A 72,089-nucleotide genomic window follows, 5' to 3' on the forward strand; every position below is an offset into this window, starting at 1 on the left:
ATTCATCCCCCTTGGAGTTTTTCCAATTTTGGTGCATTACAACCTGTAATTTAAATTGATTTTTATCTGGATTTCAAAATAGTGCAAATTGGCGAAGTGAAATGAAAAAAAATTCAAATACAAAATGGAATGGTGGTGCGTGCATATGTAGTCACCCCCTTTGCTATGAAGCCCCTAAATAAATCTGGTGCAACCAATTACCTTCAGAAGTCACATAATTAGTTAAATAAAGTACACCTGTGTGCAATCTAAGTGTCACATGATCTGTCACATGATCTCAGTATATATACACCTGTTCTGAAAGGCCCCAGAATCTGCAACACCAATAAGCAAGGGGCGCCACCAAGCAAGCAGCACCATGAAGACCATGGAGCTCTCCAAACAGGTCAGGGACAAAGGTGTGGAGAAGTACAGATCAGGGTTGGGTTATAAAACAATATCTGACACTTTGAACATCTCACGAACACCATTAAATCCTTTATTAACAAATGGAAAGAAAATGGCACCACAACACACCTGCCAAGAGAGTGCCTCCCACCAAAACTCACAGGACCACATTAAGTTGAACATTACACAGAGCTGGGCTTTACAGAAGAGTGGTCAGAAAAAAAGCATTGCTTAAAAAAAAAGCAAACACATTTGGTATACGCTCTCAATGTTGCAGCTGTAGAACCTTTTGAGGATCTGAGGACCCATGCCAAATCTTTTTAGTTTCCCGGGAGGAATAGGCTTTGTCGTGCCCTCTGTATGGCTGTCTTGGTGTGTTCGGACCATTCTAGTTTGTTGGTGATGTGGATACCAAGGAACTTGAAGCTCTCAACGTGCACCACTATAGCCTGGCTGATGAGAATGGGGGTGTGCTCAGTCCTCCTTTTCCTGTAGTCCACAATCATCTCCTTAGTCTCGGTTACTGCCATCGATCCCTTTTCCCTTTTCTGTTGGTTTTGTCTTATTGGTTACACCTGTTTCTTGTTCAGGTTTTTAGTTGGGCTATTTAAACCAGGAAAGGCCCGCCTGCTCTTTGTGCTGGCTTATTTTTCCCTCTGTGTTTGTGTGTGGTAGTGCATTTCAGTTGTGTTTTTCTCCGGGATGGTTAGGTCCTGGTTTTGGGCCAGTCGTTTATGTGCGCCCGTTATGTATCATGTACTATTTTCTCTATGCCGGTATTAAAGCATTGTTCTGGACCTTTTGCCTCCTGCGCCTGACTCTGCATCCACTACGCCTAAGCGCATCACAGTTACGTTAACTTCTTGGTGACTGGGGGGCAGTATTGAGTAGCATGGATGAATAAGGTGCCCAAAGTAAAAGTGCCTGCTACTCAGTCATAAAAGCTAGAATATGCATAATTCATATATTTGGATAGAAAACAATCTGAAGTTTCTAAAACGGTTTGAATGATGTCTATGAGTATAACAGAACTCATATGGCAGGCGAAAACCTGAGAAAAAATCCACCAGGAAGAGCGAAATCTGAGGTTGGTCGTTTTTCAACTCATTCCCTATTGAAGATACAGTGGGATATTGGTCATGTTGCACTTCCCAAGGCTTCCACTAGATGTCATCAGTCTTTAGAACCTTGTTTGATGCTTCTAATGTGAATTGGGGCCGAATGAGAGGGGTCAGAGGTCTGGCAGAGAGCTACGAGCTCGTGACGCGCGGTCATGTGAAAGTTAGCTTGCGTTCCATTGCTTTTCTACAGACAAAGAAATTCTCCGGTTGGAACATTATTGAGGATTTATGTTAAAAACATGCTAAAGATTGATTCTATACTTAGTTTGACATGTTTCTACGACCTGTAATATAACTTTTTGGACTTTTCGTCCGACCGTTTGGCTGGACTTGCACGCGCGTTTGGATTTGTTTACCAAACGCTCTAACAAAGGGAGGTATTTGGACATAAATTACGAAATTTATCAAACAAATCAAGCATTTATTTTGGAACTGGGATTCCTGGGAGTACATTCTGATGAAGATCATCAAAGGTAAGTTAATATTTATAATGCTATTTCCGACTAACTTTGACTACACAACATGGATATCTCTTTGCCTGTTTTGGTCTCTGAGCGCCGTACTCAGATTATTGCATGGTGTGCTTTTTCCATGAAGTTCTTTTGAAATCTGACACAGCGGTTGCATTAAGGGATACGTTGTTATTCCTGCACCACCCGGCCAGGTCTCTGACCTCCTCCCTATTGGCTGTCTTGTCGTTGTCTGTAATCAGGCCTATCACTGTTGTGTCGTCTGCAAACTTAATGATGTTGTTGGAGTCGTGCCTGGCCATGCCGTCATGGGAGAACAGGAGGGGACTTAGCACGCACCCCTGAGGGGCCAGTGTTGAGGATCAGCATGGCAATTGTGTTGCTACCTACCCTCACCACCTGGGGGCTGGTCATCAGGAAGTCCAGAATCCAGTTGCAGAGGGAGGTGTTTAGTCCCAGGATACTTAGCTTAGTGATGAGCTTTGAGGGTACTATGGTGTTAAATGCTGAGCAGTAGTCAGTGAACAGCATCACGCTTTGGCGATGATTTTCATCGGTAGGGACTGGGAGACTGGTCAGAATTGAAGGAATGATGGATGGTGCTAAATACGGGGATTTTTTGGAGGGAAACCTGTTTCAGTCTTCCAGAGATTTTAGACTGGGATAGGAGGATCCCCTTCCAGCAGGACAATGACCCTAAGCATACTAAAGCAACAATCAAGTGGTTTAAGGGGAAACATTTACAGTTGAAGTCGGAAGTTTACATACACTTAGGTTGGGGGTCATTAAAACTTGTTTTTCAACCACTCAACAAATTTCTTGTTAATATTAACAAACTATAGTTTTAGCAAGTCGGTTAGGACATCTACTTTGTGCATGACACACACAATTTTTCCAACGATTGTTTAAAGACAGATTTTTCACTTTTAATTCACTGTATCACATTTCCAGTGGGTCAGAAGTTACGTACATACACTAAGTTGACTGTGCCTTTAAACAGCTTGGAAAATTCCATACAATTATGTCATAGTTTTAGAGGCTTCTGATAGGTTAATTGACATAATTTGAGTCAAATGGTGGTGTACCTGTGGATTTATTTCAAGGCCTACCTTTAAACTCAGTGCCTCTTTGCTTGACATCATGGTAAAATCAAAAGAAATCAGCCAAGACCTCAGAAGAAAATTGTAGACCTACACAAGTCTGGTTCATCCTTGGGTAGCAATTTCCAAATGCCTGAAAGTACCACGTTCATCAGTACAAACAATACAAACACCATGGGACCACGCAGCCGTCATACCGCTCAGGAAGGAGATGCATTCTGTATCCTAGAGATGAATGTACTTTGGTGCGAAAAGTGCAAATCAATCCCAGAACAACAGCAAAGGGCCTTGTGAAGATGCTGGAGGAAACAGGTCCAAAAGTATCTATATCCACAGTAAAATGAGACCTATATCGTATTAACCTGAAAGGCCGCTCAGCATGGAAGAAACCACTGCTCCAAAACCGCCATAAAAAAGCCAGACTACGATTTGCAACTGCACATGGGAACAAAGATCGTACTTTTGGAGAAATGTCCTCTTGTCTGATGAAACAAAAATAGAACTGTTTTGCCATCATGACCATCCTTATGTTTGGAGAAAAAAGGGGGAGGCTTGCAAGCCGAAGAACACCATCCCAACCGTGAGGCACGGTGGTGTCAGCATCATATTGTGGGGTGCTTTCCTGCAGGAGGGACTATTGCACTTCACAAAATAGATGACCTCATGAGGGAGGAAAATTATGTGGATATATTGAAGCAACATCTCAAGACATCAGTCAAGAAGTTAAAGCTTGGTCGCAAATGGGTCTTCCAAATGGAGATTGACCCTAAGAGTACTGCCAAAGTTGTGGCAAAATTGCTTCAGGACAACAAAGTCAAGGTATTAGAGTGGCCATTACAAAGTCCTGACCTCAATCCTTTAGAAATCATGTGTGCGAGCAAGGAGGCCTACAAACCTGATTGAGTTACACCAGCTCTGTCAGGAGGAATGGGCCAAAATTCACCCAATTTATTGTGGGAAGCTTGTGGAAGTCTACCCGAAAAGTTTGACCCAAGTTAAACAATTTAATGGCAATGCTACCAAATACTAATTGAGTGCATATAAACTTCTGACCCACAGGGAATGTGATGAAAGAAATAAAAGCTGAAAGAAATCATTCTCTCTACTATTATTCTGACATTTCACATTCTTAATTAAAATAAAGTGGTGATCCTAACTGACCTAAGACAGGGAATTTTTACTAGGATAAAATATCAAGAATTGTAAAAAACTGAATTTAAATGTATTTGGCTAAGGTGTATGTAAACTTCCGACTTCAACTGTAAATGTCTTGGAATGGCCTAGTCAAAGCCCAGACATCAATCCAATTGAGAGTCTGTGATGTGACTTAAAGATTGTTGTACGCGAGCAGAACCCATCCAAATTGAAGGAGCTGGAGCAGTTTTGCCTTGAAGAATGGGCAAAAATCCCAGTGGCTTGGTGTGCCAAGCTTATAGTGACATTCCCCAAGAGACTTGCAACTGTAATTGCTGTAAAAGGTGGCTCTACAATTTTTTGTATCTTCATCTTCAAAGTGGTAGGTATGTTGTGTAAATCAAATGATACAAACCCCCCCCCAAAAAAAAAAATCCAGGAAAAATGCCAAGTTGGATGAATACTTTCGCAAGCCACTCTATAACTAGCACTAATAGTTTACAAAGCTGGACCGTCTTCTATCAGTGTTTCTCAATCTCCAAATCTGGGATTATGGTTACTGATCCTTGAGATGGGTAACTAACACTAAGGTTGTTACATTTCCCAAAATCCTGAAATCCATTCCCCAAATTCACAGAAATCCTTTTTGGAAGATTCCTGTATTCATGAGGGAATAAGCAAGACATTTGGAATCCTCCAATCAGTATTTCTAACAAAACCTGGGAATTGTGTCAACAATAACGGGATTTTGCAGCTGTATGAACACAGATTTTAAGATTTAACGGAATCAGTCCCAAAAGGAGGAAGCCCTCTAGCTTGCTGGTCCCTGACATAAAACATTTTGTGAAGCCCCCTGTTTAGGCAAACTTTGTGGTTCTGGTACCGGTTCCGACCGATATTTTTGCTTATGAATCGATCTGTGGATACCGTAGACGGAAATGAGGTGATAGCCCAGGTTCCCACGGACACAGTGGTATATTTTCTGAGCCTGCGTGACATAGGATGTGAAATCTGAAACCACTTGAAGCTGGGATGTCCCTCCTACCATTTAATTGGCTCTTCCGACTGTCCATCAACTCCTGGCTGAACCCTACACTCCAGCCACTGAATAAGCACATGCCTGCGATCCATACATCGTAGCTCAGCGGGAGAAAGTGGCGTCATCACTGAGACACATTCAGAGATCCATTTATAGTCCAAAATCATTTATAGATTTAAAACAAAAAACACTTTCTCTTTGGCAAAGATGGACAATATTAATCTGCAATGAAATGCCAGTTCCTAGTGAGTTCAGAAAGCCAATCTAGAGTTCTGTGAGACGTTCACAGCCATTAGGGCAGACGTTTTGATCAAGAGAGCCCTTTAGAAAATATACACATTTTCTCTAACACTAAACATACAAATATGTATTCTACAGTTATAAGGAAGGTGAAATCTTATAGTTAGTCATTTTATATTTGATTATACTATATTTAGAAAGCATATAAGTAATTTCAAGGCTCATTCATACAGTTTTGTTGAATAGGAAATACATCATAAAAACCTTTTCATATTCTCATATTTATTTCATATTTGTACTGTGTTCTTGAGCTTGTGTCCTCAAAAGTGACGACACCTCAGCATTTGATAACTATTTTTACCAGGAAGGTGAGATTTTAACATGTATGCAGTATTATTAGTTATTGTTTAAGGCCCTCTCATTAAAAAAATAAAATAAATTGCAGATTATGTAGAATACAATTCCGATTACATTTAGTTGCATTTAACAGGATTTATACAATATTGCATTGAAAACGTACTGTGTGTGTATGTGCATGCTCTATTCAACCTTTCCGTGATGACTTTGTTCAATCGATCAGTTACATTTTGGGGGCAATTCCACAATAACGGAATTACTCCATTTCACTTTAAAATGGACACCAAACAAAAAACATTAATTTCAAAGTTTGAGAAATCATACAACTCACAAGTACAACTTTTAACAATTTCCACATAAAATGTTTACAAAAACTAATTTAGTGGAAGAACTGTGCAGATGTAAACTTTGGTAACGTAATTACGGTAAAATCTCCCTCACGTTTTTATGCAACCACATTTTCAAAAAACTCTTAAATATCTGCTCTGAATTTAGTTGTCTGCAGAAACAATGGGGAGTCAGCTAGGACATGACTCGTTGAATTTGAAAAATCTCTTTTGGTTATGGAACTGCAGTAAGTGAAGTGGATTTAGAATTACATCATGGGTCACTGATCTGTACTACACAGAAATGCATAATCATGGAATTTAATGTTATTCTTTTCATGTTTCACAATTTTAGACATCACAGTGCAGCACAGCAGAGCACAGTACAGTGCAGTACAATACAGCAGTACAATAAAGTTCAATAGAGTACGATAGAGCGTAGTTCAGTACCGTAGACGACATTACATTATACTGTACTCTGCTCTACTGCAATGTACTATACTCTACTTGTCTTTATTGTATTGTACTGTACTGTACAGTACTACAGTACGGTACTGGGCTGTAATCTGCTGTGCTCTACTCACTGTATAGTATTGTATTGCACTGTGAGATCCTAACTTGTGAAACATGCGTCTATTACAGGTATATATTTGGCCCAGTCTGGTCTGTCTGTGAACGTTAACATCAAGGCCAATTTTGTAATGGGATTAAGAGTTTTAGTCAATTCATAATTCATAAACAAAATGTTTATCAGTAAATCAATATTCACTAATTGGTAGGTCAACCATTTCTTGTTGCTTCTGTGAACATTCATTATCCTCTCTCTTCATGAGGGAGAGAAATTATAAAATATCTTCAAGATACTGTATGAGGGTTTTTGGCAATGTTTCTTAAAACTTACAGAAGATCAACAATTTCTCCAAAACTAAAATAGAAGTATTGATATTAGTTGGCAGGGCCCTTTACTTCAGCATTATTGTGTTTTGTGTCTTTAAATGTTTTCTGGTACCTTTTCAATGTTTGCCTTTGATTGTTCCACATTTTTAGGATGGCAAATGATTGAAAAATGTATATATGCCTTAATTTCTCAAAAAGACAAGCTCTTAGATTGCATTTGACACCAATTTGATATGCTCCTATCAACTTTTCATGTTGGTGCTCATGGCTCCTTTTAAATGGAAATGACCTGTTTCCAACCATAACATCTTGTTGAAGACTTTACCCTCGGAGCATTTACTGTCATTTCCCCACTTTTTGCTAATTGTCGTGACCTGAGTTGTTGAAAGCTGCCCATCACAGAAGGTAATAATGCAAAATGTGTGCAGAATATTTCCTTGATAATATGCTAGAGCTATGTGCAATCAATTAGCATCAATATGTGACAGATTATTTTTAATCAGGTCAGATGCAAAGCATAGCACTGTCTCTATATGTAACAGAGATGATGACTGGATATAGAGTACATTGGTAGAAGTCAGTGTCGCCCATGAGACTACAGACTCCGCTGCAAAAGTCTAGGCCCCTAGGCTTAGTTCTGTCCTCACTAAAATACGATCTTTTTTCGTTTCATGTTGTTTTCTCATCTTCTCCATCCTCTTCTTCTTTTTGCCAGTTCTGGTCTGGGCCTTGTTGTAAGTGTTCAGTGACAAATAGCTTTGAGAGAAAGCTGTATAAAATTGTAAAGCTCTCTACGGGAATTGATTGAATTGTACCCAGGCAATTCACAGACAGAGAGAGTAGAGTAATTGGATTCTGGGGTCTCTAATATTATTTTGGCCAATCACTTGATGGCTGCAAATGTTACTGGGGGCTTTCTGAGTGTATCAAAGCTGTCATTATTACTTTTAGCTATTCCGGAGGTTTCCTAGCATTGCACACTTTACTATTTGATTTTGTAATGTTCCCTGGAGGTTGCAGCCATGTCTTGGAGGTTTCCTGTGTGTTTTTTCCACAACAAGTATGTTCCAAGTAGGAGGCAGACGGAGGGTACAGGCAGGTAACGACACCCCGTGGGACTTCGGGACGCGGGCACCACCACCTCTGGGTTCACGAGACTCTCTGTTTGTCGCAAACACCCTCACCAGCTGATCCCTGCTCCCCCGCTCTAACGCTGATGCAAGACGCTGCAAACATTAGCCCCGGATGATGCCCGGACCTCTAAAAAAACCTCCGTGCCCTTTTGGTTCTGTATAGGGAATGGTGGAAGGTAAGAGATTAGGAGAATAAGAGACTGAGTAAATGAGAGAGTGAACTGAGTGAACCTGAGGGATGAAGAGTGATTAGCTTGTGTTATCAGCCCTAGGCTGGCTACATGGGGCTGGGAGCTAGCTAGTTGCCTTGCCTGAGCTTACATCATAGTGTTAATGAAGAGCAGGTCTGTGTTAAAGCCCTGTGCCTCTCAGTGTCTTCCAGGTGATTATCCACTGATGGGAAACAGTTGAGTCATTAGGGCTCTCAGAGATCAGACTCTTGATATAGTGGATAGATATCATCAGATACTTCACCAGGGAAATAATAGCTGATCCTAATTGTAGCTTTGTCAGATGCTCACACAGGTATGGAATAATGAGTCTGAACAGCAGCCAAATATACAAATGCAAATTGGGGGGGAAATGATAGACTTTCCTGTTGGATTGGGGTGGGGTGGGTAGTAATGGTAAATGTGTTGTTCAGAAATATCATTATGGCACTGGAGTGTAATAGTAGAGATAATAGAAGGTTCCTGGCTCTGTAATGTGTATAATGTCCAGCTGTGGGCTGTGGACTGTGTCTTTTGTTGCTCAGAAAGAAGCTGCTGTTTTAATTACCTACTCGGCAACACTAAGAACATAATTGGTTGTGTTTCTGTATTTTCCTGGATGTTTCTGGCATTTTCGTTGGGAACGTGCTGTTTCTGCCAGTGATGAATGTTCCAGGCGGAAGGCGACTGCTGTTACGACTCAGCGCTGCTTGGAAAAATAGTGATTATCTGGAAGTCTGTCGTTTAGATGTGCCATGGGAATGAAGCGTTACCATTATATGAGCTTGCCCTGAACATTACATGGTATGATTCCGTGAAATGTATGGACGGTGTCCGTGCATTGGACAGTTTGAACCTCTTTGAAGATCTGCTATTGGTGCTCTGACTATCAACAACCAGCCGTCGTGGGATGAGCAGCAATCAAAGCAAATCTAACATGGAGCAAGAGGGTATTCTCACAAGGTATGAGACATCCATCAGGTTCAATACTAACATCGGACATACAGTATCATCATGCCAGTGGAGGATGGATCCAGTATCTCCAGGCCCACAGGTGTTTTACATGAAACCTGGATGCATCTTTTTTTCATCAAGTGTGTTCATCCTTAAGCATGATTTACGGAATCCTTCTCTTCCAGGCCAGGTGTTTATTTCATTGGAGTTCAGAGCACATCCAAGTCTCATCCAAGTCATCTATAACTGTTGAGCCCACGGGGCAGGTGCAAGACACAAGAAACCCTTTTAGCCTGTGCTATCAGCGGCTTCACCGATGAACGCCTGACCCCTGAGACACTCTGTGGCAGCTGAGGAAGAGGACGAGGAAGGACAGAGGGAGTCTAATTCATCAGAGAGAACAGAACGGCAGGCAGCTGTGGTGGGACGGTGGGACCACGTTATTTAGCAGGGTAATGATGTGTGTTTTTTTTCTATTTTCACTCTCTCTATATTTGTCTCTCTCTCTTCTTCCTGTGAGAGGAGAGAGGACTCCTCAGACCACACTTCACTGCTGAAAGAGAAGGGAGGAGGGGGAAAGAGAGGAGAAAGAGGGAGGGGGGAGAAATGGAGAATGGGTAGAAGGAGGGGGAGGGGGCGAGAAAAGAGAGAGACAAAGGGGTGAGAAAGATTATTATTTTTTAAATCTGAAAGAGGTAAACTGAGGAAGATAGGGTCTCAAAGGGAGGGTACAGGAAGGACTGGCCCTCTTTGCTGCGGTTCGGACGAGCGTCTGTCATTGCACCTCCAGCCGGGGGAGCCCTGCCCTCCCTTTCTGTCCCCAGGAGAGAGGCCTCTATGCGGGCCGCTGAGCTGACAGACCTCCTGCCTAGCCACTTCATCATCCAGCCCAGACAGGGCTCCGGGGCTCTAGGAATGCTCTTTACAGGGAGGTGCTGAGGCACTGAAGCCCAGGCACTGTCTCCTCTCACAGGGGGGAGGGCTGACACTGACTCTCACCTGCAGCGGCTTGTTATAAACGGTCTCGGTGGAAAGCCAAGCATTAAGATAAGGTGTGTGATTGCATTGTCAAGGAGTCGCTTGTGTTTTTCTGGGCTCTCCCTTTCTCTCCCTGCCCAGACTATGGAACTATCTGGCAGTGTGCCATTATACCTACACATCTCACTGCCACCGAGTGCAGCTGTGTCACCATTGACCACTTTAACCCTGCTTATGACAGTCTAATATTTGGACATGTTAATGAGTTTTTCTCTTCTGGAATATGCTATAATGGCTACTTCCTTTATTAGTGATATTGAGGTTCATGAGACTGTTCCCTTGGTGCATCTGCCTTTTTCATTCTGTGAAGAAAGTGCACTACCGTGCAGTGTTGCTTTCAAGCATTCAGTCTACCTTCTCGAGTTACAACGCAGAGTAATGAATCCATATGTGGTTTTGGTGATGTTGTAAATGTACTATTCATCTCTTGCGGTGGTGAGAACGAAATGTACCTTAGAGCATGTAGTAACCCCAGTTAGTATGTGCCACTGGTCATAGGGATGAGAGGGGAGGAGTACTGCCAACACACACAAACACTCTTTTCGCCCCAATCTATGTCTATTTCATAAATCCACCAGAGAGAATAACTTCAAGAGCCTCTCATAACAGGAACGCACTAGCCTCGAGGTTGAATTAATGATCAGTATATGAATGTTTTATAGGGAGTAATAGCTACCCTTGGTAGGATATTTGGAACATGATGTGCTTTTAACCACAGCGGGGAACAGAGATTCATGGCCTCACTTTGAGTAGGCTCTATTGTTTATAACAGCTTCGGAGTGTTCTCAAATCGAGCTGGGTCCAATGTCTCGTCACATGAGTTCCAAGGTGAACTCCTAGAGTTGCTGGATTGTACGTGCTTTCAATTCTGGAATTCATCTGTCTATTTCATTTGATCTATTTAGCATTGGTAATTTGCTAGGTTTCCAAACTTTGAATAGGGAGTGGATGCATTTCCTGAATTCTCAGGAAGCCTCGTCCCCATAGCTAAAGACCAGACGCTTCTGTGCTCGTGCAGGATTCTCTCCATCACGCAGTCTCCACTCTACTCGTTTGGCTGCCCAGAGAACCGTCTTCTCTGGAGAATGGTGCTCGTTTAATGAAGTTATTGATCAAAGCAAGACCACAAATGATAGTATTGTACATAGCGCAACTAAATATAATAGCATAGTATAATGCTACTGTCAGATGAAAAACATCACCTCATTTCCTTTGAGTCTGTAGTATGATTTTGCTAAATGTTGTATTTTTTACTGAAGGTGCGTGCCAATCGGCAAAATTTGTGTTTTGATTGAAACAAAACACAGGGATGCTACATTTGTTCACATCATCTGCTCAAAGATTTGCTCTGTGTGAACTCGCAGGAACTCATCAGAACAGGAAGCAAAAGCTAAATAGATTAAATTAAAATGATGTAATTCCAGGACGAAGAACAAGATATGTATAGCTAGCTTAGTAGTTCACCTTTAACATATCATTTGCCAACAGATTTTTGTTGTTGTTTTTGAAGTAGTTTGAAGTTTTTGGAGCAATTGTGTTTGCTTTTAATGATTTTATTGAATATATGGAATAAATGCAATGGGAAATGGACACAGTCCAACTTAAGAACACTCCCAAGGTATGAAAACACTTGACAAAGTTTTTTTTTTCAAGGGTGAAATACCCTTTTCAAATCAAATCAAATGGAAATGTTATTTGTCATATGCACCGAATACAACAGTGAAATGCTTACTTACAAGCCCTTAACCAACAATGTAGTTTTAAGGAAAATACGGAGCAGTGGTATAATAACAATAGTGAGGCTATATACAGGGGGCACCGGTACCGGGTCAATGTGCGGGGGCACCGGTTAGTCGAGGTAATTGAGGTAATATATACATGCTGGTAGAGTTATTAAAGAGACTTATGCATCGATAATAACAGAGAGTAGCAGCAGCAACTTAAAAGGGGGGAGGCAACGCAAGTAGTCTGGGTAGCCATTTGATTAGATGTTCAGTAGTCTTGTAGCTCGGGGGTAGAAACTGTTTAAAAGCCTCTTGGACCTAGCAGCAGAGAGAACAGTCTATGACTGGGGTGGCTGGAGTCTTTGACAATTTTTAGGGCCTTCCTCTATAACACAGCCTGGTGTAGAGGTCCTGGTTGGCAGGAAGCTTGGCCCCAGTAATGTACTGGGCCGTACGCACTGCCCTCTGTAGTGCCTTGCGGTCGGAGTCCGAGCAGTTGCCAAGAGTCTAATGAATATATGATTCAGGAGAGATAGGGAATGGCTTCATATACAGTATCAAGTTGAAGTGATATTGTACTAATACAGGTGTAATGATGAATGCACAGGCATAATCAAGCATTAGATTATGAGCTAATTCTGAAGTGATGGTTACGCTCGCTGATGATGTTGTGGACTTCATAATGCGTTGGGTGATTCACTGCAGGGTATCTAATCATCCTTGCATTAGTTACAGTTAGTAAAATCATATTTCTCTCAAAGTCGTCTGTTTTTGTGGTGTAGCAGGTCAACAATATATCAAGGAACCTGTCCACTACCTGAGAGGAAGCGAATTCCAATATACTGTAAAAATGTGAAGGTAGACCAGACAAGGTAACATAACATCTTCAGGTCTGAGGATACACTGTGTTGTAAATCAGGGGGGGGGGGAGTTAGGGTCAGCCTTAAAAGCTACTGACTGCACTCACACTGCACTTACACTTACAGGCTGCACTCACCAACTACAGATCATCATACATTCATGCTTACTGCTTTGGGCATTCTGCTTCTTGGAAAAGAGAATAACCTCAGATATCCCAACAGTTTCAGCAACCTACAGCACACATCAATCCTGCGTTCTCTCTAACCGTGACTCCTACAGTCTTCAGGAACAGCCATGTCAAGGCCTTTCTCTTTTTACTTGAGAGCAGCCTGTTTACCTGTGCCAAGTGTGTGTGTACCAGTTGCCAGTTTGGCACAGCACGCTCTGTGAACAGGTTGTTTAGCGAGAGGAGTAAGCGATAACGGCTGCCTATCTGTGCGTGTTCATCAGCATTACAATGTCTCTGAAGTGTAGGAGCAGCACAGTGCCGGGTGTTGCTTATAAACTCACTGTTCAGCTTTATGTTTACTTCCTGGCCTAATGAGGAACTAATGAGAACTTGGACAAGGTGTTGAGCATCGTTGAGGCTGTGAAGTGGGTGCCTGTGTGTGTGTGTGTGTGTGTGTGTGTGTGTGTGTGTGTGTGTGTGTGTGTGTGTGTGTGTGTGTGTGTGTGTGTGTGTGTGTGTGTGTGTGTGTGTGTGTGTGTGTGTGTGTGTGTGTGATCGTTTGTGCATGTGCATACCTGTCCACCTGTCTCCCCGATGGCATTTGTGTGTGTCCGTGTTGCATAATGTAAAAAGGAAGTAATACTTGTTTTCTATTCAGGTTTGGAATTAGGGTCTACTATATAGTTGAGTCGTAATAAGGCTATCAGACAATGACGGATGGTGTACTTCAGGGGGATAGACAATCCAATTGTTCTTACCATAATGGTTTCCTCTCAAGCAAATTAATCTAATGTTTTGTCAGGGTGTGTGTGAGGAAGTCTTTCAGGGTGTATGTGAGGAGGTTTTTCAGGGTGTGTGTGTGTTCGATTTAGGGTTAGAGTTGCAATTAGGGATACGGTTAGAGTTAGGGGTTAGGGTTAGGGTTACAATTAGGGATACGGTTAGAGTTAGGGGTTAGGTTTAGGGTTAGGGTTAGTGTTACAATTAGGGTTACGGTTAGTGTTAGGGGTTAGGGGTTAGGTTTAGGATTAGGGTTACAATTAGGGATACGGTTAGAGTTAGGGGTTAGGTTTAGGGTTAGGGTTAGGGTTAGATTTAGGGTTACGGTTAGAGTTAGGGGTTAGGTTTAGGGTTAGGGTTAGGGTTACAATTAGGGTTACGGTTAGAGTTAGGGGTTAGGTTTAGGGTTAGGGTTAGGGTTACAATTAGGGTTACGGTTAGAGTTAGGGGTTAGGGTTAGGGTTAGGGTTAGGGTTACGGTTAATTAGGGGTTAGGTTTAGGGAGTTAGTGGGGTTAGGTTTAGGGTTAGGGTTAGGGTTACAATTAGGGTTACGGTTAGAGTTATTAGGGATACGGTTAGAGTTAGGGGTTAGGTTTAGGGTTAGGGTTAGTGTTACAATTAGGGTTACGGTTAGAGTTAGGTTTAGGTTAGGGTTTAGGGTTAGGGGTTAGGTTTGTTACAATTAGGGTTACGGTTAGAGTTAGGGGTTAGGTTTAGGGTTAGGGTTAGGGTTACAATTAGGGTTACGGTTAGAGTTAGGATTAGGGTTAGGTTTTGGGGTTAGGGTTAGGTTTAGGGTTAGGGGGAAAGTTCGGGGTTAGGTTTAGGGTTAGGGTTATAGGGTTACAATAGGGTTAGGGTTAGGGTTAGGGGTTATGTTTACAATTAGGGTTACGGTTAGAGTTAGGGGTTAGGTTTAGGGTTAGTGTTACAATTAGGGTTACGGTTAGAGTTAGGGGTTAGGTTTAGGGTTAGTGTTACAATTAGGGTTACGGTTAGAGTTAGGATTAGGGTTAGGTGTTTGGGGTTAGCGTAGGGTTAGGGAAAATAGGGTTAGGGTTAGGGTTAGAAAACTGTGAAGGGTTAGGGTTAGGTGTTAGGTTTAGGGATAGGGTTACAATTAGGGTTACGGTCAGAGTTAGGGGTTCGGTTTAGGGTTAGGGTTACAATTAGGGTTACGGTTAGAGTTAGGGGTTAGGTTTAGGGTTAGGGTTACAATTAGGGATACGATTAGAGTTAGGGGTTAGGTTTAGGGTTAGGGTTAGGGTTACAATTAGGGTTACGGTTAGAGTTAGGGGTTAGGGTTACAATTAGGGATACGGTTAGAGTTAGGGGTTAGGTTTACAATTAGGGTTAGGATTAGAGTTAGGGGTTGGGGGTTAGGTTTAGGGTTAGTGTTACAATTAGGGTTACGGTTAGAGTTAGGGGTTAGGTTTAGGGTTAGTGTTACAATTATGGTTACGGTTAGAGTTAGGGGTCAGGTTTAGTGTTAGTGTTACAATTAGGGTTATGGTTAGAGTTAGGATAGGGATAGGGTTAGGGGTTTAGGGTTAGGGTAGGGTTAGGGAAAATAGGATTTTGAATGGGAATCAATTGTTTGGTTCCCACAAGGATAGTAGTGTGTGTGTGTATTGGTATAAGGAATAGGGAAAACTTAAAAGAGTATGTGTTGTTGCTGTAGTTGTAGGACTGTATTTAAACATTCAGGACTTTATTTCCAGCACAATTTTCAAAAGCACACGATTTCGACCTGATAAAGCCGTCACTCTTCCATTTTGAAAACCCAGGCGCCAGGATTGATCATTTACCTGTCATATATGAGCTTACTTGCTCTAAAATGGGGGGGTTGGCAATGTTTGAGGTGTGTCCTTAAATACGTGCCCCAAAGTGCCAATCTCGGAATGCGCTGTTGGGGATACATATTTAAGACCAACAGAAAGCTAGCCTTAGTGGTAATGCAGTTGGTTATGGCATGGATTTTGACAATTGAATCTAAACCGTGTGTTAAGAAGCAGAAAAAGTTAATGTCTTTTTTCCCATTTAGTTTCACTTAATTTAAAACCAAGCACAGCTTCCCCTCCTCTTAACGAAGTCTGTTATTTTTTTGTCATGGCCCAATGCATTCGCAAAGTACTCAAGACTATCGATAAATAGTTTGGCTCATGAGACCACTTTGAAATACATCTTAATCACCAAAGCTTTATTAAAAGATCAAGTTTGGCAGCAGAAAAACATCCCCTTTTTATCTCTGTAGGCTATGGCATTATTTTAGCCAGCCCCTGTGTCACGTCCTCACCTTTGGGAGGGGGGGGGGGTACTGTCACACCCTGACCTTAGAGAGCTTTTTATGTCTCTATTTTGGTTTGGTCAGGGTGTGATTAGGGTAGGCATTCTATGTTCTTTTTTAAAATGTTTTTGTATTTCTTTGGTTTGGCCGGGTATGGTTCTCAATCAGGGACAGCTGTCTATTGTTGTCTTTGATTGGGAACCATACTTAGGTAGCTTTTTCCCACATGTGTTTGTAGGTAGTTATTTTCTGTTCAGTGTTTTCTGCACCTGACAGGACTGTTTCGGTTTTGTTTATTTTCTCTTTGTTATTTTGTTATAGTGTTCAGTTAAAATAAAAAGCATGAACACTTACAGTGTAATATAGTGACATTTCAGTTATTTTCCCGGACAATATTTTCTGTTTCGTTTGATGAAAAAACAAGCCCTTGGTAAGCTACCCTTACCCTACCATAACACAACCTGGTTCAACAGCAATGCCTATGGTGTCTTTTTTAAATCCTGGCCATGCATTAGCCAAGTAGCCTATCCGTTACTAAATGGTCTACTCATGAGTTTTGCCAACATGCTTTTGAATTATTCACAATTCACATAGGACATAACTGAAGGATATCATCCACTGGGCTTGTATTCATCCCCATTTCCAACGAGCCTCTTGTCCAGTTACCAAAGATGCGCTCCTCCACACATAGGCTACTCAAAACTGTCAGTCCTATAATGCCATAGCAATGGTTGTCCTAGGCTATACCTTGTATTTGTACTTGAGGAGAAGTGCAATGCGTAAAGGCCTATACTCGTTGAAGCCAATTACAACAATGTTGACTGTCAACACTCCAAGCATATTGAGCAAACAACGGATGTGTTATTTTTACTGTTGCTATCACCCATTATTGGTGCCTATGCTCTTTAATAGACTTTATTATCAATCCACAATGGACGAGGAATATGATGTTCCATGTCTGCAGCTGAATTGGAGTAAGACCGTCAATAACCTATGGAGCTTGGGACAAACGCATGCAGTATTAAGATATACAACGCCTTAACTGGCCAGTGAGTGGCCAAGCCCTCATCACACCTACAACTTGTTTACTCATCCAAACCCATCCCTCTCCAGCCACCGCCAGCTATTGCGCTCATAATAACAGCTGTGAAAATAGCACAAGTATTTCTGACCGCTAGTGCTTACATTTACCACTGCCTTAGGTTTGTTAAAATATAGTTCAAAGGATACAATGTATCATCGGTTAGATACAAGTGAATTGCATTTAAACTCAGAATTAGAGTGTGTAGTGTGTGTTTAGTGTGAAGTCAAAAGCAGTTTTGATGAAAACAAGATCAACAAGCAACTCTTTTGCCAAATTATTATCTTCCAGCGGAATCTGATGGCAGCCATATTTTGTAGATGAATATCAATGGAGAGATCTGAATAAATAAAATGGGAAGAGGGCTTTGATTTGCGCAAGGGGAGTTGGTTAGTAACCATCAACCAACTGAAGATCAAGGTTGCAGCAATTTGTTTTGGAGGGGCTCTATTCTCGGGCGCCGAACCGGCATCTCTATTTCATCTGTGTTCAGACGCTGCTAGAACACCTGTCGTTGACTTAGCCTTGTTTGGTTTAAATCGAGTTCTTTCATGTTGCTGAGTCATGGCGTTTGGCTGCAGCTCACCATAACCTGCTTCACCTGGGCTCAGGTATGGACCCACTTGTGTGTTCTTTGCTTCCCTAGCGAACACATAACTCTATAAATGTCTATAGATGTTGTTCTCTGGTGTTTAAGGGAAACATACGTTTGATTTGAGCTTGGAACATCTTAGTTATTTTTTTCTATTCACGAATAGGCCTCGAAACATCACCAGCTGCGCGTTATCAGTCCAAAACGTACCTTTTGAAACTTAAAAAATTCAGAAGAAATATAGTGTATAACATGATTCGGCTATGAATCTTCATTTCCTCTAGTGAATGTATCTCCTTGAATCTGATTGACTGAAGGCTGCCAGTTTAAACGTGTCTCCGGTATCTGATTGAAAGGGCTGAATAAAAGAGAATGCCTGTCTGCCCTCTCAGCGTCCACTGCTAGGGCCAATGGGCCAGGCCAGAGTCAGTCCCATTTCACTGTATCTCGGCTGTATGTTCATCTGGTTTCCACTCTGCTGGTGTAGCTGTGGCTTTTCCTGCTCTCTCCTGATCTGTTACCTCTGGTTGTCTTTAGCACTGTGCCGCTCGACAACGGTTGTGATTTACGTTGTGTATTAGACCGTAGTGCAAGTTTACCTATGTTCATGTGAGTTGACGGACGTTTGGGCAAGTATTAAATGATGTCGTTATATAAAACAGGTACCGTATACGGGGAAAGGATTTGTTCACACCAATTTATCACGTTTGAGACGTTGTGATAAATGCAAAAGACTTTCTTCACGTCGCTGACCTCCTATTAATATCGATACTCAGAAGCTGACAAGCCTGACTGCGGTTTAGTTAAACGCGGTAACGTTATAGGATATATCCTACAGTATGTCACCCAGTACAGAGAGGGGATGGAGACTGGTGATGAATGTCATTATCTATTGAGTCCACCGTGTGGCAGACAGAGGAAGATGTCGATGTGAATTCACAGCAACAACTCTGAATGTGTTCCAGAAATATCTTTGGCTTAGTGATCGGGATTCGCATGGCGAGGTGCGTTCGACGGGGGCGGCAGATAAAATGGATCGTTCACGAGGACCTTAGTGAACCACAGAGGTGACCAGAACAGTGTAGTACAACACACACATGTTATGGGATATACACTCACCTCATTGTCATCCAGGAATTAAAAATGAAAAACATATGAGATCTATTAAATAGCTATTAGCGATAGTATCAAAAATGGTTCATATCTCTTAATGAATACGGGTTTTGCAGCAAAATCATTTGCGCGCGTTTCTGTGTTTTCACACAACCAGTATATATTGATTGCAGCTTGTTGAGCAATTAGCAACAAATGGTGGTTTGCTCTTCACCCCCTCCACAGCTTCCCTGACTGATCCATGCCCCCCTCAAAGCCCCCTTCCCAGCCTCCCTGACTGATCCATGCCCCCCGCGCAGCTCCCTTAACAGGCCTCCTGGTGTGTTTGTTGTTGGTTGAGCTGCACCATCTTTAGATCCTGTTTAGGAACAGATGGCTCTGATAGTGTGTGTGTGTGTGCGTGTGTGCGTGTGTGCGTGCGTGTGTGCGTGCGTGTGTGCGTGTGTGCGTGCGTGTGCGTGCGTGTCGGCCGACCCTCCATATATATCCTGCCTGTGTTACAGCTCAAGTCGAGTCATGTTTTGTCCCATTTGAATATAAAATCTCCTGCTAAACGATTGAGACGTCAAAGACCAGCTCGGCCATGTGACAAAGGATTGATGGTTAGAACTGACTGATATGATTGTGTAGCAATGTGTCCCTTCTTCTGTCCAGCCAGACGCCATAAATGAGTTGTTTTTCTAACCTAGTGTGTTGCAGACTTCTATATACAGTCAATCTGTTGTCTAGGTGTTGATTCCCTATCTGTCAGGCATGAACTAACCCAAGCTAATTGTTGTCCCTAGACCTCTGCGTTTTTTGTGTTCTTCGTTCTCACCTCTCATTGTTCACGTGTTAAAGGGATGGATCATGTTACATGGGGAAGAATAGAGGTAGTGTTTTTACACCCTAAATTATTATGGGGTGGCTATTATGAATTTGGCCGTATGTCTCAATTCCCAACAGGGACAAAGAGGATTAAGGAAGTAAGTAAAACTCTATGAATTTCATTGATTACATTTTTTGAGAGTTGAGAGTAGACATTATACTCGGTTTACTTAGTAGAGTGAGTGGTGGTGAAGGTAGTTGTTTTTTTCCTGGTTTATTTGAGCTCCGATATTGACGTTCCCTTCCTTCCTCCTTGGAGTCTGTCCTGGCAAGATGCCCTCCCAACTGTTAGAAAACATGGTGGTCAGTCCTGAGAAGTGAAGTGAGAGAAACACAGCACACACAACGACAAGCACTACTGACACTCAGGCCACAGCCAGTCAATGGTTGTCCTGTTGATTGGCAGGCAGCGAGACCTGACACGTAGGCTTCACACACACACACACACACACACACACACACACACACACTGGTTTGGGGTTTTAAGGCGGGGAAATATTATACAAATTTTCAGACCTTTGATAAAGACCAACCGTCTCTCTACTTCAAGAAATCCAAGTGGGCTGTTCAGGGGATCAAGTGCTTGTCTGCACATACTGTGTGTGTGTGTGTGTGTGTGTGTGTGTGTGTGTGTGTGTGTGTGTGTGTGTGTGTGTGTGTGTGTGTGTGTGTGTGTGTGTGTGTGTGTGTGTGTGTGTGTGTGTGTGTGTGTGTGTGTGTGTGTGTGTGTGTGAGCAGGACGAAAAGAGCACAATGCTGCAAAGCTGCTGATGACTGCCACAGGTCACTCGAAATCTGTCAGAGGAAGAGAGGAGATAGAAGAAAAGAGAGAACCGCTCTCAGAGAGAAAGAGAAAACATTGGGAAGGTCATGTCCATCCCACTGGAGGGAGAGAGAGCAGGAGCGAGAGAGCGCGAGAGACAGAGAGAGCGCGAGAGAGAGACTAGAATGCTATTTGGCCCTAAACAGAGAGTACACAGTGGCAGAATACCTGACCACTGTGACTGACCCAAACCTAAGGAAAGCTTTGATTATGGCCGCCGTAGGCAGACATGGCTCTCAAGAGAAGACAGGCTATGTGCACACTGCCCACAAAATTAGGTGGAAACGGAGCTGCACTTCCTAACCTCCTGCCAAACGTATGACCATATTAAAGACACATATTTCCTTCAGATTACACAGACCCACAAAGAACTTGAAAACAAACCCAATTTGGATAAACTCCCATATCTATTGGGTGAATAAACACAGTGTGCCATCACAGCAGTAAGATTTGTGACCTGTTACCATAAGAAAAGGGCAACCAGTGAAGAACAAACACCATTGTAAATACAACACATGTTTATTCTATTTATTTTCCCTTTTGTACATGAACTATTTACATATAAAATTACATTTTAAATGTTTGTATTATTTTGGAACTTTTATCAGTGTAATGAAAACTGTTCATTTGTATTGTTTATTTCACTTCTGTTTATTGCTTTGGCAATGTTAACATGTGCTTCCCATGCCAATAAAGCCCTTTAATTGAGTTTAATTGAGAGAGAAATTGTGGAAATTAACAAGTGAACATATCATACTCGACAGAGAACTTACCATTCTCTAGAGAGAGAGAGTTTATAATTTAGCTTTGACATCAGCATTTCAGTTTAACCCTGTAGGAAATGTACCCTACAATGGCTATAGGCGGAGATTGAATTAGATCGTTTTACTGAGAGACGAACGAGTGAGTCAAATTCCATTCAGAGAACAAAGTGATAAAGTAACTGTTCCCCTTTTCCGAGTGTGAACTTTTATTAACTTACTTCAACCATCCTCCTTTTATTATCATTCTTTTCCTTCATTTTGGACATTTGAACCTATCCAGAGGACAGAAAAGACAGTAATAGTGGAGAAGACAAGGAGTCTAAAGACAGAGAATTAGACTTTCAAAACAACCACATTCCCCTCAGGCTCGTATTCAATATTTCACCAAGGAATCAGACTGCTGCTCTTCTCTTCCTCTTTTCTTGCTCTCCTCATCTCATCCACTCTCTCCCTGTCACTTTGTTGAACCATGTCCCCAGACAGTCTCTCTCTTAATGAATTTCCATTTCAATTTAAGGGGCTCCAATGGGATGGGAAATATATGTTTAAATTGCCAAAGCAAGTGAAATAGATAATATACAAAAGTGAAATAAAAGAAAAGAAAATACACTCACAAAAGTTCAAAAAGAATAAAGTCATTTCAAATGTCATATGATGTACAGTTGAAGTCGGAAGTTTACATACACATTTACATTTACATTTAAGTCATTTAGCAGACGCTCTTATCCAGAGCGACTTACAAATTGGTGAATTCACCTTCTGACATCCACCTTAGCCAAATACATTTCAACTCAGTTTTTCACAATTTCACAGAATGTGAAATGTCAGTATAATAGTGGAGAGAAAGACTTATTTCAGCTTTTATTTATTTCGTCGCATTCCCAGTGGGTCAAAAGTTTACATACACTCAATTAGTATTTTGTTGCATTGCATTTAAATTGTTTAACTTGGGTCAAACGTTTGGGGTAGCCTTCCACAAGCTTCTCACAATAAGTTGGGTGAATTTTGTCCCATTCCTCCTGACAGAGCTGGTGTAACTTAGTCAGGCTTCTAGGCCTCTTTGCTCGCACACGCTTTTTCAGTTCTCCCCACAAATGTTCTATAGAATTGAGGTCAGGGCTTTGTGGCCACTCCAATACCTTGACTTTGTTGTCCTTATCATTTTGCCACAACTTTGAAAGTATGCTTGGGGTCATTGTCCATTTGGAAGACCCGTTTGTGACCAAGTTTTAACTTCCTGACTGAAGTCTTGAGATGTTTCTTCAATATATATAATTGTTCTTCCTCATGATGCCATCTATTTTGTGAAGAGCAATAGTCCCTCCTGCAGCAAAGCACCCCCACAATATGATGCTGCCACCCCCGTGCTTCACGGCAAACCGTTGTCTTTTTTATGGTGGTTTTGGAGCAGTGGTTTCTTCCTTGCTGAGCAGCCTTTCAGGTTATGTCGATATAGGACTCGTTTTACTGTGGATATAGATGCTTTTGTACCTGTTTCCTCCATCATCTTCACAAGGTCCTTTGCTGTTGTTCTGAGATTGATTTGCACTTTTCACACCAAAGTACATTCATCTCTAGGAGACAGAACATGTCTCCTTCTTGAGCAGTATGACGGCTGCGTGGTCCCATGGTGTTTATACTTTCCCACTATTGTTTGTACAGATGAGCATGGTACCTTCAGGCGTTTGGAAATTGCTCCCAAGGATGATCCAGACTTATGGAGGTCACCATTTTTTTCTGAGGTCTTGGCTGATTTATTTTGATTTTCCCATGATGTCAAACAAAGAGGCACTGAGTTTAAAGGTAGGCCTTGAAATACATCCACAGGTACACCTCCAATTGACTCAAATTATGTCAATTAGCCTATCAGTAGCTTCTAAATCCATGACATAATTTTCTGGAATTGTCCAAGCTATTTAAAGGCACAGCCAACTTACTGTCACGCCTTGGTCTTAGTATTTTGTGTTTTAGTTTATTAGTTAGTCAGACCAGGGTGTGACATGGGGTTATTATGCATTGTATTTTCGTATTGGGGTTTGTAGTGTTTGGGATTGTAGCTGATTAGGGGTGTGTGTGTGTTAAATAGGTTGGCTGCCTGAGGCGGTTCTCAATCAGAGTCAGGTGATTCTCGTTGTCGCTGATTGGGAACCGTATTTAGGTAGCCTGGTTTTCGCCTTGTATTTCGTGGGTGATTGTTCCTGTCTCTGTGTAGTGTGCACCAGTCAGGCTGTAATAGGTTTCACGTTCTGTTTGTTATTTTTGTATTTATTAGTTATTCGTGTATAGTTCGTTCGTTTGTCTTCACTAAATAAACATGAGTAACTTACACGCTGCATTTCGGTCCGACTCTCTTTCAACAAAAGAAGAACGCCGTTACACTTACTGTATGTAAACTTCTGACCCACTGGATTTGTGATACAGTGAATTACAAGTGAAATAATCTGTCTGTTAGCAATTGTTGGAAAAATTACTTGTGTCATGCACAAAGTAGATGTCCTACCCGACTTGCCAAAACTATAGTTAGTTAACAAGAAATTTGTGGAATGGTTGAAAAATGAGTTTTACGTGTATGTAAACTTCCAACTTAAACTGTATATATATACAGTGTTGTAATGATGTTCAAATAGTACAAAAGTGAAAATAAAGAAACGTAAATATAGGTTGTATTTACAATGGGGTTTGTTCTTCACCAGTTACCATTTTCTCGTGGCAACAGGTCACACATCTTGTTGCTGTGATTGCACACTGTGGTATATCACCCAATAGATAAGGGAGATTATCAAAATGGGATTTGTTTAAGAATTCGTTATAGGCCTGTGTAGTCGGAGGGACATTTTTTGTCTCTAATATGGTGATAAATAAAGCAGGAGGTTAAAATTGCGGCTCAGTTTCCTTCTCTTAATATTCAGGTCTGCCTTTGGCGGCCTTTCTCAATAGCAAGGCTATGCTCACTGAGTCTGTACTGTACATAGTCAAAGATGTTCGTCATTTTGAGTCAGTCACAGTAGTCAGGTATTCTGCCACTGTGTACTCTCTGTTTATGGGCAAATAGCATTCTAGTCTGCTCTGTTTTTTTTCTGTGTCAAGTAATTATCTTTTATTTATCTCTTGATTTGGTTGGGTCAAACTGTGTTGCTGTCCTGGGGCTCTGTGGGGTCTGTTTGTGAACATATCCCCAGGACCAGCTTGCTTAGGATTCTCTTCTCCGGGTTAATTTCTCTGTAGGTGATGGTTTTGTTATGGAAGGTTTGGTAACACTTCCTTTTAAGTGGTTAGGAGAATTTAGGGTCACTTTTCTGGATTTTGATAATTAGTGGGTATTGGCCTAATTCTGCTCTGTTTGCATTATTTGGTGTTTTACATTGTACAGAGAGGATATTTCTGCAGAATTCTGCATGCAGAGTCTCAAATTGGTGATTGTCCCATTTTGTGAATTCTTGGTTGGTGAGTGGACCCCAGACCTCACTTCCATAAAGGGCAATGGGTTCCATAACTGATTCAAGTATTTTTAGCCAGGCCCTAATTGGTATGTTAAATTTTATGTTCCTTTTGATGGAATAGATGGCCCTTCTTGCCTTGTCTCTCAGATCGTTCACAGCTTTGTGGAAGTTACATGTGGTGCTGATGTTTAGGGCGAAGTATGTATCGTGTTTTGTGTGCTGTAGGGCAACGGTGTCTAGATGGAATAGATATTCATGGTACTGGCAACTGGACCTTTTTTGGAACACCATTATTTTGGCCTGAGATTTACTGTCAGGGCCCAGGTCTGGCAGTATATGTGCAGAAGATCTAGGTACTGCTGTAGGCCCTCCTTGGTTGGGGACAGAAGCACCAGATCATCAGCAAACATTAGACATTTGACTGTTCTAGTGCCCTCGCCAATTCATTGATATATATGTTGAAGCCAGTTGTAGCTCCATCTTGGGTGCAATGATGACATTTCCGCACTGACTGACTGTGTGGAGGTTCATTGATTTAAAGTTATGTTAGCCTACATTTTTTCATTTTTTTATTTCACCTTTATTTAACCAGGTAGGCCAGTTGAAACAAGTTCTCATTTACAACTGTGACCTGACCAAGATAAAGCAAAGCAGTGTGACACAAGCAACAACACAGAGTTACACATGGAATAAACAAACGTACAGTCAATAACACAATAGAAAGATTGATATACAGTCTGCAAATGAGGTAAGATTATGGAGGTAAGGCATTAAATAGGCCGTAGTGGTGAAGTAACTACAATTTATTAATTAAACACTGGGTTGATAGATGTGCAGAAGATGAATGTGCAAGGAGAGATACTTGCACATTCATTTAAAATAAAACATGTAAAATAACAATGTGGGGATGAGGTAATTGGGTGGGCTATTTACAGATGGGCTGTGTACAGGTGCAATGATCGTAAGCTGCTCGGACAGCTGATGCTTAACCTCTTACATCTATGGGGGCGCTATTTCATTTTTGGATGAAAAACGTTCCCGTTTTAAACAAGATATTTTGTCACAAAAAGATGCTCGACTATGCATATAATTGATAGCATTCGAAAGAAAACACTCTGACGTGTCCAGAAATACCAAGATATTCTCTGTGCGTGCCCTAGAACGTGAGCTTCAGGCAAAACCAAGATGAGATGGCATCCAGGAAATGACAAGGATTTTTGAGGCTCTGTTTTCCATTGTCTCCTTATATGGCTGTGAATGCGAGAGGAATGAGCCTGCCCTTTCTGTCGTTTCCCCAAGGTGTCTGCAGCATTGTGACGTATTTGTAGGCAGATCATTGGAAGATTGACCATAAGAGACCACATTTACCAGGTGTCCGCCCGGTGTCCTGCGCCGAAATTGGGTGCGCAAAAGTCACCTGCCAGTATTTTTCCATGCGATACAGAGAGGAAAGCAAGCTTCCACGAACTGCATATCAATGAAGAGATATGTGAAAAAACACCTTGAGGATTGATTCCAAACAACGTTTGCCATGGTCGATATTATGTAGTTAATCCGGAAAAAGTTTTACGTTGTAGGTGACTGAATTTTCGGTTCGTTTCGGTAGCCAGACGCAATGTAGAAAACGGAACGATTTCTCCTACACACAGACGCTTTCAGGAAAAACTGCGCATTTGGTATGTAACTGAGAGTCTCCTCATTGAAAACATCAGAAGCTCTTCAAAGGTAAATGATTTTATTTATTTGGTTATCTGGTTTTTGTGAAAATGTTGCGTGCTAAATGCTACTCAAAATGCTATGCTAGCTTTGCATACTCTTACACAAATTAGTCAATTTCTATGGTTCAAAAGCATATTTTGAAAATCTGAGATGACAGTGTTGTTAAGAAAAGGCTAAGCTTGAGAGCAGACGCATTATTTTCATTTTATTTGCGATTTTCAGAAATCGTTAACGTTGCGTTATGCTAATGAGCCTGAGGCTTTAGTCACAAACCCGGATCTGGGATGGGGAGTTTCAAGAAGTTAAAGTAAGTGAGGAAGATATAAGACTCCAGCTTCAGTGATTTTTGCAATTCGTTCTAGTCATTGGCGGAGGAGAACTGGAAAGAAGGCAACGAAAAGAGGAGTTGGATTTGGGGATGACCAGTGAAATATACCTGCTGGAGCGCGTGCTACGGACGGATGCTGCTATGGTCAGTAGGATCGGAAGGACAGTCAGTTTTACGAGGGTATGTTTGGCAGCATGAGTGAAGGATGATTTGTTAAGAAATAATAAGCAATAAATAATAAATACATTTAAAAATAATAATAATAACGATTATAGATTTAATTTTGGATTGGAGATGCTTAATGTGAGTCTGGATGGAGAGATTACAGTCTAACCAGACACCTAGGTATTTGTAGTTGTCCGCATATTCTAAGTCAGAACCGCCCAGAGTAGTGATGCTCGATGGATGGGCGGGTGCGGGCAGTGATCTGTTGAGCATGTATTTAGTTTTACTTGCATTTAAGAGCATTGAAGCTCATCTGAAGGTTTGTTAACACAGTGTCCAAAGGAGGGCCAGAAGTATACAGAATGTTGTTGTCTGCATAGAGTTGGATCAGAGAATCACCAGCAGCAAGAGCGACATCATTGATTGAGACAGAGAAAAGAGTTGGCCTGAGAATTGAGCCCTGTGCCACCCCCATAGAGACTGCTAGAGGTCCGGAAAACAGGCCTGAGACTATCACAGTGCAGGTGCATTTATACGGAGACTTGATTACACACAGGTGGATTGTATTTATCATCATTAGTCATTTAAGTCAACATTGGATCATTCAGAGATCCTCACTGAACTTGAGAGAGTTTGCTGCACTGAAAGTAAAGGGGCTGAATAATTTTGCACGCCCAATTTTTTAGTTTTTGATTTGTTAAAAAAGTTTGAAATATCCAATAAATGTCGTTCCACTTCATGATTGTGTCCCACTTGTTGATTATTCACAAAAAAATACAGTTTTATATCTTTATGTTTGAAGCCTGACATGCGGCAAAAGGTCGCAAAGTTCAAGGGGGCCGAATACTTTCGCAAGGCACTGTATAGGTCTGTAGCAGTTTGGGTCTAGAGTGTCTCCCTCTTTTCAAGAGGGGGATGACCGCGGCAGCTTTCCAATCTTTAGGGATATCAGACGATATGAAAGAGAGGTTGAAGGGGCTAGTAATAGAGGTTGCAACAATTGCGGCGGATCATTTTTGAAATAGAGGGTGCAGATTGTTGAGCCATGCAGATTTGTTGGGGACCAGATATTACAGATATTTCAGAACATCAGCTATCTGTATTTGGGTGAAGGAGAAATGGGGAGGCTTGGACAAGTTGCTGTGGGGGTGCAGAGCTGTTGACTGGGGTAGGGGGAGCCAGGTGGAAAGCATGGCCAGCCGTAGAAAAATGCTTATTGAAATTCTCGATTATCAAAGATTTATCGGTGGTGACAGTGTTTCCTCGCCTCAGCGCAGTGGGCAGCTGGGAGGAGGTGCTCTTATTCTCCAAGGACTTTACTGTGTCCCAGAACTTTGTGGAGTTTGTGCTACAGGATGCAAATTTCTGTTTGATAAAGTTAGCCTTTGCTTTCCTGACTGCCTGTGTATATTGGTTCATAACTTCCCTGAAAAGTTGCATATCGCGGGGACTATTCGATGCTAATGCAGTACGCCACATCATGTTTTTGTGCTGGTCAAGGGCAGTCAAGTCTGGAGTTAACCAAGGGTTATATCTGTTCTTAGTTCTAAATTCTTTGAATGGGGCATGCTTATATAAGATGGTGAGGAAAGCACAGAATAACCAGGCATCCTCTACTGATGGCATGAGGTCAAAATCCTTCCAGGATACCCAGGCCAGGTCGATTAGAAAGGCCTGCTCGCTGAAGTGTTTTAGGGAGCGTTTGACAGTGATGACGGGTGGTCGTTTGACCGTGGACCCATTACGGACGCTGGCAATCAGGCAGTGATCGCTGAGATCTTGGTTGAAGACAGCACAGGTGTATTTAGAGGGCAGGTTGGTCAGGATGATATCTATGAGGGTGCCAATGTTTACGGAATATAGGGTTGTACCTGGTAGGTTCATTGATAATTTGTGTGTGATTGAGGGCATCTAGCTAATGGCTGGGGATGGCTGGGGTGTTAATCATATCTCATTTTAGGTTACCTAACAGTACAAACTCTGAAGATAAAGGGGGGCAATTAATTCACATATGGTGTCCAGGGCACAGCTGGGGGCTGAGGGGGGTCTATAACAAGCGGCAACAGTGAGAGACTTATTTCTGGAAAGGTACATGCTACACTAGCAAAGTTATATGTACAATTGATGTCGGAAGTTTACATACACTTAGGTTGGAGTCATTAAAACTCATTTTTTCAACCACTCCACAAATTTCTTGTTAATTACAAACTATAGTTTTGGAAGGTCGGTCAGGACATCTACTTTGTGCTTGACACAAGTAATTTTTCCAACAATTGTTAAACAATTTAAAAGCAATGCTACCAAATATTAATTGCCTTCTGACCCACTGGGAATGTGATGAAAGTAATAAAAGCTGAAATAAATCATTCTCTCTACTATTATTCTGACATTTCACATTCTTAAAATAAAGTGGTGATCCTAACTAACCTAAAACAGGGAATTTTTAAAAGGATTAAATGTCAGGAATTGTGAAAAACTGAGTTTAAATGTACTTGGCTAAGGTATATGTAAACTTACGACTTCAACTGTAGCTGTCGGCTATATTAACCACAACTTACCGTTCTTTGTGCAGCTTCAAATGTCGAACAAAGTTGGAAGTTGTTGCGCCTCCGTCACACTTCCCACATATTTTGCAAGCTGCAATCTGTTTTTTGTTGACTACAGCTTAGACTTTATATCCTAAAATAATAATTTGGGGTATCATCTTTCCAAGGGCTATGTCTGAATACACACGCCGACGTTCCTCTGCACGGCAGAGTCATGCACAATTTGATTGGCTGCTGTCCGTTTCAAACTAGAATCTGTTAAATTAAGAGTTGCACACTTATTTTAGTAGCATAATTTTTATATTTGGGAGGGTATCAAGTCAGTTCGAGTCAAAAGGCTCAAATCCAAGTTAAGTCACGAGTCATTGGTGTAAAAGTCAAAACAGAGTTTCAAGTATTTTTTGTTTTTGTCAAATTGAGTCTAAAATCCTCATATTTGTGACTCGAGTCTGACTCGAGTCCAAGTCACGTGACTCAAGTTCACACCTCTGATATCTACCATAGTAATCCCTTCAAAGACTTCCATTGGGTATGTATATACCCAAAGTCCGACAGGGCTAGAGGAGTTGTGACCCGTTTTTGTTGGTTATGTTGTCGTAGTTGTGTCGAGGGGGCATATTGGGGGGAGGGAAAGCTGTCACCACCAGATAGGGGTTTGTTACCCTGTGTGTCGGGTTATTGTCCAGTTCTGGCATTTAGACCGCCACAGACTAGTACACATATCCCTGGGCCTGGAAGTGGCTGATCTCCCACTTCTGGGATGGAGAAGATGTCATCGTTAAAGAATGGGGATGCTATTGGGGGGAGATATGGAGCACACCTGGGGACATTTGTCTCTGTTAACATCATTTCCTCATTAGTTTCTAACCAGATGTCAAATGTTCCTGTTTTGACTCATTTAATAGAGTGGGTTATGTCTTAATCTATACCAAATTAGCATACCCCTGAGTCTCTACCCTGTTTCACACCTGGTAGTTTGGTGGATGGGATGGGGCTCTCCTTCATACCGTGTTTCTTGTAGGTATACCATGTTACTTGTATTTCCAATTTATTTGATGAAGTCTGGGTTCCTGCTCTTTAGGCCAAAGGCAGATGACCCCAGAACTTGTATATTCCAGGATGAGAGAGTAAAAGCTTTAGGTTCCATATTTCATAGTGTGGTTTTGTGTGGTTTAGGCCCAAACCAGAGCATGTTGAGCATCTGATACATACCTCTTAGGTCTCAGGATGGGGCTTGGGTGGGTGTAATAGTGGGGGTTGGGCCTGTTGCTCTGCTCATGGCCTGGGCCTATATCCTGCTGTCATGTTCAGGACCTTGCCGCAAGGGTGGGGGGCATGCTTGTGGACTACAGGAAAAGGAGGACCGAGCACGCCCCCATTCTCATCGACAGGGCTGTAGTGGAGCAGGTTGAGAGCTTCAAGTTCCTTGGTGTCCACATCAACAACAAACTAGAATGGTCCAAACATACCAAGACAGTCATGAAGAGGGCAAGACAAAGCCTAAAAAAAGGCCCTAAAAATTGTCCAAGACCCCAGCCACCCCAGTCATAGACTGTTTTCTCTACTACCGCATGGCAAGTGGTACCGGAGTGCCAAGTCTAGGACCAAAAGGCTTCTCAACAGTTTTTACCCCCAAGCCATAAGACTCCTGAACAGGTAATCAAATGGCTACCCGGACTATTTGCATTGTGTGCCAACCCCCGCCCAACTCCTCTTTTACGCTGCTGCTGTTACTCTCTGTTTATCATATATGCATAGTCACTTTAACTATACATTAATGTACATACTACCTCAATTGGGCTGACCAACCAGTTCTCCCGCACATTGGCTAACCGGGCTATCTGCATTGTGTCCCACCACCCGCCAACCCATCTTTTACGCTACTGCTACTCTCTGTTCATCATATATGCATAGGTACTTTAACCATATCTCCATCTACATACTACCTTAATCAGCCTGTCTAACCGGTGTCTGTATGTAGCTTCGCTACTGTTATAGCCTCGCTATACTGTCTTTTACTGTTGTTTGTTTTTCTTTACTTGCCTATAAGTAAGCATTTCATTGTAAGGTTGTATTTGTTGTATTGCACACGTGACAAATAAACTTTGATTTGATTTGGGGCGGGCCGAAGGGGCCTAGGCATAGGTCTCTCTCTCTCTTTATCTTTCTTTCTGTTCTGTCCATCTCTCGCTAACTCTCCCTACCTCCTCTCTCTCTCTCTCTCATGCTCCCTCTCTCTTTTTCTTGCTCTCTCTCTCTCTCTCTGTGTCTATTTCTCCTGCTCTCTCTCTCTGTCACTCTCTTTCGCTCCCTTTCTCTCTCTCTTTCACACTGACTCAGACTAGATGATAATGTACAGACATATAGTCTTAATAAGGGGGGGGGATGAGACGAAGGCACACAGTAAAAATGTTCTATGTTGGTTTGTCTCTTCAGTAGTGAGGTTGACATTAACCAGCCCCTATCCCTGGACTCTGTCCCCGGCCTCAGGGCACCCCTGATGGAGCCAGGGTAGGGGCATGCTGAGACAGAGAGAGGTCAGGGGGGCCTGGACGAGGCCTGGAGAGGGGCAGTGATGGGGATAATGGTCTGTAGATCCACATAGCTGAAGGCTGTTCTGTGGTCAGGACAGATCCTATGTTGATAGCTGTCTCCCCTAGCTCTGTGTGTGTGTGTGTGTGTGTGTGTGTGTGTGTGTGTGTGTGTGTGTGTGTGTGTGTGTGTGTGTGTGTGTGTGTGTGTGTGTGTGTGTGTGTGTGTGTGTGTGTGTGTGTGTGTGTGTGTGTGTGTGTGTGTTTGCGTGCGTGTGTGTGTGTGTTTGCGTGCGTGCGTGTGTGTTTGTGTTTGCGTGCGTGTGTGTGTGTTTGCGTGCGTGCGTGCGTGCGTGCATTCCATTGTCCTGCTGTCTGTTGTGAGTAAGAAAGCAGTGGGCTGTGTAGATATATCAGGAGGTATATGGAAAACTATATAGGGTTCATTTTATTTTCTAATTTATGTCTATTTTTAGAAGCATGTGATGAAGGGTACAGAGTTCACAGTAGAAGGTGAAATAATTTTCAACAGCAACACTGGGCCTCTCTGTTCAACAGTTTGTTATCTAATCTTTTTTACCCTGCAGGATTTTCAAAAAGCCCACCACACCTGGGAATTACGGCTTCCAAACTCCTCCACGCCACTGCATACCGATCCTACTCCTACTCCTTATCCCTGTCTCAGCACCTCATCAGTCCCACCATGACCCGACCCAACGCCCGACAGGTCCCTAATGTCCCCTACCCCCCACACACCCACCCCACCTCCTCACACTCTGCCTCACCCCCTCTCCCCTGACAGAAGACAGAGCGCTATCTCGCCGTCGTGCCAGAAGAGCCGGGGCCTTCAAAAAACATCTCCCAGTGGAGGGAGCACAATGAGATTGTGAACAGACTAACAACACCTTGAGAGAGAGAGAGAGACAGAGAGAGAGACAGAGAGACAGAGAGACAGAGACACAGATACAGAGAGACAGAGACAGAGAGAAGCAGAGACAGAGAAAGGGAAGCGGAGACAAAGACGGAGAGAGGGAAGCAGAGACAGAGAGAGGGAGAAGCAGAGACAGAGACAGAAAGAAGCAGAGACAGACAGAGAGAGGGAAGCAGAGACAGAGACGGAGAGAGGGAGAAGCAGAAACAGAGACAGAAAGAAGCAGAGACAGAGAGAGGGAAGCAGAGACAGAGAGAGGGAAGCAGAGACAGAGACAGAGAGAGGGAAGCAGAGACAGAGAGAGGGAAGCAGAGACAGAGACAGAGAGAGGGAAGCAGAGACAGAGAGAGGGAAGCAGAGAGAGACGGAGAGAGGGAAGCAGAGACAGAGAGAGGGAGAAGCAGAGACAGAGACAGAAAGAAGCAGAGACGGAGAGAGGGAAGCAGAGACAGAGAAAGAGAAAAAGAGGGAGAAAGACCACCACCCTCCTCTTTTCTCTTTGTCCGTAACCTCCTGCCATGCTGTCTCCTGCCGCAAAATACGGCACTTCTAAAAGGAGAATTTGAGTGACGACACCTATGACAGACTAAAAGGTTTTAGATAAGGGAGAGAAAGTAGAGAGATAAGAAGAAAGGCCCTGAACATGTGTTTTGTTCTGTGGGGATATCTGTTGGGATCAGGCTGTTACTACCTTCAATAGCTGGTGATGAGAGAACAAAAACCTTGAAGGTAAACGTGTATCAGCGTAACTGTTCTGACAAGGTAAAGTTATTACATCTTTGTAAAGGCTGATCCATAGTTTTGTTGTATTTCTACTAATTCAAAAACAGTTGGTTGTATTTGCTCTTGGTAGTCTAAAGCAGGGTAACTCTGACCAAAAATATTAACACTTTAAAACTTCTTACGTATAGGCGGAACAGTCGCGTCCCACTTGGGCAAAAAACAGGGAAAATGCGGCGTGGCAAATTAAAAAAAAAAATGATATCAAAATCTAACTTTCATTAAATCACACATGTAAGATACTCAATTAAAGCTACACTCGTTGTGAATCCATCCAACATGTCAGATTTTAAAAAGGCTTTTCGGCGAAAGCATAAGAAGCTATTATCTGATGATAGCACAACCAGTAAACAAAGAGGGTAGCATATTTCAACCCTGCATTACCTTTGACGAGCTTCCTTTGTTGGCAATCCAATTTGTCCCATAAACATCACAATTGGTCCTTTTGTTCGATTAATTCCGTCCATATATATCCAAATGTCAATTTCTAAAGAGCGTTTGCTCCAGAAAAAAAAACAGCTTCCAAAAAAACGCAACGTCACTACAAAATATTTCAAAACTTGCCTATAAACTTTGCCAAAATATTTCAAATTACTTTGTAACACAACTTTAGGTATTTTTTAAACGTTAATGATTGATCAAATTGAATACGGGTCTATCTGTGTTCAATACAGGAAGACAACAAACCAACGCTACTTTTCAGGTCTTGCGCAACTCTCAACAGTGTTACCCAGTTCCTGGTTGGCCTACTTCTTCATTCCACAAATGAATAACCTCAACCAAATTCCAAAGACTGGTGACATCCAGTGGAAGCGGTAGGAACTACAAACCAGTTTCTAAGAAATATCGTTTGCCAAAGAGAACCCACTGAACAGACAGAGACCTAAAACAAAATACTTTTGAACGGTTAGTCCTCGGGGTTTGGTCTGCTACATAAGTTCTGTTATAATTCAAACATGATTCAAACAGTTTTAGAAACGTCAGAGTGTTTTCTATCCAAATCTACTAATAATATGCATATCTTATATTCTTGGCATGAGTAGCAGGAAGTTGAAATTGGGCACGCTATTTATCCAAAAGTGAAAATGCTGCCCCCTATCCTCAAGAAATGCTGCCCCCTACCCCGCCGAATACCTCTAATCAATCTTCAGTTACCATGGATGCCACTGTTCACAGTCATCATTTCTTTTATTTCTCCAGCATTGATGAACGGAGGTTTGAGAGCTAGCTATTGTGTTGAGTCCTTTGGTCCTTGTGTGAAAAGTGGAGCACTCCAACATAAAAGTTAACACTCTCTAATCCTCTCTGACTTTGTGGAATAAATTACTTTGAAACTCACTATTGGTTAATAAGGCATGCCCGGAGAATATAAAAGCATGTCAGTCTCTCTCTCCTCTCTCTCTCTCTCTTTCCCTCTCTCTCTCTCTATTTATCTCTCTCTCCCTCACGCCACTCTCTCTCCTCTCTCTGTCTGTCTCCCTGCCTCTTTCCCTTGCTCTCTCTTTCTTGCGCTCTCTCTCTCTTTTTTCTCTCTCTGTTTCTCACTCTTGCTCACTCTTTCCCTTTCTAAGTCTTCCGTCTTGTTTTGGGAATTGTAAGTAATTTGTTTTTGTTCTTAAATTATCTTTCATTATACTCTAATGGTTTTCTCATTTGAAAACCCGCGTGCATAGCCACACGTGGATAATAAAACTTTTGGAATATGAAAGAGATGAACATGAGTGAGCAAGGTCAAATATAATGGGTTCCAATTAGGAAGAAAGGAGATATGATTATAGCGCATTTGTTCTCTTCAAAGTTTCCCTCTAAATCTAAACAGAGCAGAGCAGATAGTTCCAGCCCTCATTAAGCTGAAATAAAGGCTTGTCAAAAGTCCGATTGAAACTCATTTCCTTTATGTTTGTTCTTCTAAATGTAGATTTCCAATTGTGACTTAAAAATCAAATTAATTTGAATCCAATACATATTGTCTCACTATTTTGTGCATGTTAATATGGAGTTGGTCCCCCCTTCGCTGCATGTTTTGGATGTAAAGTATGAGCCAAAGATTCATATCAATTTGAATACCTCTTGTTTATCAGGTTTGAACACATCTCTGGTGAAAAACATCAATGAATATTCAAATATGTGAGATTAGAAGGGATTACACGTAATTATGTCTCTCATTTAGACTGTGCTATTGGTTAATCACCATCTGTAGGGACTTTTCCATCTTGTTTATGTCCCGTTTCTGCCAATTCAGAAAGATTAAACATGCACCATATGATTTAAAACATCCATTCCCTCTTTAGTACTTATCCCGTGTGAAATGAATAGATTATAAAAGTATGTCCACTTTTGAGATGAGGTTTATGAGAGGAAACAGAACAGACTGACAGATGACCGAAAGCAGCATGTGTCCACAGCCTGTTAGTTAAAATGCACTACATGGCCAAAAGTATGTGGACACCCCTTCAAATTAGTGGATTCAGCTATTTCAGCCAGACCCGTTGCTGACAGGTGTATAAAATTGAGCACACAGCCATGCAATCTCCATAGACAAACATTGACAGGAGAATAGCCTGTACTGAAGAGCTCAGTGACTTTCAACGTGGCACCGTCATAGAATGTCACTTTTGCAACAAGTCACTTCATCAAATTTCTGCCCTGCTAGAGCTTCCCTGGTCAACTGGAACTGCTGTTATTGTGAAGTGGAAACGTCTAGGAACAACAATGGCTCGGCCGCAAACAATGTTCCCTCAACAACAAAAAATATCACTGAGCCAATTTCGGGTCTGCTGAGCGCAAACTGGAATGTTGTGAAAATGATGTGCTTCTTCCGGCACGCATTTACTGTGAACACTGAGGCAGTACCCGCTTTAAGTTAGTTTTAACAGTGGCTATTGTGGCTATTTGATCATAATGTAGGCCGACCAGAGTGGCCTACCATAAAAAAAACAACGAGGAAAATGCAACACTGTCCCTTTAAGACAAAAAAAGCTCTTTACCTGACTGGCTTTCCAAAGATGTCTAGAAATGCACACATTTTGTGCTCTTGTAGGAAGTACTCACTCCCGCATTGCTGACTACAAATGATCTATAACTTGACTAATCAAAATTTCCAAAGTAAAGGGCAATGTTGATAGTGTTAATTAACTAAGGGAGGGAAATCTAGAAAGTTGAGTGAAGTTCAATCTCGTGCTTCTCTGCGCGCTCTGTGAAGTGGTAGGCCACACAGGCTCACAGAACAGGACTGCCGAGTGCTGAAGAGCATAAGCGTGTAAAAATCGCCTGTCCTCGGTTGCAACACTCACTATCCACTTCCAAACTGCCTCTGGAAGGAATATCAGCACAATGACTGTTTGTCGGGAGTTTAACGAAATGGGTTTCCATGGTCGAACAGCCGCATACAAGCCTAAGATCACCATGCGCAATGCCAAGTGTCGGCTTGTGTGGTGTAAAGCTCGCTGCCATTGGACTCTGGAGCAGTGGAAAAGCGTTCCCTGAAGTGATGAATGATGCTTCACCATCTGGCAGTCAGACAGATGAATATGGGTTTGACGGATGCCAGAAGAACGCGACCTGCTTCAATGCATTGTGCCAACTAAGGCCCCTTTGTTCCAGTGGAGGGAAATCTTAACGCTACAGCATACAATGATATTCTAGATGATTAGTGCTTCCAACTTTGTGGCAACAGTTTGGGGAAGGCCCTTTCCTGTTTCAGCATGTCAATACCACCATGCACTAAGCGAGGACCTTACAGAAATGGTTGCTTGAGATTGGTGTGGAAGAACTTGACTGGCCTGCACAGAGCCCTGACCTCAACCCCATCGAACACCTTTGGGATGAACTGGAATGTCGACTTCGAGCTAGGCCTAATCGCCCAACATCAGTGCCCAACCTCACAAATCCTCCTGTGGCTGAATGGAAGCAAGACCCCGCAGCAATGTTCCAACATCTAGTGGAAAGCCTTCCCAGGAGAGTGGAGGCTGTTATAGCAGCTAAGGGGGGACCAACTCCATATTAATGCCCATGATTTTGGAATGAGATGTTCAGCCATGTAGTGTACGTCATCATTGTATTGCCTATGTAGACATTTCTCACCACCCCTGCTAAACATAGTAAACACATATTTCCCATGATTTCTCTGTAGCGGTTGTCAAAGCGTAGAACTCCACTGAAGTGCAATGAACGTTGTGTCCAACTAAAAAGTGTGATTTTCCAGAACTGCAGCCTGTACCCTGGGGCGGCAGGTAGCCTAGTGGTTAGAGCGTTGGACTTGTAACCGAAAACTTGCAAGATCAAATCCCGAGCTGACAAGGTACAAATCTGCAGTTCTGCTCCTGAATAAGGCAGTTACCCACCTAGGCCGTCATTGAAAATTAGAATTTGTTCTTAACTGACTTGCCTAGTTAAATAAAGGTAAAATAAAAAATAAAAATAGTCTGGAGTTTCATTCTGAGCTTCCTTCCTGCATTCAGATGCAGATTATAACATGCCCTCACCGTGCATCAGTCACTAGAATGAACGCATCCCCAGAGGGGGGCATGTAAAATCAAGAGAAATGGAGAATGTGAAAACAACTTTAACATATCCTATGAAACAGGTGACACTTTACAGAGTAAAATATGAATTGAAGTTATCTAAGGACCACTGACCACACGATGAACGTACATCAGGACGACTGTAGATGTTATCATATCAGCCATTTCCTTCGATGTGATTGGATGTTGTACATGTATGTCTATACCCAAGTCATAGAAAATCAACCACATGAGACAGACTGTACATTTCTCATTTTTCGGTTTATTGTTGGCATTATGGTGTGTTTGTGTGTAAGACTGTGTGTATGTGTGTATGTTAGATTTTACACTGCATGTGTACAACACCTTTCATTATTTGGCCACTTTTTGATTTGTTCTTTTTAATTGACCCTTTTTTGGTTACAATAACACAGAATTACCATGGAATTCAATCTAAATTATTACCACTTTTATTTATAGACATGAATTTCAACTTTCAATATCCAAATGTGAAAAAATGAAATAATCAAACCGGATGAAAACTTGGTTTCACGTGAAAGATAAGGCCATTCTGTTTTCATGGTAAGAACGCCGCCAACCTGTAAGATCCTCCCAAGCCTTCTACAGCACTTTAAGCAGCGTATGGACCTCTGTCTACACACAATAGGAAACCCACCGAATAGATAGCATACCTTCAGAAAAAGTATATATTGATAGATTTTATATATAGATTTATATTCATGTTGAAGCTTTTTAAAAGAGTACAGTTAACACTTCTCACACATTATATAAACTACTGAACAGCTTAGAATTCAAAGGCGAAGCCCATCACTGTCCAGACTCACTATGTTGTGAAAAAAGCAAAAGCAGAACTTAAAAAATAAAATGAAATCACAATCTTTCCTTATAAAGTTGAAGTACTGTAGATCTGAGGAGAAGACACCTGACTACACAAACTGAATAGAAAAACAGTCAAGTCTAAAACAGTGGTATTGCATGTAAAATGCACAAAGATCTCCTGTACAACTGGCTTCTGCTGTGAGTATAAACATCTAAAGGGCTCAGTGACGTCGTTGTTCCGTTTCCTGTCTTTTTTTGTTGTTCTTTTTTCTTTTTTTTTTTCTCTTCTTCTTAAAAGATGTACATTAGTGCTGTAAACAGGCACACACATTTCAGAGAGGAGAGATCCTCGTCCTCCTCCATCTCCTCCCTCGTCCTCCTCCTCCCCCCTCGTCCTCCTCCTCTCATTCTCCTCCCCCTCTATTAGTTCTGTTTTCAACTCTGTCTCAGTCCTGCTGAGAGCGGTGGGGTCCTCGTGTAGAGCTGTCTGCCTGTCCGCCTCCCAACCGTGTCTCTCTGTCCGTCCCCACCACTTCCAACCCCTCCAGAGTCCCATAGAGAGTAATATCCAAGGCCGGCAGTGTTCCAATAGAATTCCGGAGGGAATGTTGTCCACAGAGTTCCGTGTTCCATAGGAGGAATGTCAGTCAGACGTGGTACAGCTAAGGAAATGGAACTTGATGCTCTATTTAGTTTTTGTCGTTTTGACTGAATGCGCAAAGTCATGCGGTCTCTGGTATGTCCACGCGAAAGGAGCTAGCAAACCCTTTTCCTCGCTGCAAGCAGAGAAGACATGCTGATTAGGGGTCAAGTTTGTCTGCGAGAGAGAATGGATTACAGACAGTGCATCTACAGCAACCTTCATTTATTTACTCAGTGTTGTAAAGACAGTCAATGAAACAAGGTGAGGACGATTAGGAAGCCCTTTCATTCCTTCTCTTGTAGAATCATTTCAATCCGCTCAGTGAAATCACTCATGGATAATGCGTGGGAATATGGGTCTGCGTCTCTGAATATATTGCACGCCCAAGAATGAGTCTTAACTCAAAATGGGCCATGGCTGACATAGGAACAAATGGAGCTACCCCCCCCCACCCCCCACCCCATGACAGCTTAACAATCCCCCAGCTAGCAGCGGCTCTATGTCATCTCTGTTTGATCAGGGTAATGACCGACCCGGTATCCGCCACAGGGCCCTGCCTGGGCTGCCGTCTCTGGCTACAAGGGGCTCTGTGTGTCCGGATTACTTTATCAGATTAGGGAAAGACACAGCCTCTTAGTGTCATGAGACTATCCCCCCTATGTCCACCTGTTATCCCCTTACCAGACCCCCTAACAGACATCCTCTAAACAAGGAATGTCCTCTGGTGATTAACTCTACGACCATGTTTAGTCGGTGAGACAGAGAGGAGGAGGAGGAGGGGGTTTAGACAGAGAGGAAGGTGCCATCTTTATCTTTATGGAGTCTCTACCTCATCTGTATTCATCAGAGGTAGTTCTTTGATACAAATATAAATGCTGGTATGACTGTCAAATGTTTTCCCTTTTGCCGCATGCCGCGGCTGTGTATTTCGGTAGTAGGTGAGACAGCGCGACTCCGGCAGTTTCAACATTTTGAGCGTGCTGTGTCGAGAGATGAAAGAAACGGGCAACACTTAAGGCGGCGCTTGACAAAATTATAATTAAGCATTATCACCAAATTGCAGTGATGAGTATGCTTCTCTTTCTGCCCTTTCAAAAAGGAGTTTTGAAACCGAAATTCCTTATGGAAATATGCCTCTTCTTCCATCTGCTTTCCTCAATTATCTAAAACGGTTTTAATCCTAGGAGCTAGAGTAAAACCATCAGATGAATACGAACGAGAGGGTAATCTCTTAGCCTCTATTCTTTTAAACAGATTAAAAAACACTCCTTTTTTTCCCATTCCCTTTCTGAACGAGGGAAGCAGCTTGTACGCGAACACATCCATCTCCCCATAATCAGACAGAGCTGTACACCACGTCAACGTCTCAGCGATGTCACAGCTCTCTTATGGATCCCAAACTGTACTCGAATTGATCATGGCACATTTAATTCAGAAAGGCACATAGATGGGGCTGCTGGTGGTGGAAGGAGGGAGTGACATTGATATGGAAGACTGTGTCGGAGGATGAGATCGCCACAGATAGAGAGTGTGATAATGAAGATGTGTGAAAGAGGAAGAGAGCGAATTAGTTCAAGTCTGACAACGGGGGGGGGGTGAATTAGATGGGTCAGTGGACTTGAAAGAATTTCATGGCACTTCGAGCCAATGGGGGAACAATGCGAATTGGTATTTTTTATTTTTTTGTATTGTTCAAGTCAATGGTCAGATCAGGGTCGGCTGGTTGAGAGAGTGGAACAGGGCGGGTTAGCTACAGAGCTGCCGTGCAAATCGGATACTCACTCAAATAGGCGGGTTTGTAAGGCGCTCGCGTGCTAGACAGAAGCGCCTCAAACTCTTTCCTCTCTAGCGCGGCTTGGTTGGCGTGGGTGGCATGGTGGTGGCTGAGGTGGAGGTGGTTTTTGTGGTGGTTTTGGTAGTGGTTTTGGTAGAGGTGGCTGAGGGGCGTCTCTTTGCCAAAGGTGGAGAATGACTTATCGCCCGTTTGCTCTTGGCTTTCAAATACCTCAGTGTCGGGCACGGAGTCCATGCCTGGCACGTGCAGGTTGCTGCGGTAGTCTGCCGCCTGGCGCCCGTCGGAGGGCACGAAGGAGGGCATCCAGCAGCGGTCGGAGTGGCCCAGAGCCTTGCACTCCTCTGTGCAGTTAGAGAAGAGATCAGCGCCTGGGAAGTGAGGGAGGAGAGAAGAAGAGGGGGGAGGGAGGGAGAGTGGAGAGATAGGGGTCATAAAGGGGTCACATTCATATTCACACAAGGTAAAAAAGGAAGCAGGAGAAACAAGCACACACACACACACACACACACACACACAAACACAAGCTGCTCAGATCTCTTATTCCTCGTCAAATGGTTCTCTCCTTCACCATATGAGATCAAAGCCAGCCCCCCCGTCTAATGAAACAGCAGTGCACGTGGTGAGAGATAAACTCTCAGCCTCGCTGCACAGCAAAAACACCCTAGGAAGCCCAGCATGCACAGGGAAAGGTCAGAAGGTCTTTCTACCCCCGTCTTTCTACCGACACACTAGAGAGAGTCAAGCAAAAACAGCCCTTTGGGAAAACCAACCAGGACTTCTAAAATACACAGTAAAGTTGCACATGCAATACACTATACTTCAAGTCCTAAGAGGGACGCGTATTCATGTATTATGTACGATGTGTGTTGTATTTTGTATTTGTTTTAATTGCCATTTGGAAATAGAGAAACAGGCTAAATTCATTGAATCATTGGCTGAGGTTGGAGGTTGAGAGGTCAGTAAAGGGTTAGTGTTTTCATGTCCCTCTGTGGTCGTCTCTCTCTCTATCTCTCTCTCTCTCTCTCTCTCTCTCTGATCTCTCTCTCTCTCTGATCTCTCAGCAGGTCTGCCTGTTCACGCTGAGTGAAAGACGTGTTTATAACCATTAACACCACACTACTACACTCTCAGAGCTTATTGTGACCAAGGTATTGGATCATGGAAACCACGGGCTCAAAATGATTGGATTACCTTGGTTATTCACATCCTTTCAAACTGGCCATGCAATTACATCCAATGAATGATTGCAAGATCAACAACTGTTGAAATAAACCCAAGTTCATCAGCATTCTGTCAAAGGGGAAGTTCATTCTGAGGTTATTCTTCATGAATGTGCAATTGAGCCCGGGAATAACAAATCAAATCAATGTATGATTCAATTCGGATAGATATTTTGGGATTAAGCAAAACCAGGGTTTTTCCAAACTTAATCTGTACCAGTCGTAGTCCATGGTTTAGTCTACGTTTTTAAGTCAAACATACTGTAAGTCCTTTGTTGTGTGTGTCTGAGTAAAACCCAAACTGCTCACCAACAGTATCCTCAGTTAATCCTATGATATAGACTGATTAGGCTTCAGACTGTTGTGTGTGTGTGTGTGTGTGTGTGTGTGTGTGTGTGTGTGTGTGTGTGTGTGTGTGTGTGTGTGTGTGTGTGTGTGTGTGTGTGTGTGTGTGTGTGTGTGTGTGTGTGTGTGTGTCTGCGCGCGTGCGTTTCCACGGGTCAGCATAGGGAGAATTTGCTGTTACAAAGAGGATTAATTTGGCTCGGCGTCGTTAACCTCTTGGGGAAACCGCCGAGGTTCCTAACGAGAGAGTTTGTTATTAAATATTAACAAACATCCATAAATAAACCATCACGTTGAGTGTCAGCACAGAAAGTTAAGTTTGTCCTATGGCATTATGTATCTACTAATAGAGACTCTATAGGCAATAGATCAATGAGTGGTTTCAGTGACACTTTATCTGGACAGTCCATCAGTCCATCAGTCCATCAGTCCATCAGTAACACTATCTACTAACCCTGACCTTAACCCTTATCCTAACCCTAACCCTAAACGTAACCATAACCCTTATTCTAAACCTAACCCTAATCCTAACCTTAGCCGGAAGTTGCTTATCAACAGATAGTATGTGGTTAGTATGATAACCTGTAGAGAATCTACAGAGGGACTATCCAGACTCTCCAAATAGTGTGGCCGCATTTTCTACCATACATTTACCCCTCATTTCAACAAGTGGTACCTGCACTTTTTTCACCAAAGCAATGTAACAATAACCTCTGACCCTGGATACTGAACATATTTACATATCCAAAAATCAGAAGACGAGGCTTTTGAATATGAATTTCTTTAGCATTTTAAATAGGGCCCATGCCCTGGCATTTAGAGTCTGGAGAAGTGATAAGGCACACACACACACACACACACACACACACACACACACACACACACCGGGGAAACGTCTCCGCTACAAAGCCAGATCAAGACTTTTTGATATTTCTTGACATTTTGGGGAATTAGATGTTCCCTGAGGCACATTAGGTGTATCTTCAGAAGAAAGAAACTCGGAAAGGAAAAACACTGCTGTGTATCGAATTGACCTGTCCTCATAAAGCTGAAGGTTTATTAAAAGATGTGAATGAATATCCACATTATTTCTGGGCCGTAGTACTTTAACGATTTTACCGATCAAACATGAGAAAAGAATTACAGCCCCAGTCGAAGGCTATATAGTACATCAGTCTGACTTTAATATGCACTGAAAGCACAGTGTCAACACGTCTCTCCCTTATTCAGAGAGAGAGCGAGAGAGAGAGGGGGGGAGAGAGAGAGAGAGAGAGAGAGAGAGAGAGAGAAATTAAGATTGTTCAAGGGGGAGAGACTGTCTGTAAATGCACTGACCCCCTACTTTATTGTGTACGTCTGTATCTTCTGATTGTGCATGGCTCTCGAGCAGGGCAAACAGCAGTCTTGATAATAACCTTCATTTGGTAATTGGTATGCAGAGGTCTGAAAATGAATTACTGATCAGCGAGCTGTTACCACAGCGATAACGTGAACCGCAGGCCTAAGGAGGGATTCGCCACGGCAACTGGGGGAATGGGGAGGGGGAAAGATGGAGAGGGGGATAGTGAGGAGGGAAGGAATGCCAATTGCAAAGTTCCAAAACAGTATGGTGACAATGTATCCATAATAACAGTATATATAAGATAGGCTATGTCATCTCTGAGACCAGAATAGTACTCCACTTCGTCCATATCAACAAACCTTTATTCACCTAAATGATCACCATTTTCAATGACAATCACAGTGCTACAGTTTCCCTATGGTTCACCCTGTCCTCATTAAATTTGGGAATGTTTCATGGGAAATAAAACATGTAATTAAGAAAAACCATGAGGTTTTGACATGTCAGCAAACTCAATTATCACTTATCAAACAAGCGCGGCGATTTCCAAGTGTTGTGCAAGCAGACGATGCTAAGCCACGCTATCAATTATCCTAATCAAACAAAGACTCAATGCACAGCAATTAATCTCTTTAAAGACATTAAGCTCTGCGATAATTCCATAACAAAGCAACAGTAGCCTATTGCCATACAAGGATACTCAAAGTCAAAAGCAAAGACAGCAAAGTCCACTCAGTAGCACGCCATGGAGTCAACACGTAGCATTGGGAGTCTGGTCAAGCCCGACATGAAGTAAATAAGGGTTCTATGAATGAGGAAGTATAGCTCCTGTCGTCTCTGTATCGAAGAAGCTTAATACTCGCCTGTAGCGTCTAATATGGCTAAAACGTATGTAGACATCAACCATCTAAACAAATGCCTTTTGGTTGAACATCAAAATATGTTCAATCTGAGAAGTGACTTTGTAAAGAGGTCCAAGCTAACCAGATACAGCTTTAAAAGAAGAGTAGGCTCAATTAAACAGGACGCTTCCTTAAAAACGTCTGTGTATATCCACAGGCTTACAATAGTGCTGTTATTATTTCTAGACATGGCTCGTTTCGCATGATGTGGGTTCACCCTCTGGGCTGACCATGTTGCTATCCAAAAAAAACAACATAGGCATTGACACACACACGCGCGCGCGCGGCTGGACCAAAGCCATCCCACGGATTAATGAAGAGATAACGGAATTCATAGCTGAGAAGACCAATTGTAAAAACCCAGTATGTGATCCTTTAGGTAGAGCAGATAAAAGCTGACGGACAATCAGGAATGCGTTTCAGTGCGGTGGTAGGGGCCTAGGGCGGGCTGCAGCACCCAGTGCAGTCAATTAATGAATCGTTTGTTTGTCTGCGCCCGCAATTTATTTGGTCCCGTTCCCACACCACACCGCACCGCTCAATGACAAGCCAACCGGTCCTCGTTATGAATTCCGTCACGTTTCCGTCATGTGGTCCCTAGCAGCGGGCCCACCCTCATTAACAACCTTGCATTTTTACTAACAACAGGCTTAAATTCAGCAAAACGACAGTCTCAAAACATTAACGAGATTGAGCTACAGCCAGGAGAGCGAATTCACGTTCACAGGACGACTAAAATGCACGAAAACCAGAAGAGTTAGAAAAACACTATAGGCAATATTTCATAAGTCCTAGGCACATTTTCAATATCTGAGATGGGGAGAATGAGTATGACACGACTAGTCTGGAACTCTGAAAGCAGCCGATATTCGCGCAGCTCATAATGAGTCGCTTACATTTCAGCACCACAATGGGAAGAGAGCAGTGGTGTTAACAGAGAAACGGCAGCCCCGAGAGCTGGATGACGACAGAGCAACAAGCCGCACAACCAGCCAATAACTAACAAGGGGACGGTGGTGGATGAACTTACCGGTAGAGTGACCTCGATTGGTGGCGTCATGGTCACTGTCGCCCTGTTCGCTGTCACCGTGACCACTGTCTTTCGAGCTAACGAGATCCGCTTCTTGGAAAGCCGAACTGGGCACAGAATAGGGGAAGAAGAAAGAACATTGAAATGTATTGAAGATAGTGGTAGGCCTCATTTATTTTCAAACGTATGTAAAAAAAATAATAATACAAATAAAAAGTTGGCAAAAAAATAGCGCAATGTCAATATCACAATCTTCACCGTCATCATAATTCATTATCCTGCACTTCATTATCATCATACTTGATTGGGAGTGTATTGCCAGGTGGACAGCGCCAGAATGGAAACCATTCCTAGGTATTGAGTCTTGGTGGCATCCTTTTGTGGCTGGTAGAGTCCCTCCCCTCTGGCATTGAATGGCCACTCTAAACAACACTCTCAATCACATCACTCGCAGGGCACCAGGTATAAGTGCTAGTGCTCCTTACCTGTTCACACGCCGAGGTCTGTCCACCAGGTAACTGAGTTCCGCTCGCTGATGTTTGGTCTGAAAGAGATAGGCGGGACATTCCTGTATTTGGGGCGTGGTGGTATTTGATAATCAAAACAGGATGTTCATGAGAACACAAAGTAACAACAATTACACCTGGTAAAGGGAAAGGGGGATACCTAGTCAATTGTTCAACAGCATGTATTCAACTGAAATGCGTCTTCCGCATTTAGCCCAACCCCTCGGAATCAGAGAGGAATATATGATATTTTATTGATATTTGATGTTAGATTTGAAGTGATGTTCTCATCTTGGCCTATATTTTGAGAGGTGCCGTTTTAGGCCTCCTACCCGAGAGCATAGATAGATATACCTACTGCCAGGGAGAAAATTAAGTGGTGCACCTATTTGCTGGCGCAACTATAGACGGATCTTTGTTTTAGTGCGACTCAGCACGATCGTGACTGGTGTGCGTAAAGTGTGTGTTCTCACAGGGGACATGGTCATTGCGAAGACAACAGAACACACACACACACACACACACCAGCCTTCAAGGCACCCATATATTAGCCTCATTTATGCTTATCTTATTCCAAACCCAGCCTACTTCAAAATCACTTCTGAGCAGAACATAAACCTGCAATCTTTACTATTGCATTGATAATCTATCTCCCGCAGGACTGCCAACCGCAACATGTTAGCAACTAGCAATCATGTTCGGTTGAATTGCAGATCCGGAAATTAATGGCAGGATATGCAGGATTATGTATTATGGAAAATAACAAACATATTTGTAGAGGACTCTGTTTAAACAAGGGGGTGATGCAACATACAGGAAGTATCGTCATTTTTAGGGATGCTTAATTAAATAAATTCCCTGGCAATGCGTAATGCATCTTATTTTTTATTACATTTTATCTACCTACTAATAGCAGCAGTGAGAATGTTTTTAAACAAGCATATGTTTGCGGTTATCTCAATCTATATGCAATATACTGATAGCAATTACATGCTGTGGGTTTTGGGGGTTCGAAGGTATGAGAGGACTCTTACCTCGCTTGATAAAATGCTGCCGTTTGATATGATGTCAGGTTGCTGGTCAGTGTACCCTGTCACTATGGCCCCGCACGGGTTGTGTTCGGTGTCTGTGCTCCTAGATGGGCTACACGGCTTTAGGAACATGAGGTCGGTTTTGGCAGACTCCGGAGTCAGACATACCTGGTAGCAATAGTTCTGGTTTTGGTGGTGAGAGCCGAAACTCCCGGACTCTTCCACTGGCACCTGGGCTGTACCGGCCCCGGTGACGTTGGCGCTCTGCACCAGCATGATATCAGACTTGCTGAGCTTTTTCTTGCGGGCTCGCGCATGCCTGCTGCAGCATGTGGCGCACCCGAGGCAACAATCACTGGTGAGGCACGTGTAGATATTTAGCTTTTTGTCCTTCTGGCAGCGCACGGCCAGCACGATCATAGCCAGGAGGAAGATGAAGGATACAGAGCCCAGGGCGATGATGAGGATGAGGGTGAGGTCCAGAGTGGTCTCCTTGGACTTGGCGGTGCCCCTCTCCCGGTGGTCCTCCACCACGCTGTCTACTAGAACCACGAACACACTGGCGGTGGAGGAGAGGGGTGGCTGGCCGTGGTCCCTCACCTCTATCAACAGGTCATACATCTGGTTGGGGTCCCGCTTGGTTGAGACGCGCCGGGCAGTGCGCAGCTCTCCTGTCCTCCAGTCCATACGGAACATGCCGTTCTCGTTCCCCCTCTGGATGCTGTAGGAGAGCCGTGCGTTCTCGCCGTCATCTGCGTCCATGGCGACGATACGGGTCACCAGGTAGCCAGGCTCTGCGGAGCGGGGCAGCGGCTCTCTCGCAGTGCCATTTTTACCCAGAGGAGCAATGACTGAGGGAGGGTTGTCATTCTGGTCTACGATGATCACTTTGACCGTGGCGTTTGAGGAGAGCTCGGGGCTACCTGCATCTTTCGCCTTAACCATGAAAGTGAAGTCTTTAAGCTGCTCGTAATCGAATGATCTGAGTGCGTAAAGGTAGCCCGTTTCCTCATTGATTGACACATATGTTTTCACAGACATACCCTGAATATCACAATCCATTATGGAGTAACTAATGAGAGCGTTCTGTCCAACATCTGGGTCCAGAGCGGTCACAGCGTGGATATAAGCACCTGGCACATTGTTTTCAGTCACATACACATCATATAGGGGCTGCGTAAACGTTGGCGCATTGTCATTTTCATCCGAGACTTGCACTTTGATTGATTTGCTGGTTGCGAGGGAAGGGGTCCCTGTATCCTTGGCAACTACAGTCACTGAATAAGAGTCAGCATTCTCCCTATTTAGAGGTCCGTCTGTTACAATGGTGAAATAGTTCCTGAAGGAGGGTTTGAGTTTGAACGGGACATCGCCGAGGATTTCAACATGAATCTTTCCGTTTTCCTCAGCATCTTTGTCCGTCACGCTCAGCAGGGCTATAACGGTTCCTGGGGCTGCCCTCTCGCTCACCGACTCAGTCACGGTGCTAAAGGTGATCTCAGGAGCATTGTCATTTACGTCTGTCACTTTCACCAGGACTTTACAGTGTGCAGCCACGGCATTGGGTCCAAGATCTTTCGCCTGAACGAATATTTGATATAAACTGCTCTCCTCAAAATCCACCTCGCCGCACACCTCGATGCGCCCAGTGCGCGCATCTATGGCGAACAGATCCTTGACGCGGCTGGATATGTGGTTGCTGAATGAATACACTATCTCCCCGTTCTGACCCTCGTCCAAGTCGGTGGCGTTCAGTTGGATAACGAGGGTCCCCACCGGTGCGTTCTCCTGAAGGCTCACCGAATACACCGGCTGGTCAAACACGGGCACGTTGTCGTTAGAATCCAGCACTTTGACCACCAGCAGAGCAGTGCCTGTCCGTGGAGGCTGCCCCCCGTCCACCGCAGTTAGCACGTACCTGTGGGCCGCCTGCTGCTCCCTGTCCAGCGGCTTCTCCAGCACCAGCTCTGCGAATTTGTTCCCGTCGGTCTGCGTCTGCACATCCAGGTAGAAGTAGTTATTGGTGGTGATGTCGTATGTGCGCAGCGCATTGGAGCCCACGTCCGGATCGAATGCACTCTCAAGAGGGAACCGGGTACCGGGGGTAGCGCTCTCTGAAATCTCCACGGTGATGTCGGTCTCGGGGAAGCTGGGCGGATTGTCATTTATATCCACGACCTCTATCTCCACGCGGAACAGCTCGAGTGGGTTCTCCAGAAACACTTCAAGGTGTAATAGGCAGCTGGCACTCTGCTTACAGATCTGTTCCCGGTCAATTCTTTCGTTGACGAACAGAATCCCGTTCTCCATGTTCACTTCCAGGTACGGCGTCCGCGAGCTAGGCACCACCTGGAAGCGCCGCGAGGCGATTTTGGTCATGTCCAGTCCAAGGTCCTCGGCGATATTCCCCACGAAGGTGCCGTGATCCGCCTCCTCCGGCACAGAGTAGCGTATCTGCGAGACCACTCCATTCGTAATACACAGAAGAAGGAATAGCACAATCATCGCCAAAGAACAAGTGTACTTTGGCAAAAAATCTTATCCTTTTTTATTTAACGCGTCAATTCCCATTACCATTAGTCCAAGGAAAGTCCCCAGAATGTATAAGGCTTTGGGAGAAAAAAATGTGTCTTTTAGTAGTCCCGTCAACCGTGGACCATCTTGTTTGTGATGGTTAATGCAGGTCTGATTACACCCAAAAGCCTGTCTTCACTGCCAAATCAACAAGCTCTGGGCTACTTCAGATGCGTCCGTTTATGGCAGCAGTGCACATTCCAATGATGTGGAGTGCTATTTAAGTGATGAGGAGATTCCTCTAAATACATATATACATTTTAAAACATCATAATCCGTACCATGCACGTAATCGATGGATTTTGTCATGAGCTTTTTCTAATTATGCCTATTCTCAAACAGCCACTGACTTTCTCTCTCTCTCTCTCTCTCTCAGTGATATCTGCTCCCGATAGCGCACACACTGCTGCGGTCTCCTCTCCGACAACTGAATGCTGTTCACTCAACTATTCGCTTTTCCGCAGCGCACCTACTCTACCAGCCAACGGGATCTTCGGGCACCAGCAGAGCTCACTCCTCATTGGACGTTTGGGACGTCTGTTAACAGTGGACAGCGCTCTATGTGATGTGACGCTCCCCGCCTCGTTGCTGGTTCGAGCTGAATACCTAACGAGGAAGATACATTTGAAAGAGGGGAGGAAGTTTGGGGTTTTATTGTTTTTAACAAAACCACAACGCACCATTTCTTGTTTTGTAGGAAAACGGAACACAATAATTAATAATTAGATGATTGTCATTGATTGATGTGTAGACTATTTGTTTGAGGATAATGCATGGGAATTCGAGATGAGTAGGCCAGATATCCGTCAATCACGTTTATTCTGATGAGGTTTGTACGCACCACAGTGTGAGTATTCCTCATGCAGCCAACAGCCTACTCCTTTTAAACTGCGCTCACACTAAACAGGGATACTTGTTTGCAATATTTCTGAGCCTCTATCGACACAAGGTGTAAACCACAGACCTTACGCGTCCCCTAGCGGCCAAGAGAGAAACATCAAATACAGCTCACCGGTTCAAATCTCGCCTAGTATGACATAGGTTACACATATCTAATTTTCCTTTTTGTGTGTTGTTTCCTTTGTTACGACGTGCTGATAAAGATGGATGAAAAAAAATCCCACATCAAAGGAGCTGTCCGTGATGTCAGACAGTACCAAAACGCACATTCACAGGCAAGACATACCAAGAAAGTGATTCATACACAAGACAAACATATTGTAACTTAAGTGGATTCTGGCCTGGAATAGTGCACATGCTTTATCGAAAGCGTAGTGCATTATTAGAAGATCAATGTAGGAATTCTATTGCAATCTAATCTAATCTAATGAAGAAAAAAAAGAACAAGTCCATATAGATGCTAATGTTATAGAGTATGTACACTGGCCTGGATGGACTGAATGGAGTGCTATGTCTGAGATCTAACTTTAGAGTGCCCATTGTGGTGAGTGGTACACTGATGACGCATCACATATTGTCAGGCATTGGTTACTATTCTGGATGTACTTTTACTTCTAATGGAATAAAATGGATTCATCCCAATACTCTTACACAACAGCCCTTTCCTGTGTGTTTTTATTTGCTACCACTGATTTGAAAGGACTTGATAGATTGCTGGCAGTCTATGGGGGTCTCTCTCTCTCTCTCTCTCTCTCTCTCTCTCTCTCTCTCTCTCTCTCTCTCTCTCTCTCTCTCTCTCTCTCTCTCTCTCTCATATATAAAGCCCTCATAAATATGCAATATAAAAGTATTCCTTGCCTGGTCCTCAGAGGTCTGTGTTTCTAAGAATTGTACTGGAAAACAGCTAATGATGTGGTCAGTGTTTGGAGTGGGTTAAAGTTGCCCCTGGACACTGATCTGAGCTCATTTTTGTATTTCTCCCTCCTATGTTTTAAGGTTAGGAATGTGGCAGGGTAAGCTGATCATAGATATGTGCCTGTGGTCTGATTCCACCCAGAGCCAAGTGTTCAGTGGGCATGGACTGATGAACACAGGTGATAAGAGGGGGGACCCTGTTCAGGCTGCCAGAGACCAAGAGCTCCCCCTAGTGAGCAACGACGCCACTACACCCTTTCTCCCCCTTTTGGACTACTTCCTCTTATCCTCGTTGATCCAAAAAAAGGGGACATTTCAGATTTCCTGCATGGGGCTCCAGCAAAGGAAAGTACCACACATTTTAGCAGGCAATTGGCAATTGCAAATCACAATATGCCACGGGAGGGTCAACATCAGTTGCATCCAAGAGAAGATTTTCTCCTAAAACCAAGTCACATCAAAACCAGGAGAGTCTATCCGATGTGCTGCTTTACTGTACACTCTCATAGCCAGGGGAGAGCGCCACAAGGGTGTGTGTTCGGGGGGACTCCAATCATATTTTAGGACATTTACTGATTTGAATATAAATCTGATTATCTCTTCCTCTCTCTCTGCTCATAGGAATGGAAGGCAAAGCCTCTCTCCTCAAACAGTGTTTCATGGTCGGAAAATAACCTCAACTGTCTTGTCAATGGCTCCTGTTCAATGTTGAGGATGTGTTACTTTAACAACATGTGGCTTTCTACCTTTGAAGAAGTAGCTTGCTGACAGTGGGGTGATTGTTGCCTTTCTCAACGGATATTCACTTCACTGATATTCACTGACTTGCTTTCTTCATCGGCTGTGTAAGACACAATACAGAAAAATGGCTTTTTACTGCCACTAGTTTCTACCAAACCATTGTTTGTGCAGTAGCTGAGCTGTGCTAAATCCACCACCCCCTACAGACTACAACATACAACCCCATCCAACCCAAAACAGACTACAACATACAACACAATCCACCACTCCCTATGGGCTACAACATACAACACAATCTACCACCCCCTACAGACTACAACATACAACACAATCCACCACTCCCTACAGACTACGACATACAACACAATCCACCACTACCTACAGACTATGACATACAACACAATCCACCACTCCCAACAGACTACAACATACAACCCCATCCACAACCACCTACATACTGAAACATACAAACCCATCCACCACTCCCTACAGGCTATAACATACAACACAATCCACCACTCCCTACAGACTACAACATACAACACAATCCACCACTCCCTACAGACTACATCATACAATATAATCCACCACAACCTACAGACTACAACATACAACACAATCCACCACTCCCTACAGACTACAACATACAACCCCATCCACAACCACCTACATACTGAAACATACAAACCCATCCACCACTCCCTACAGGCTATAACATACAACACAATCCACCACTCCCTACAGACTACAACATACAACACAATCCACCACTCCCTACAGACTACATCATACAATATAATCCACCACAACCTACAGACTACAACATACAACACAATCCACCACTCCCTACAGACTACAACATACAACAAATCCACCACTCCATGCAGACTAGAACATACAACACAATCCACCACTCCCTACAGACTACAACATACAACACAATCCACCACTCCCTACAGACTACAACATACAACACAATCCACCACTCCCTACAGACAACATACAACACAATCCACCACTCCCTACAGGCTACGACATACAACACAATCCACCACCCCTACAGACTAAGACATACAACACAATCCACCACTCCCATCAGACAACAACATACAACACAATCCACCACTCACTACAGACTACAACATACAACACAATCCACCACTCCCTACAGGCTACAACATACAACACAATCCACCACTCCCTACAGACTACAACATACAACACAATCCACCACTCCCTACAGACTACAACATACAACACAATCCACCACTCCCTACAGACTACGACATACAACACAATCCACCACTCACTACAGACTACGACATACAACACAATCCACCACTCCCTACAGACTAAGACATACAACACAATCCACCACTCACTACAGACTACGACATACAACACAATCCACCACTCCCTACAGACTACGACACACAACACAATGCACCACTCCCTACAGACTACGACATACAACACAATCCACCACTCCCTACAGACTACGACATACAACACAATCCACCACTCCCTACAGACTACAACATACAACATAATCCACCACTCCCTACAGACTACAACATACAACACAATCCACCACTCCCTACAGACTACAACATACAACACAATCCACCACTCCCTACAGACTACAACATACAACACAATCCACCACTCCCTACAGACTACAACATAGAACACAATATACCACTCCCTACAGACTACAACATACAACAAAATCCACCACTCCCTACAGACTACGACATACAACATAATCCACCACTCCCTACAGGCTACAACATACAACACAATCCACCACTCCCTACAGACTACGACATACAACACAATCCACCACTCCCTACAGACTACGACACACAACACAATGCACCACTCCCTACAGACTACGACATACAACACAATCCACCACTCCCTACAGACTACGACATACAACACAATCCACCACTCCCTTTGGGCTACAACATACAACACAATCCACCACTCCCTACAGACTACGACATACAACACAATCCACCACTCCCTTTGGGCTAGGATATACAACACAATCCACCACTCACTACAGACTATGACATACAACACAATCCACCACTACCTATGGGCTACTACATACAACATAATCCACCACTCCCTACAGACTACGACATACAACACAATCCACCACTCCCTATGGGCTACAACATACAACACAATCTACCACCCCCTACAGACTACGACATACAACACAATCCACCACCCCCTACAGACTACGACATACAACACAATCCACCACTCCCTATGGGCTATAACATACAACACAATCTACCACCCCCTACAGACTACGACATAGAACGCAATCCACCACCCCCTGCAGGCTACAACATATAGCAAAATCCACCACTTCCTACAATCTACAACATACAACACAATCCACCACCCCCTACAGACTACAACATACAACACAATCCACCACTCCCTACAGGCTACAACATACAACACAATCCACCACTCCCTACAGACTACAACATACAACACAATCCACCACTCCCTACAGACTACAACATACAACACAATCCACCACTCCCTACAGACTACAACATACAACACAATCCACCACTCCCTACAGACTACGACATACAACACAATCCACCACTCCCTACAGACTACGACATACAACACAATCCACCACTCCCTACAGACTACGACATACAACACAATCCACCACTCCCTACAGACTACGACATACAACACAATCCACCACCCCCTACAGACTACAACACAACGACATACAACACAATCCACCACTCCCTACAGACTACAACATACAACACAATCCACCACTCCCTACAGACTACGACATACAACACAATCCACCGACATACAACACAATCCACCACTCCCTACAGACTACAACATACAACACAATCCACCACTCCCTACAGACTACGACACCACAACACAAATCCACCACTCCCTACAGACTACAACATACAACACAATCCACCACTCCCTACAGACTACGACATACAACACAATCCACCACTCCCTACAGACTACAACATACAACACAATCCACCACTCCCTACAGACTACGACATACAACACAATCCACCACTCCCTACAGACTACGACATACAACACAATCCACCACTCCCTTTGGGCTACAACATACAACACAATCCACCACTCCCTACAGACTACGACATACAACACAATCCACCACTCCCTACAGACTACAACATACAACACAATCCACCACTCCCTTTGGGCTAGGATATACAACACAATCCACCACTCCCTACAGACTATGACATACAACACAATCCACCACTACCTATGGGCTACTACATACAACACAATCCACCACCCCCTACAGACTACGACATACAACACAATCCACCACTCCCTACAGACTACAACATACAACACAATCCACCACCCCCTACAGACTACAACATACAACACAATCCACCACCCCCTGTAGGCTACGACATACAACACAATCCACCACTCCCTATGGGCTATAACATACAACACAATCCACCACCCCCTTCAGACTACGACATAGAACGCAATCCACCACCCCCTGCAGACTACAACATATAGCAAAATCCACCACTTCCTACAGACTACAACATACAACACAATCCACCACCCCCTACAGACTACAACATACAACACAATCCACCACTCCCTACAGACTACAACATACAACACAATCCACCACTCCCTACAGACTACAACATACAACACAATCCACCACTCCCTACAGACTACAACATACAACACAATCCACCACTCCCTACAGACTACAACATACAACACAATCCACCACTCCCTACAGACTACAACACATACAACACAATCCACCACTCCCTACAGACTACAACATACAACACAATCCACCACAATCCACCCTCCCTACAGACTACGACACACAACACAATGCACCACTCCCTACAGACTACGACATACAACACAATCCACCACTCCCTACAGACTACAACATACAACACAATCCACCACTCCCTACAGACTACAACATACAACACAATCCACCACTCCCTACAGACTACAACATACAACACAATCCACCACTCCCTACAGACTACAACATACAACACAATCCACCACTCCCTACAGACTACAACATACAACACAATCCACCACTCCCTACAGACTACAACATAGAACACAATATACCACTCCCTACAGACTACAACATACAACAAAATCCACCACTCCCTACAGACTACGACATACAACACAATCCACCACATACAACACAATCCACCACTCCCTACAGACTACAACATACAACACAATCCACCACTCCCTACAGACTACGACATACAACACAATCCACCACTCCCTACAGACTACGACACACAACACAATGCACCACTCCCTACAGACTACGACATACAACACAATCCACCACTCCCTACAGACTACGACATACAACACAATCCACCACTCCCTACAGACTACAACATACAACACAATCCACCACTCCCTACAGACTACAACATACAACACAATCCACCACTCCCTACAGACTACGACATACAACACAATCCACCACTCCCTACAGACTATGACATACAACACAATCCACCACTACCTATGGGCTACTACATACAACACAATCCACCACCCCCTACAGACTACGACATACAACACAATCCACCACTCCCTACAGACTACGACACACAACACAACAATACTCCCAGACTACACATACAACACAATCCACCACCCCCTACAGACTACGACATACAACACAATCCACCACTCCCTACAACACAATCCACCACTCCCTGGGCTATAACATACAACACAATCCACCACCCCTACAGACTACGACATAGACAATCCACCACCCCCTGCAGACTACAACATATACAAAATCCACCACTTCCTACAGACTACAACATACAACACAATCCACCACCCCCTACAGACAGACTACAACATACAACACAATCCACCACTCCCTACAGACTACAACATACAACACAATCCACCACTCCCTACAGACTACAACATACAACACAATCCACCACTCCCTACAGACTACAACATACAACACAATCCACCACTCCCTACTACTACAACATACAACACAATCCACCACTCCCTACAGACTACAACATACAACACAATCCACCACTCTACAGACTACATACAACACTACGACATACAACACAATCCACCACTCCCTACAGACTATGACATACAACACAATCCACCACCCCTACAGACTAAGACATACAACACAATCCACCACTCCCTCCCTACAGACTAGACTACAACATACAACACAATCCACCACTCCCTACAGACTACGACATACAACACAATCCACCACTCCCTACAGACTACAACATACAACACAATCCACCACTCCCTACAGACTACAACATACAACACAATCCACCACTCCCTACAGACTACAACATACAACACAATCCACCACTCCCTACAGACTACAACATACAACACAATCCACCACTCCCTACAGGCTACAACATACAACACAATCCACCACTCCCTACAGACTACAACATACAACACAATCCACCACTCCCTACGGGCTATGACATACAACACAATCCACCACCCCTACAGACTACAACATACAACACAATCCACCACTCACTACAGACTACAACATACAACACAATCCACCACTCCCTACAGGCTACAACATACAACACAATCCACCACTCCCTACAGACTACAACATACAACACAATCCACCACTCCCTACAGACTACAACATACAACACAATCCACCACTCCCTACAGACTACAACATACAACACAATCCACCACTCCCTACAGACTACAACATACAACACAATCCACCACTCCCTACAGACTACGACATACAACACAATCCACCACTCCCTACAGACTACAACATACAACACAATCCACCACTCCCTACAGACTACAACATACAACACAATCCACCACTCCCTACAGAACATACAACACAATCCACCACTCCCTACAGACTACAACATACAACACAATCCACCACTCCCTACAGACTACGACATACAACACAATCCACCACTCCCTACAGACTATGACATACAACACAATCCACCACTACCTATGGGCTACTACATACAACACAATCCACCACCCCCTACAGACTACAACATACAACACAATCCACCACTCCCTACAGACTATGACATACAACACAATCCACCACTACAACCTACAGACTACAACATACAACACAATCCACCACCCCCTACAGACTACAACATACAACACAATCCACCACTCCCTACAGACTACAACATACACACAACACAATCCACCACTCCCTACAGACTACGACATACAACACAATCCACCACTCCCTACAGACTACGACATACAACACAATCCACCACTCCCTACAGACTACAACATACAACACAATCCACCACTCCCTACAGGCTACAACACAACAACATACAACACAATACAACACACCACTCCCTACAGACTACAGACAATACAACATACAACACAATCCACCACTCCCTACAGACTACAACATACAACACAATCCACCACTCCCTACAGACTACTACATACAACACAATCCACCACCCCCTACAGACTACGACATAAAACACAATCCACCACTCCCTATGGGCTACAACAAACAACACAATCCAAACAACACACATACAACACAATCCACCACCCCTACATAACATACAACACAATCCATCCACCACCCCTACAGACTACGACATACAAACAATCCAATCCACACAATCCCCTACAGACTACAACATACAACACAATCCACCACCCCCTGTAGGCTAAGACATACAACACAATCCACCACTCCCTATGGGCTATAACATACAACACAATCCACCACCCCCTTCAGACTACGACATAGAACACAATCCACCACCCCCTGCAGACTACAACATATAGCAAAATCCACCACTTCCTATAGACTACAACATACAACACAATCCACCACCCCCTACAGACTACAACATACAACACAATCCACCACTCCCTACAGACTACGACATACAACACAATCCACCACTCCCTATGGGCTACGACATACACCACAATCCACCACTCCCTACAGACTACAACATACAACACAATCCACCACTCCCTACAGACTACAACATACAACACAATCCACCACTCCCTACTGACATACAACACAATCCACCAATCCCTACAGACTACTACGACATACAACACAATCCACCACTCCCTATGGGCTACAACATACAACACAATCCACCACTACAACCAACACAATACAGACTACAACATACAACACAATCTACCACTCCCTACAGACTACAGACATACAACACAATCCACCAATCCCTACAGACTACAACATACAACACAATCCACCACTCCCTACAGACTACAACATACAACACAATCCACCACTCCCTACAGACTACAACATACAACACAATCCACCACTCCCTACAGACTACAACATACAACACAATCCACCACCCCTACAGACTAGACTACAACACATACAACACAATCCACCACTCCCTACAGACTACAACATACAACACAATCCACCACTCCCTACAGACTACGACATACAACACAATCCACCACTCCCTACAGACTACAACATATACAACACAATCCACCATCCCTACAGACTACAACATACAACACAATCCACCACTCCCTACAGACTACAACATACAACAACAATCCACCACTCCCTACAAACTACAACATACAACACAATCCACCACCCCCTACAGACTACGACATACAACACAATCCACCACTCCCTACAGACTACAACATACAACACAATCCACCACTCCCTACAGACTACAACATACAACACAATCCACCACACAATCCACCACTCCCTACAGACTATGACATACAACACAATCCACCACTCCCTACAGACTACAACATACAACACAATCCACCACCCCTACAGAGACTACACAATCCACCAACATACAACAAACACAATCCACCACTCCCTACAGACTACAACATACAAAACAATCCACCACCGCCTACAGACTACGACATAAAACACAATCCACCACTCCCTACAGACTACAACATAGAACACAATCCACAACTCCCTATGGGCTACAACATACAACACAATACAACACTCCCTACAGACTACAACATAAACACAATCTACCACTCCCTACAGACTACGACATACAACACAATCCACCAATCCCTACACACTACAACATACAACACAATCCACCACTCCCTACAGACTACATCATACAACACAATCCACCACTCCCTACAGACTACAACATACAACCCCATCCACCACTCCGTACAGACTACAACATACAACACAATCCACCACCGCCTACAGACTACGACATACAACACAATCCACCACTCCCTACAGACTACAACATACAACACAATCCACCACCGCCTACAGACTACGACATACAACACAATCCACCACTCCCTACAGACTACAACATACAACACAATCCACACCTCCCTACAACTACAATCACAATCCACTCCCTACAGACTACAACATACAACACAATCCACCACTCCTACAGACTACAGACTACAACATACAACACAATCCACCACTCCCTACAGACTACAACATACAACACAATCCACCACCCCTACAGACTACAATCCACCACTCCCTACAGACATACAACACAACAACACAACATCCACCTCCCTACAGACACAACATACAACACAATCCACCACTCCCTACAGACTACAACATACAACACAATCCACCACTCCCTACAGACTACGACATACAACACAATCCACCACTCCCTACGGACTACGACATACAACACAATCCACCACCCCTACAGACTAAGACATACAACACAATCCACCACTCCCTACAGACTACAACATACAACACAATCCACCACTCCCTACAGACTACAACATACAACACAATCCACCACTCCCTACAGACTACAACATACAACACAATCCACCACCCCTACAGACTATGACATACAACACAATCCACCAATCCCTACAGACTACAACATACAACACAATCCACCACCCCCTACAGACTATGACATACAACACAATCCACCAATCCCTACAGACTACAACATACAACACAATCAACCACCCCCTACAGACTATGACATACAACACAATCCACCAATCCCTACAGACTACAACATACAACACAATCCACCACTCCCTACAGACTACAACATACAACCCCATCCACTACTCCCTACAGACTACAACATACAACACAATCCACCACTCCCTACAGACTACGACATACAACACAATCCACCACTCCCTACAGACTATGACATACAACACAATCCACCACTCCCTACAGAATTCAACATACAACACAATCCACCACTCCCTACAGACTACAACATACAACACAATCCACCACTCCCTACAGACTACAACATACAACACAATCCACCACCCCCTACAGACTATGACATACAACACAATCCACCAATCCCTACAAACTACAACATACAACACAATCCACCACTCCCTACAAACTACAACATACAACACAATCCACCACTCCCTACAGACGACAACATACAACACAATCCACCACTCCCTACAGACTACGACATTCTACACAATCCACCACCCCCTACAAACTACAACATACAACACAATCCACCAATCCCTACAGACTACAACATACAACACAATCCACCACTCCCTACAGACTACAACATACAACCCCATCCACCACTCCCTACAGACTACAACATACAACACAATCCACCACCCCCTACAAACTACAACATACAACACAATCCACCAATCCCTACAAACTACAACATACAACACAATCCACCACTCCCTACAGACTACAACATACAACACAATCCACCACTCCCTACAGACTACAACATACAACACAATCCACCACTCCCTACAGACTACATCATACAACACAATCCACCACTCCCTACAGACTACATCATACAACACAATCCACCACTCCCTACAGACTACAACATACAACACAATCCACCACTCCCTACAGACTACATCATACAACACAATCCACCACTCCCTACAGACTACAACATACAACACAATCCACCACTCCCTACAGACTACATCATACAACACAATCCACCACTCCCTACAGACTACAACATACAACACAATCCACCACTCCCTACAGACTACAACATACAACACAATCCACCACTCCCTACAGGCGTCAAGATATGCGGTACAACCAGAGAACCAGGACGGAGGAGAACCGCATGTGGTTACAATGTTTGATGGCCACGTGTGTCAGCTTCACTCACTGCCTGCCTGTCCCGCTCACCTCGTTTCATACTGAGGCCTCTCTCTCTCTCTCTCTCTCTCTCTCTCTCTCTCTCTCTCTCTCTCTCTCTCTCTCTCTCTCTCTCTCTCTCTCTCTCTCTCTCCCCCCCCTGTGTGTGAATGAGAGTGTGTTTATTAGCAAAGGAGGGAAAGGGGGAGAGAGGGGAGTCAAAATAAAGAAAAAGTGTGATATTTTATGACAGTAGTAATTTTGTTTTAAAATAAAAAGGACCCCTGTTTAAAAATGTAAATGCCTCTTCCGGGACCCGGCGTGTCGTCAGAATGTCTTGTCATGGGAACGTGGCTGCATGAGCGAAGGTATCAGGTGTCCCAAGGAAACACATGAAAGGCTTTTAGAGTTCACAGACAATGCAGTTGGTTCCTACGTCACTTTATGGTCACTGTGCTCACTGCACTGGAGTGACAGTGTTTAATCTCCATAAGGACAGTCTTAAGGGGAGGTTGAGGGCTCTGACATATCTTAGTGTTAAGGACCAGTGTGTTCAAAAACCAGATTTCCCTGTGTTTTATAAATATTTCCACACTATGAGGTTGCAATAATACTATGAAATTGTGAAAATTATTATGATGCCCTTTTAGCGTAAGAGCTGTTTGAAAAGTCCGCCTGAAATTTCAGCCTGTATTGGTGGGATGGAGTTATGGCCCTGCCTGGTGACATCGACAGGCGGTAAATTAGTTTGCCAATAACAGCTCGTTTTCAGTTTTCCCCACCAGTCTCAGACCAATCCCAGACAATCCTAGAACAATTCTTGCTTTAGAAATGTCTCTTTGCTAAGAAGCTATTTTAGTTTATTTTGACCATTTTAATTTGAAAAATAAATAAAAGTAGGTACTTAAATAACCCTCTAGGGTCTAAGCTCTGTCTAAGCTGGGGGGGGTTCTAAGTTAACATCTGGAATTGTTTTAAGATGGTTATACCAAGGACCATTGAGCTATTTGATTTGGAATTTAAGACCCCTTAATGATAATATATTTATATATATATATATATATATATATATAATTATATATATATAGTACCAGTCAAAAGTTTGAACACACCTACTCATTCAAGGTTTAATTTTAATTTTTACTATTTTCTACATTGTAGTGAAGACATCAAAACCATGAAATAACACATGGAATCATGTTGTAACCAAAAAAGTGTTAAACAAATCAACATATATTTTATATTTGAGATTTTTCAAAGTAGCAACCCTTTGCCTTGATGACAGCTTTGCACACACTTGGCATTCTCTCAACCAGCTTCATGAGGTAGTCACCTGGAATACATCTTCAATTAACGATTGTGCCTTGTTTAAAGTAAATTTGTGGAATTTCTTTCCTTCTTAATGCATTTGAGACAATCAGTTGTGCTGTTAAAAGGTAGGGGTGGTATAGAGAAAATAGCTACCTATTTGGTAAAACAATTGGCTCGGGAGATGCCAAGTTGGAGTCATGTGTCCTCGGAAACATGACCCACCAAACCACGCTTCTTAACACTCGCTTACTTCACCCAGAAGTCAGCTGCACCAATGTGTTGGAGGAAACACCGTTCAACTGACAATCGAAGTCAGCATGCAGGCGCCCGGATCACCAAAAGGAGTCAATAGAGTACGATGAGCCAAGTAAACCCCCCCCTGGTCAAACCCTACCTTAACTATACAACGCTGGGCCAATTCTGCGCTGCCCTATTGGACTCCCGCTCACGGCCTGGAATGGCACAGCCTGGGATCTAACCCCGATGCAGTACCTTAGACCACTGCGCCAGTCGGGAGGCCCATTTTTGAAACATTGAATTTGGCATTACTGCTATTAGCCAATAGAAACACATTAAATAACAGCTTCACTACATGGAACAACAGAAAGTCCCCAAAAATTCAAAAATAAGTTTGTTCTGAAGTGTCTGTCCCATATCTGAGAGGTAAAAGAAAGATCAGGAAAATACTTGTATTTATCCCCTTATTTTAGGCACTAATCTATCTACATATATACTTCCATGTATGCTTGGTACCAGGGAGCTTCAGACAAGTCCTGTGAGTCTTGTGGGCATCCTAGAGCAAAACGGATTGTGTTTGTGAGAGTCTCCGATTGGGTTGGCCAAACCGATATCCGATAACCAATAATTGTTTTATTTAACTTGGCAAGTCAGTTAAGAACAAATTCTTATTTACAGTCGGCATTCCAATTCACTCCAAAGGTGTTCGATGGGGTAGAGGTCAGAGCTCAGTGCAGGCCAGTCAAGTTCTTCCACACCAATCTCGAAAACCATTTCTGTTCTTTTTGCATGGGGGCATTGTCATGCTGAACAGGAAATGGCCTTCCCCAAACTGTTGCCACAAAGTTGAAAGCACAGAATCGTGTACCATGTCATATGCTGTAGTGTTAATATTTCCTTTCACTGGAACTAAGGGCCTAGTCCGGACCATGAAGAACAGCCCCAAACCATTATTCCTCCTCCACCAAACTTTACAGTTGGCACTACAAATTTGGGCAGGTAGCATTCTCCTGGCATCCGCCAAACCAAGATTTGTCAGTGGGACTGCTTCGCTGCTGAGCCGTTTTTGCTCCTAGACTTTTCCACTTCACAATAACATTACTTACAGTTGACCGGGTCAGCTCTAGCACGGCAGAAATTTGACATACTGACTTGTAGGAACGGTGGCATCCTATGACGGTGCCACGTTGAAAGTCACTGAGCTCTTCATTAAGGCCTTTCCACTGCCCATGTTTGTTAATGGAGATTGCATGGCTGTGTGCTCGATTTTATACACCTGTCAGCAACGGGTGAGGCTGAAATAGCCGAATCCACTCATTTGAAGGGGTGTCGACATACCTTTGTATATATAGTGTATCTCTAGCTTAAACAGACAGATTTTGATGTGGAGTTTTTGTATGTTAATTCAATTTCCACGGGGCTGCGGACATTGTAGGCTAAGGTGTCATTGTTACCCAGAAATGATTTGATATTTAGATAGAAATGTCTGCATCTGGCCCTTTAAGGGCCTTTTGCACTGCTCCACTGCACACAGTGAGATATAGAGTAGTGTGACATGGAGACAAGACATTGTTAAAAGAGACTATGACTTACATAATACACTCATTCACAATCATGCATGGCCACACCAATTGTGCACAAACACATGCAGGCTTGTACACTTATGTGGACACACACACATCCACACAAGTATACGCACACGAGCATGCATGTATGCACACACACACACACACACACACACACACACACACACACACACACACACACACACACACACACACACACACACACACACACACACACACACACACACACACACACACACACACACACACACACACACACACACATACTAACTCACTCAGTCCCTCACAAACAGCAAATGAATCCAGTCATTATTTAAGTAAAATGATCAAAAGGGAAAGAGAGGAATCAAAGGAATAGATTCAAATGAACCTCAGCGCTCCGCTAAGGGACAGGAGTCTTCTTGTAGGTCAAGTAGTAATTTATGTCCCTATTCTCTCTGCAATTCATCAAGATTAGACTCAGAGAGAGTTAACACAATATTCTCTCCCCACTCAGTCCTCGTGCTAATCACCAGACTCACAGAGGACCAAAATAACCTAAGGAACACCGTGGCCAACCTCTACACTCCATCGGTGTCTCAAATAACCCCCTATTCCCTATATAGTGCACTATATAGGGAATAGGGTATAATTTGGAAGGCAGTCTCAATCTGTGGGCTGTTCTTAGAACAGAACAGAGGAAGGGGTAATATGACATGTAGCCATGTACAAGCGGACATTCAGACGCAGAAACAGAACACATCATCTTACAACTAACAGCATGTTAGACAGAATGAGCCCTGCAGAGTACATGGTCAAATAAACACTGTGTAATATAGATTATAGAGACCAAAATAAAGGACATTATAGAGGCCATAATATAGGCCAGCCATTCTACAGGCCATTATAGTGCCCATCCATTATAGAGGACCATTATAGTCCAGCCATTATAGAGGCCATAATAGAGTACATAAAGGACATTATAGAGTTCATCCATTATAGAGGACATTATAGAGGCCATCCATTATAGAGTACATTATAGAGGCCAGCCATTATAGAGGACATTATAGAGGCCATTACTGTATATAGGACATTATAGAGGCCATCCATTAAAGAGTACATTATAGAGGACAGCCATTATAGAGGCCATTATATAGGACAATATAGAGACCAGCCAATATAGAGTACATCATAGAGGCCAGACATTATAAAGGACAGACAATATATATCACATTATAGAGGCTAGCCATTATAGACATTATAGAGGACATTATAGAGGCCATTAAAGAAGACATTATAGAGGACATTAAAGAAGACATTATAGAGGACATTAAAGAAGACATTATAGAGGACATTGTAGAGGACATTATAGAGGACAATATAGAGGTCATTATAGAGACCAGCCATTATAGAGGACATTAATGTGGATAAAGAGTCACTTGTCTAACAGAACACAGAGGGTGTTCTTTAATGGAAGTCTCAAATATAATCCAGTCAGAATCAGGAATTCCCCATGGTAGCTGTTTAGGCCCTTTGCTTTTTAAAATGTTTTCTAATGACATGCCACTGACATTGAGTAAATGTAAGGGATTTCTTCCATTGACGGAGAGGCGGACCAAAGCGCAGCGTGGTTATTTTGACTCATCTTTTAATAAATCACTTAACATGAACAAACTTACAAAAAACAAGAAATGTGAAAACCCCAAACCGTCCTATCTGGTGCAGAGACAGAGACAGGAACAATCACCCACAAACACACAGTGAAACCCAGGCTACCTAAGTATGATTCTCAATCAGAGACAACTTATGACACCTGCCTCTGATTGAGAACCATACTAGGCCGAAACATAGAAATACCCAAAATATAAAACAAACAAACATAGACTGCCCACCCCAACTCACGCTCTGACCATACTAAATAAAGACAAAACAAAGGAAATAAAGGTCAGAACGTGACAGTAAAGCCAGGGTGTCTATGTATGCGGATGACTCAATGCTATACACGTCAGCTACTACAGCGACTGAAATGACTGCAACACTCAACAAAGAGCTGCAGTTAGTTTCAGAGTGGGTGGCAAGGAATAAGTTAGCCCTAAATATTTCTAAAACTAAAAGCATTGTATTTGGAACAAAACACTTACTAAACCCTAAACCTCAACTAAATCTGGCAATAAATCATGTGGAAATGTATCAAGTTGAGATGACTAAACTGCTTGGAGTAACACTAGATTGTAAACTGTCATGGTCAAAACATGTTGATGCAGTAGTAGCTCACACGGGGAGAAGTCTGTCCATAATAAAGTGATGCTCTGCCTTATTAACAACACTATCAACAAGGCAGGTCCTACAGGTCCTAGTTTTGTCGCACCTTGACTACTGTTCAGTCGTGTGGTCAGGTGCCACAAAAAAGGATTTAGGAAAATTACAATTGTCTCAGAACAGGGCAGTACGGCTGGCCCTTGGAAGTACACAGAGAGCTAATATTAATAATATGCATGTCAATCTCTCCTGGCTGAAAGTGGAGGAAAGATTGTCTTCATCACTACTTTTATTTATTGACATGTTGAATGCACCGAGCTGCCTGTCTAAACTACTGGCACACAGCTCGGACACTCATGCATACCCCACAAGACATGCCACAAGAGGTCTCTTCACAGCCCTCAACTCCAGAACAGACTATGGGAGGCACACAGTACTACATAGAGCCATGACTATATGGAACTCTACTCCACATCAAGTAACCGATTCAAGCAGTAACATTTGATTTCAATAACAGATAGAAAAACACCTTATGGGACAGTGGGGACTGTGAAGAAACACAAACATTGGCACAGACACATGCACACACACACGACAACATACGCACTATACACACACATGGATTTTGTACTGTAGTTATGTGGCAGTGGTGGAGCAGGGGCCTGAAATATGTGAATGTATTGTATTGTTTAAAAATATATATATTAACTGCCTTTATTTTGCTGGACCACAGGAAGAGTAGCTGCTGGGGATCCATAATTTATACAAAATATAGTCCATAAATTATAGAGGCCATTATAGAGCCCATTCATTATAGAGGCGGTCAAGTACCGATGTAAAGAAAGAGAATCTCAGGGATTAGCTTTAGCCAATGGAGTTCCATGCATAGTCTTCTGTTCTCTCGCTGTGTGACTGACTCAAATGTTCAGTGTGCTATAGATAATCTCATATCCTTGCTGTTTGTTGTTTGTCCTTGTGTGTCTATTCAGAGCACAACCTATTCATATGACTAGTATGTATAACTCTCGTCATGTTTGATGCTACGTTTTTTCCAATAAGGTTCAATTAAAGTACTATTCTGACTGAGTCGTCGCTCTGGACTTCATGGAGAATATTTGATCAGAAATAGAATATTTAGTGGATGGAAATCATGAATAGGGTGTCTTTCACTTGATGAGGTTTGAGACTGTAGCCCTCATTAGATGACAAAATGAGAACAGTGTCACGTTTGTCATACGAATGAGACCAAGATGCAGCGTGATATACGTACATTCTAATTTATCAAAATAATGAACACTGAACACTGAACACTGAACAAAACAACAAAACAACAAAACAACAAAACGAACCGTGAAGCTAAAATGAATAGTGCAGACAGGCAACTAAACATAGAACAAGATCCCACAAACACCAAAAGGGAAATGGCTACCTAAATATGATCCCCAATCAGAGACAACGATAAACAGCTGCCCCTGATTGGCCACCATAAACATACAAATCACCTAGACCTACAAAACCCCAGACATACAAAAACCCTAGACAATACAAAAATTAGCATATCCACCCGAGTCACACCCTGACCTAACCAACATATCAAGAAAACAGAGATAGCTCAGGTCAGGGCGTGACAAACAATGAGTGAGAGAGGTGTTTGAGAGAGAGAGAATGAGTGAGAAAGAGAGAGAGTGAGTGAGAGAGAGAGAATGTGTGTGTGAGAGGGAGAGAGAGAGAGAGAGAGAGAGAGAGAGAGAGAGATGAGGAGTGAAGTGAAAGAGTATCCATCAAACTACTATAGGGCTGGTAGCTAAGATACTGCAAATAGGGCAACAAGAGGCCAAAAAGTCCTCATTCCCCAAATGAGAGCCAAAAACTGGTGTCTAAACTCTTACTTCTACACACTCTGACTACAAGAGAAAGAACGAGTGTTCTCCTCAGCTGAAATCTCCCCAGTTGAGTCACATAATAGCCAGCTTTTCTGTGGCGCAACTGGCCGAGAATGTTTCAGGAGGGTGGTTATGTGTGTTTGCGAGGCAGAGGTCCTAGGTTCTAGTCTTGATGCGAAGTGGTGCACAAGGAAGCTATGAAAGCGCAGTGATGTCCTCCACAAAAGTGCAGACAATTCATAGATTGCTTAGTAAGCAAGCACTGTTGTTGTGAGTGATTTGTATACATGATTTACAATTACACTGAACTGTGCAGGGGAAGGAATGGCCTGCTGTTGTAATACTGAGGCGTGCTCTATAGTGTAATCACACTCAAATATTTTTTTCGACTGGTCTTAATAAGGCTGTTCAGTTCCATACACAAGAGAATGTTTTCCGTTGTACTTATTGTGACGCTTTCTTGTTTCCATGTATTCTCAGGCATGCATCATTTGTCATTTTAGGCAGTCGTTTGATGCATCTTGTGTTGTGGCTGTGCCAAGGGCAGGGGAAGAGTGCAAATTGCTTTCCTTAATTGAGTTACCTCACACATTGCAGATGTGTCCCATCTCTCCCTCCGTTTTACCATCCTTCTCTCATCCTTCACCTCGCCCGGGCTTGGCAATTTGGTTTGCCAACGCTGTCTCAGGAAAAAGCTGCATGCCATTGTCACCTTTGATGTCCTAATTTTCACGTCGAGCCACTCCGGCAGCACAAAGACTTCCAATTCCATTCAGAGTGAGAGAGAGAGAGAGAGAGAGAGAGAGAGAGAGAGAGAGAGAGAGAGAGAGAGAGAGAGAGAGAGAGAGAGAGTAACCCTGACCTCCAGGCCCAAAGAGAAATACAACATGTGCTACAATTGCATGCTTGCCTCAACAGCACCCAAACTCGTAGATGAATTGTCAAGCCCCACGCTAGTCCTTCTATTGTTGAGGACAATACAAATACATTTTTTCATACATGTCCATCCATCCATCCATCCATCCATCCATCCATCAATCCCTCTCTCTGTCTCTCTCTCCCTTCCTTCCTCCCTCCCTCTCCCTCCCCCTCTCTCTCTCTCTCTCTCTCTCTCTAAGCAAGGACCTGGTTGCTTTCCTTCAGATGAAGGCAAAAGGAGCACTTGTAAGAGCTCAATTTTCCATGTTAAGCTGAATTTTCCAGGTTTCTTCTTTGGGTTGCAAAAACAGAGTGAGGAAACCAAGCAAAAGCATTGTTTACATTTGTCTGATGGGTGTGTATCTTCTGTTGTGGGAGAGACGCCGGAGCGTGCTGTGGAGTTCTTGGATTTGTAGACAGCAGAACTCTGT

The 72,089-nt window shown here is 43.2% G+C and overlaps 1 protein-coding gene across 3 annotated transcripts; it reads right to left on the reverse strand.

Moving 5' to 3' along the window:
• Positions 1-38,679: 38,679 nt before the first annotated feature.
• LOC135545890 (protocadherin-10-like) lies at positions 38,680-51,072 on the reverse strand. Of its 3 annotated transcripts, XM_064973850.1 has the most exons (5): positions 48,068-51,072; positions 47,013-47,071; positions 46,528-46,634; positions 41,899-42,056; positions 38,680-40,026 (listed from the first exon to the last, which is right to left on the reverse strand). In XM_064973850.1, the coding sequence occupies exons 1-5, from the start codon at positions 50,567-50,569 to the stop codon at positions 39,973-39,975; spliced, it is 2,880 nt and encodes a 959-aa protein (XP_064829922.1). In that variant the 5' UTR covers positions 50,570-51,072; the 3' UTR covers positions 38,680-39,972. The 3 variants fall into 3 exon arrangements, with proteins under 3 accessions (XP_064829922.1, XP_064829920.1, XP_064829919.1); XM_064973848.1 differs by lacking the exon at positions 38,680-40,026 and having other exon boundaries at positions 40,366-42,056; positions 48,233-51,072; XM_064973847.1 differs by lacking the exon at positions 38,680-40,026 and having other exon boundaries at positions 40,366-42,056.
• Positions 51,073-72,089: the final 21,017 nt, after the last annotated feature.

The sequence above is a fragment of the Oncorhynchus masou genome, chromosome 9, assembly GCF_036934945.1.
Source record: "Oncorhynchus masou masou isolate Uvic2021 chromosome 9, UVic_Omas_1.1, whole genome shotgun sequence".
In the NCBI taxonomy this organism is placed as follows: Eukaryota; Metazoa; Chordata; class Actinopteri; order Salmoniformes; family Salmonidae; genus Oncorhynchus; species Oncorhynchus masou.

What these genes read in the sequence shown, in the direction of transcription:
- LOC135545890 (XM_064973847.1), bottom strand. Translation starts at nt 50,569, where the DNA reads ATGATTGTGCTATTCCTTCTTCTGTGTATTACGAATGGAGTGGTCTCG. An exon ending in GCAGCATTTTATCAAGCGAG is followed by an intron (nt 47,072 to 48,067) that starts GTAAGAGTCCTC and finishes TATCTCTTTCAG; the next exon opens with ACCAAACATCAGCGAGCGGA. An exon ending in CAATCGAGGTCACTCTACCG is followed by an intron (nt 42,057 to 46,527) that starts GTAAGTTCATCC and finishes CTCACTTCCCAG; the next exon opens with GCGCTGATCTCTTCTCTAAC.